The 60,948-nt window shown below is 51.3% G+C and overlaps 1 protein-coding gene, 1 long non-coding RNA gene and 1 pseudogene across 2 annotated transcripts; 1 reads left to right on the top strand and 2 right to left on the bottom strand.

Annotated features, from left to right (window-relative positions):
• Nucleotides 1-2,653: 2,653 nt before the first annotated feature.
• Nucleotides 2,654-24,456, bottom strand: LOC128802116 (zinc finger protein 585A-like; annotated as a pseudogene).
• On the top strand, nucleotides 6,453-17,263 carry LOC128802124 (uncharacterized). Its single transcript, XR_008435344.1, has 3 exons — nucleotides 6,453-6,560; nucleotides 9,253-9,374; nucleotides 17,102-17,263. It is a non-coding gene; the product is annotated as an uncharacterized LOC128802124 (long non-coding RNA).
• Nucleotides 24,457-36,924: 12,468 nt separating the features above from the next.
• On the bottom strand, nucleotides 36,925-37,934 carry LOC128802101 (olfactory receptor 6M1-like). The gene has a single exon (XM_053968317.1). It carries the CDS (start codon nucleotides 37,927-37,929, stop codon nucleotides 36,949-36,951), a length of 981 nt encoding a protein of 326 aa, XP_053824292.1. The 5' UTR covers nucleotides 37,930-37,934; the 3' UTR covers nucleotides 36,925-36,948.
• Between the last annotated feature and the right edge of the window lie 23,014 nt (nucleotides 37,935-60,948).

Below are 60,948 nucleotides of genomic sequence, written 5' to 3'. Positions count from 1 at the left end.
GTCATGTGGGCTGGGGACTCGTCAGGCTGGGGGGCTGCAGGGTCAGTTGCTGTCTAGACCCGGGTCCAGGTGGCATCCATGGCTCTGGGGTCCATCTGGACCAGTGTCCATCCAGAGTGGGATCCATGGCTTTGGTGTCCATCTGGACCAGTGTCCAACCTCTCCTGCCCCTGTCCATCCCAGACTCCCCAGCCAGGGCTACTCCTCACTGCAGAGTGGACAAGACCCACAGTCAGTCCCAAGATGACCCCGACCCTCTCCCACCAACCCCACCAGGCCACCCACCCTGAGCCCCAAGGCCACTGGTGTCCCCTGGAAGCCAGGCCAGCTGTAGATCTCGTGGAAGAGGAGATCTACAGTCCTGGGTTGGGGACTTGAGGACATCCAGTGTGGTGAGAACCAAGTCCATGTGGCATAGGGTATCCAGTGTGGTGAGAACCAAGTCCATGTGGCATGGGGGGGCGGATGGGGACACAGCTGGGGACAGGTCTGGGGGGACGGGGCTGGGGGGTGAAAGGGGGTTTAAGGGTGGGGAGAGGGTTGGAGGGTGGGATGCACCCAAAAATTTGCCAAAGTTGAAGGGGAGGATGCCCAAAATTGGGGGGAAGGATGGAAAAGAGGGAAAGGATCCAAAATAGGGGGAAAAGGACACCCAACAGGGGAACAGTGACCCAAAACAGGGGAGGGACCCAAAATAAAGGGAAAGGATTCAAAATAGGGAGAAGGGACACAAACCAGGGGAGAAAGGACCCAAAATATGGGGGAAAGGATCCAAAATGGGGGGAGGACCAAAATCAGAGGACAAAGTGTGTAGTGGGATGTCATGGGATGTCGTGGGGTGTCATGGGGTGTCTCTACCTGTGCTGGGGTGGGCACAGATGCTCTGCACCAGGAGTAGCCATGGAACATCCTGACAAGGTGACACCTTGAGAGACATGAGGACACCTTGTGGGACATGGGTAGGGATCTCAAGGACTTTGGCCCCACCGGGGATGGGGGACAGGGACACACAGAGGGATGACAGGGAGCCATGGTGGGGGATGGGGACAAACAGAGGGGAGGGGACACAATGCCACCAGGACACACATCAGGGGACAACATTGGCACACCTATGGGAATGCTGCCACCAGGACATCTCCGGTGACACCCAGCACGGGATCACGTGACCCTGTGGGTGACTCTGACCCTTGCCCTGTCCCCAGGGGTGGTCAGGGTCCCCTGAGTGCGGAGGCCCTGGGACACCCTGGTGTCTGTCACTCTCTTCCAGGCCGCTAGTCACCAGCTGAACAAGCTGCCTGAACAACACCGCCCTGCTGGGTGGTGACATTTGGCTAGGACACCACAGTGGTGACAGAGGGGATGTGGTGGCAGGAACTGCATCAGGTAGTGCTTGGTCAAGGCTGAGATGAAGGTGCTGGTGGCACTGTGATGGCACAGGTGGTGGCACTGATGCTGTCCCAGTTCATGTCCTCATTCATGTTCCACATGTCCCCATCCATGTCCCCTCATGTCCCCACCCAGGGCTGTGACTCCACATCTACCCATCCGTGTCTGTGTTCCACATGTCCCCATCCATGGCCATGCCTCTATCCATGGCACTGACCCCATATCCACGTCTCCCTATATGCCATTGTCCCTCACATGTCCCCATCCATGGCCACGTCCCCATATCTCCCCATCCATGCCTTAGTTCAACGTCTTTATTTTTACCCCAATTTCAGGGCTTTCAAAGCTGATGCATGGACAGATGACTCCTCAGCTGATTAAAGTAAAAAGTGGTATGTTTATTACAATGCCAGGCACAAGTGGAATAATTTCCAAAGGCATGTGCATGCCCCAAGAGTCCAGACCTCCCCTTTGTCCCCTAACTTGCTGCATATGCATTAAGTTTTGAAATAGGCTCATGCATATTCATTTACTAGTTTTGCATTACAATTAGTTCTCTGGTTGTCCATCCCTCTCCTGCAGCCTCAGTTTTGGTTTCCTTCTTGTTTCAAGGTCCAAGGGGCCCCTCTTATCTTCCTCTATCTTGGAAGTTCACATTGCTTTCATCTTGTTTGAGGCAGTTTTGCAAGCTACAGCACAGCAAATTAACAGACTCTACAGATTAAACAATTCAAGGCAGCACACTTCACCAAAATCTGAAATGGATTTCTAACCCAAGTTAATTCCTAACCCCATGTCTCAAAGGGATGAACAGAAACCTTTTTGTTTCAAGGCAAAAACAAAAGGATTTACGTATCCCTGCCAGCAGAGCATTTATGCGCTTGGGTGGGTGGGAAGAACCTTTTTTGGAGGGGTTTCCACATCGCTGTCTCCAAAATCGTGGGTTTGCCCCAGTCTGTCCCCATTTAGCTGTAGAAAATCCCCATGGGCCAGAGAGAATTAAAACGATGGATTTATGTTGGAGAAGACCTGCAAGGCCATCCAGTGTTACTTGATGCCACCAGAAGATGCAAAAAGTGACATTTTTCTGGGGTCAGAAGTCAACAAAACTGCTCTCCACAAGGGATTTCTGATCTTGGGCTGTGGATGTGTGCAGGTGCCCACAGGGATCCAGGAAGATGTGGAGCCCCCAGCTAGTTGTCTCCTCAACATGGATCACTGACACCATGGATCACCGGGGCTCTGCCCAGTGGGGGTCACTGGGGACCATCCAGCAAGGATCCTCCCATGGGGGATGGAGCTGGAGCAGCGCAGGAAGCTCTTCCCACACTCGGGGCCCTCACAGGGCTTCCCTTTACTGGTGGCTCTGTTGGTGCCTGGTCAAGTTACTGCTCTGTGAGAAGCTCTTCCCACACTCGGGACACTTGTAGGGCCTCTCCCCGGTGTGGATGCGCCGGTGCTTGCGGAGGGTGCAGTTGCGCTGGAAGCCCTTCCCGCAGTCGGGGCAGCGGAAGGGCCTCTCATCTGTGTGAATCCGTTGGTGCAGGAGGAGATTGGAGCTGGTCAGAAACTTCTTCCTGCATTTATCACACTCGTAGGGCCTCTCCCCGGTGTGGCTCCTCCGGTGGATGACGAGGGTGCAGTTGCGCTTGAAGCCCTTCCCACAGTCGGGGCAACGGAAGGGCCTCTCATCTGTGTGAATCTGCTGATGCCTGAGGAGATTGGTGCTCTTCAGAAACCTCTTCCTGCATTTATCACATTCGTAGGGCCTCTCCGCTATGTGGGTCCTCTGATGTTTGATCAGGTCAGCATGTTTGCAGAAGCTCTTCCCACACTCGGGACACTCGTAGGGCCCTTCCCCCATGTGGGTCCTCTGGTGTTTGATCAGGTCAACACGCTCACAGAAGCTCTTCCCACACTCGGGACACCTGTAGGGCTGTTCCCCTGTGCTGCGCCTCTGGTGTCTGGTCAGTTCGTAGCTCCTCCTGAAGCTCTTCCCACATTGCCCACACTCATAGGGCCTCTCCCCCGAGTGGATTACCATGTGGACAATCAGGCCAGAGCTATGGCTGAAGCTCTTCCCACACTCCCCACACTTGTAGGGCCTCTCCCCCGTGTGGCTCCTCTGATGTTTGATCAGGCTGGCACGCTCGCAGAAACTCTTCCCACACTCGGGACACTCGAAGGGCCGTTCTCCTGTGTGGATCCTCTTGTGTCTGGTCAGTTGAGAGCACATCCTGAAGCTCTTCCCACACTCCCCACACTTGTAGGGCCTCTCCCCCGTGTGGATCCTCTGGTGTTTGGTCAGGCTGGCACGCTCACAGAAGCTCTTCCCACACTCCCCACACTTGTAGGGCCGTTCTCCTGTGTGGCTCCGCTTGTGTCTGGTCAATTCGGAGTTCATGATGAAGCTCCTCCCACACTCCCCACACTCGTAGGGCCGTTCCCCTGTGTGGATTCTCCAGTGCATGATCAGTTCGGATCTCCACCTGAAGCTCTTCCCACATTCCGAGCACTTGGGCTTCTCCCCATCGTGAGCCTGCTCATGGACCCCCAGCTCCAAGCTCTGGCTGCCTCCCTGGCCCAGGGTGGGTCTTTCCTCCTCAGATCCCTGTGATCTGCGTTTGCAGCCCCTCCTTGTGCGGGATCTCCAGGGCTTTTCCTCCCCTTTGGGTTCCTGTGCCATGGAGCTGCTCGAAATGGCCTCTTCCATGAGGTTCTGCTGTGGGGATTTGTCCTTGCTGGTCTCCATCCTCAGCTCCTGCTCTGGGGGAGGAAGGACAAGGAGAGGATGGGATTTGCCTCCATGCCACAGGGAAGGGCAAGGAGATCCCCCCAGTGCATCCCCAGCAGGATGGTGTCGGCAGCGGGGTTATCCTGCAGCTGGGGGCCGTGCTGGGCTGGGAGATGGAGCAGCAGAGAGGGGGAAAGGGGCAATGACTTCCTCCTCACCTGCCTGGGGCTCCTGGGCCATCTTCCTTTTCCCCATGGCCTCTTCCTTCTCCATTGGGCCAAGGTTTGAGAATGGGAAATCCTGGTTTGGGGAGGAAAACAAGGGCTGAGTGCGTTGGCTTTCATGGTGCCGCTGCCCAAGCGCCTGGAGAAGTCAACGCCCCTTTCAGCCTCAGGGGGTCTGGAGCCCACTCATCCCTGGCCTCCCCCACCACTCCAGGCTGCCGGGGGGGCTCCAGCTCCAGAATCGACCTGTGGGAACCCTTAAAATCAGGGTTTTGGTCAAGTTGCAAAAGGCTGGCCTCAGAAACAGCAGAACTGCAATTAGAGCTAAGCAGTAGACCTAAGATTTGTCAGCAGAAAAATTATACAAGAATATATGAGAAAGTAAGGTCAAATAGAACAATGGTCAGTGTATTAACGCTTGTCTATTGGCTAGAATAACACCCTAAGTTATAGAAAAGGATATCTAGTGTGAAATGTGTTTATTATATGGCTCTATGCAGATATTTACTATATGCATTATGTTATATTGACTAGTAGTGCTGTATTAACATTTTAATAGTATGGTAAATGTAGTTTGGTAGTTAAAATGGAGCTTTCGTAGTTAAAATAGAAACTATGTATGTGGGAAGAAAGGAATGAGGTACTTGCATCGAGATAGCAGCCACAGGACACCTAAATCTTCCAGAAAAAAAGAATTTATGGTTCCCTTATCAGAAGAAATTAACCTCTTCCTGCCTTGCTCAGCCCTGAGGACGCCACAGGATTAAGAGGAAGACGCTGACACTGATCAGACAGAGCTCTTTGTTTTGACAGAGTTTATGCATCATGTATGAGATATATGAATATGCAACAGACTATTGCTTTTAAGGATTAATCCTTTGTTCACAAGGCAGGCTTTTCTTGGCTAAGTGCCCGAGAGCATCCGGATGTCCGTAATTCTTTGCTTTTATTGTCCTTTATTGTCCTAACTCCGACTGTCCAAATTTTTATTGCTCTAATTTTTATTACTGTTTTTATAACTATTTTATTACTATTAAACTTTTAAAATTTTAAAACAAGTGATTGGTGTTTTTCACATCTAACAAGATATTAGGAAGTTCTAAGCTTAATAACGTAGCTCTGTGCATTGCATCTTAAGGCTTGCAAGCAGGTATTGTATTCGAAATAAGCGAGCATTGTTTTAACCAAAGGTACGTATGCTTATAGTGGTTGGATAGAACTACTGTCAATATGCTTTTGCTTTGTGTGATTGGTCAAAAGGTTGTTAAAGTAAATTGTAACATTTAAGTTCTTCGTCTGCTGCCGGGGATGTGAGCTGCTGGCATCTCCCCATTGTCATAACCATGTAATGAGACTGATGCCGGAAAATAAACAGCTCGAGACGCGTTTCTCTCGAGAAAAGAGACCCGTCCCGGTCCTGATTTGTACATAGTTCCCCGGCCGGCGATATCGCCCCTCTGCGCTCTCCCCGCTCCAGGGCTCCCGCATTCGCCCCGGCTCTCCCGGGCATCCTCAAACCGAGATCACCCCTGTGTCCTCCGCTACGGAGCGATCACCACGTGGGACCCGCCAAAATCCCTCCAGCGGCATTTCCGGCTCGGCTTTGGGGTCCTCCAAGACCCAAACATCCCCTGCCCCGCAGAAAAACCCTCCCGGAGACCCCCCCGCATGGATTTGGGGCGAGCTGACCCCTCCCCAATCACCTCTGGGTTCCGAGGGGGGCGATGCAGCAGGAGTCGGGGGAAATGCGGCCTGAGCGGGCGGGGGAACGGGGCGTTTCTCCTGCGGCTGCTGCCCTTCCTCCTGCAGATCCTCCTCTTCCTCCTCCTCTGTCCCGCCTCTTCCTCCCGCTCCTCCTCCGCTCCCAGCCCGGCCTAAGCAGGTGCCGACACCCAAAAGCAGCCGCGCTCTGCCCTATGGCGATTCCCAAAGCGGCGCCTCCCTGCGCGGCTCTGGGAGCGATCCTGAGAGCACCGGGAAGGAACTGGGAGCGCTTTCCCTGCCAGCACCGCTCTTACTGGGAGCACTGGGAGGGAACTGGGAGGAAACAGCGCCCGGATCCGGCTGCAGCCGGCGGTGGGCGGGGTCAAGGCGAAGGGCGTGGTTATGCAAACACAGGAGCGATCGCGCGCTGGGATTGGTGGGCGGGAGCAGCGCGGGGTTTCCCCGGTCACGTGAGGGCCGGGGGGCGGCCGGAGCGATGGCGGCGGCGTCCGGTGAGAGGAGACGGGGAACGGGAATGGGGAGAGGGAATGGAGACAGGGAACGGGAATGGGGACAGGGAATAGGGACAGAGAATGGGAATGGGGACAGGGAGCGGGAATGGGGACAGGGAATGGAGACAGGGAGCGGGAATGGGGACAGGGAGCGGGAATGGGAGCGGGAATGGAGACAGGGAGCGGGAATGGGGACAGGGAATGGAGACAGGGAACGGGAATGGGGACAGGGAATAGGGACAGGGAGCGGGAATGGGGACAGGGACCGGATATATGCGACTGGGTTTGGGAATGGGACTGGAAATACTTAACAGGGACCGAGAATACGGGATAGAAAGCGAGAATGGGACCGGGAATGGGGACAGGGACAGGGACTGGCACTGGGAATGGGTACAGGGGCCTGGAAATACGGGACAGGAACCCGGAATGGGAGCAGGGATGGGAGTATGGGAACGGGACAGGGAACATGGAAACAGCAACCGCAGAGAGAATCTGGGATGGGGATTCCTGTTCCAGAGTGTCCAGGTGAAAGCCGGGAGGGGCTGTGAGCTCTGCAGCTGGGCCTCCCCTGGGCTGCTGCGGCCCAGGGCCCAAAGGCGGGAGCTGCAGCCTCGCTCCTGCCGCAGCAGCAGGAGCCTCCTCCAGGCCCACGGCCCCTCCACGGCCCCGGCATGAGGGAGGGCTCTGAGGCACAGCGGGTGCTGGCCCCAGGGGCTGCTCTGGCCAGCTGGGGGCCTCTGAGAAATGCCCAAAGCCTCGTGCGCTCTGCAGCTGGCCAAGGACAGCAGCGGGGCTGAAGGGTTCGTGTGGCACAGGTAGCCCGAGCTGTGGAGCCCTCAGGGCCCCATGAGAGAGGCGGCCCTCAGGAATGGGACTGGGAATAGGACCAGGAATGGGGACAGGGACCAGAAATGGGTACAGGGACTAAGAATGGGACCGGGAATGGGAACAAGGACCGAAAATGGGACCAGGAATATGAGACAGGAGCGTGAATGGGGACAGGGATAAGGAATGGGACTGGGAAGGTGGGACAGGGACTGGGAATGGGGACAGGCAGCAGGAATGGGACAGGGAATATGGGACAGGGACCAGGAATGGGACTGGAAAGTGGGGACTGGGACTGGGAATATGGGACAGGGGCTGAGAATGGGATCCAAACTGGGATGGGAGCAGGATAGGACCAGGATAGGGGAGACACAAGAACAGGTGGGGGGAAGGGGAGTGACAGCGGGGTGTCAGAATGAGGACAAACCCAACACAGGGAAATGATCTCTGGCTCCAGATCAGAAGGCTTTGGAATGCTGAACACTTGCTTTATTGAAACTATACTATATTACATTAATATACTATTTAAAAAGATACTATACTATTCTACATACTTACTTTCTAACTTAGCATATCTAACTAACAAACTCGTGACTCTCTGCCGGGAGTCCGAGACACAACTGGATCTGATTGGTCATTGAACCCAAACAACCTTCACCAGAATCCAATCAAGCAATCACCTCTAGGTGAACAATCTCCATACCATATTCCATGTGGGACAAACACAGGAGCAGATAAGAATTGTTTTCTCTTGTTCTCTCTGAGGCTTCTCACTGCCTTTCCCAGTAAATCCTTGGGAAAAAGTTGTGCCTTCTTTTTCTCTGTAAAGAGAAATGAGGTGACAGCGGGGAGTGGGGCAGCTGCTACAGGGGACACTACGAGTTGGGACGGGGGGACATGTGGATAGGTCCAGGGCAGGGAGTACTTGATCAGGTGTACCAGAACCTCCACTAGGGTCTCCCAGCGCAACCCGAACCACTCGGCCTGGGGTGCCCAAAGCCCTGAGCAACCCCCAAGTCTCCCCCAGGAACCCTGAACTTCCTTGAAGCCAGCATCCCCCACATCCCCTGGAAGATCCCCCATGATACCATCCATGGCTATGCCCACACCATGTCCTTATCCATGTTTCAGTTCAACATCTTTATTTTTACCCCAGTTTTGAGTGATTTGAAGGGACAAAGAGAAAATTCAGGCCACAGGGAGCCAGGACAATGTGGAGCTCACAGGCAGGTGTCTTCCCAACAGGGGATCACTGGGGCTCTGCCCACTGGGGGTCACTGGGAATCATCCAGCCTGGATCCTCCCATGGGGGATGGAGCTGGAGCAGCGCATAAAGCTTTTCCCACACTCGGGGCACTTGCAGGGTTTCCCTTAGTGGTGGCTCCGTAGGTGTTTGGTCAAGTGAGAGCTCTGTGAGAAGCTCTTGCCACAGCTGGGACACTCGTAGGGCCTCTCCCCAGTGTGGATGCGCCGGTGGGTGACGAGGTTGGAGTTGTACCTGAAGCCCTTCCCACAGTCGGGGCAGAGGAAGGGCTTCTCCTCTGTGTGAATCCGCTTGTGCAAGAGGAGATGGGAGTTGCTCTGAAACCTCTTCCTGCATTCATCACACTCGTAGGGCTGTTGCCCCGTGTGGATCCTCTGGTGAACTGTCAGTTCAGAGTTTGTCCTGAAGCTCTTCCCACACTCGGGACACTCGAAGGGCCTCTCACCAGTGTGGATGAGCTGGTGGGTGACAAGGCGGAAGTTGTATTTGAAGCCCTTCCCACAGTCAGGGCAGCGGAAGGGCCTCTCCTCTGTGTGAATCCGCTGATGTGTAAGGAGATTGGAGCTGGTCTGAAACCTCTTCCTGCATTTATCACACTCGTAGGGCCTCTCCCCGGTGTGGATCATCTGGTGGCGGAAAAGTTTGGATCTCGTCCTGAAGCTCCTCCCACACTCCCCACACTCATAGGGCCGTTCTCCCGTGTGGCTCCTCTGGTGGACAATAAGGTAGGAGCTCTGGGTGAAGCTCTTCCCACATTGCCCACACTCGTAGGGCCGTTCCCCCATGTGGGTTTTCCAGTGGCAGATCAGGGAGGATCTCTTGCTGAAGCTCTTCCCACATTCTGAGCACGTGTGGAGCTTCTCCCCATCATGAACCTGCTCATGGACCCCCAGCCCTGAGCTCTGGCCACCTCCTGGGCCCAGGGTGGTTCTTTCCTCCTCGGATCCCTGTGATCTGCATTTGCAGCCCCTCCCCGTGCAGCATCTCCAGGGCTTTTTCTCCCCGTTGGATTCCTGTGCCATGGAGCTGCTCAAAACAACCTCTTCCACGAGGTTCTGCCTCAAATCTGGGGATTTGTCCTTGCTGGTCTCCATCCTCAGCTCCTTGCCTAGGGGAGGAAGGACAAGGAGGGGATGGGAATTGCTTCCTTGCAGGAGGCAAGGAGAGAGATTTCTTCAATCCACCCCCAGCAGGACAGCATTGCCCACAGGGTTGTCCTGCAGCCAGGGACCATGCTGGGCTGGGAGATGGAGCAGGAGAGATGGGGAAAGGGGCAGTGACTTCCTTCTCACCTGCTTGGGGCTCTCAGGGCATCTTTCTCTTCCTCGCAGCCTCCTCCTTCTCCACTGAGCCAAGGTTTGGGAATGGGAAATCCTGGTTTTGGGGGGAAAACAAGGCTGAGCGATTTGCATTTGATGGTCCTGCTGTGCTGCCCAGGTGCAGCTGGTGAAATCAGTGCCTCTTTCAGCCTCAGAGGCTCTGGAGACCACTCATCCAGGAGTCCACTCACCCAGCCGCCTCCACCCCTCCAGGGTGCTGGGGGTCCCCTGGCTTTGGGATTGCCCCTCTGCAGTCTCTCCCCTTCGGGGCCCCTGCGTTGTCCCCGGTTCTCCCGGGAATCCCCAAACCCGATATTGCCCCCTCCACGCCAGTACTGGGCGATCACCACATGGAATCCCTCAACATCCCTTCAGGGGCATTTTCTGCTCAGATTTGGAGTCCTGCAAGATCCAAACATCTCCTGCCCCGCAAAGAAAACCCTCCCGGAGACCCCCCTGATGGATTTGGGGTGAGCTCCGTCTCCCCGCTCACCTGCGGATTCTGGCGGGTGCGTGGGGGGGTCGGTGCTACTGACGCCGGGGGAGCTGCGGCCTAAGCAGGTGGGCCGGAGACCGGCAGGGAAACCAACGCGGTTCTGTCCCTCCTCTTCCTCCCGCTCCTCCTCCGCTCCCGGCCCGGCCTGGGCAGGTGCCGACACCCAAATACAGTCGCGCTCTGCTCTGGGGGATTCGCGGACCCTTCCCGCGCGTCACTGGGAGCGATCCTGAGAGCACCGGGAAGGAACTGGGAGCGCTTTCCCTGCCAGCACCGCTCTTACTGGGAGCACTGGGAGGGAACTGGGAGGAAACAGCGCCCGGATCCGGCTGCAGCCGGCGGTGGGCGGGGTCAAGGCGAAGGGCGTGGTTATGCAAACACAGGAGCGATCGCGCGCTGGGATTGGTGGGCGGGAGCAGCGCGGGGTTTCCCCGGTCACGTGAGGGCCGGGGGGCGGCCGGAGCGATGGCGGCGGCGTCCGGTGAGAGGAGACGGGGAACGGGAATGGGGAGAGGGAATGGAGACAGGGAACGGGAATGGGGACAGGGAATAGGGACAGAGAATGGGAATGGGGACAGGGAGCGGGAATGGGGACAGGGAATGGAAACAGGGAACGGGAATGGGAACAGGGACAGGGAATGGAGACAGGGAATGGGAATGGGGACAGGGAGCGGGAATGGGGACAGGGAATGGGGACAGGGAGCGGGAATGGGGACAGGGACAGGGAATGGGGACAGGGAACGGGACAGGAGCAGGAATGGGGGCAGGGAACGGGACAGGGAGCGGGGATAGGGACTGGGAATGGGGGACCGGGAATAGGGGAATGGGATGGGGACTGGGAATGGATCTGGAAATGAGACAGGGAATGGAATATATGGGGATGGGACATGGAATACATAAACAGCAACCACAGACAGGATATGGGATCGGGAATAGGAAGATGGGACCAGGATCGGAAACGGGAATAGGACTGCGACCGGGGATGGGAATATGGGAACAGGAGAGGGAATATAGAATTGAAAGTATGAGAACGGGAGCTAGACAGGGAATACAGAACAGGACAGGGAATATGGGACTGGGAATACGGGAATGCCAACCAGACAGAGAATACAAGACACGGTCAGGGAATGAGTCCTGGAATGGGATCTGGATTGGGATAGGATCAGGAATGGGGTGACAAGGGAACTGGCAGGGGGCGAGGGGGGTGACAGTGGGGAGAGGGAGAATCTGGATAGGGAACACTGGGAACTGGGATGGGGGGATATCGGGACAGTTCTAGGGTGGGCCGTCCTTGACCAGCTGCCCCACAACCTCTGCCAGGGTCTCACAATGCAGCAGGAGCTGTACCTGAAGCCCTAAATATCCCTCAAACCCAGCATTCCCCACATCCCCTGAAAATTCCCTACATGTCAGTGTTCATGGCCATGCCCCCATCATGTCCTCATCCATGATTTAGTTCAACATCTTTATTTTAACCTCAGTTTTGCTTTTAAAAGGACAGAGAAATGAAAAGAAAATCAAGGGCATAGGGAGTCAGGAAGAATTGGAGCCCCCCAGTCAGGTGTCTTCCCACCACGGATCACCGGCACCATGGATCACCGGGGCTCTGCCCACCAGGGGTCACTGGGGATCATCCAGCACAGATCCTCCCATGGGGGATGGAGCTGGAGCAGCGCACAAAGCTCTTCCTGCACTTGGGGTGCACTGCAGGGCTGTCACGATCTGCTAGGACCAGCGGGGTGTTGTGACGGTTCATTTACCGATCCCAAAAGGCAAACAGCAGAGGACCATCACAACAAATCACAACAAATGCACCTTTACTGAGTGCCAACAGCAAAAGTGATAAAAGGCTTTAGGAAGGAAATAAAGGATAGAGAGATAGAGAAAGAGGGGGCAGGATATAGCTACCAAATGGAGAGATTAAATCCTCGATGGTCCAGCCACTTAGATTCACCGTTGTCCATGGGGGGTCACTTGGTTAACTCAGGGGTCTTTTATAGTCCTCTGCCGAGTGTGGAGAACAGGTGATGGAGAAATTAGTCTATTGAAAAACGGGTACAGACAGTCCCTGTTCCAAAGCAGGGCAAGTCAATTTCAGCAGTGAGCGAGACCCATTGTTTTCTGGGTCCTGCAAACACACCTGCAGGCAACACTTGGCAAATATCCTGCTTCAGTCAGGCCAGCACCCCTGTGTTAGGATTATAGGGGTCTCAGTCCTTGGGAGGGAGGTTCAATCTCTGTCTGTCACGGTGGTCGTGAGGCAGATGAGGGATCTTCCGTGGGAGATCACCAGAGTTACCCCAGAAAGTTCATTTGGCCAAGAGGTGGGAAAATTCATGGGTTATTGTGATGAGCGGGTATCGTTAAGCAGGTGTAAGCGTATAGAGCAAGCCGCTCCTTGCCAGGCCCTGCTGGAAGCAGTGCAGCGTGGCGGAACAGCAAATGCACCTGCAAACAATCAGTTGGCAAGCATCCACCTCGCTGGCCCAGGGTGGGTCTTTCCTCCTCAGATCCCTGTGATCTGCGTTTGCAGCCCCTCCTCGTGTGTGATCTCCAGGGCTTTTCCTCCCTGTTGGATTCCTGCACTGTGGAGCCACTCAAAACAGCCTCTTCCACAAGGTTCTGCCATGGGGATTTGTCCTCGCTGGTCTCCATCCTCAGCTCCTTGTCTGGGGGAGGAAGGACAAGGAGAGGATGGGATTTGCCTCCGTGCCACAGGGAAGGGCAAGGAGATCCCCCCAATGCATCCCCGGTAGGACTTTGTTGGCAGTGGGGTTGTCCTGCAGCTGGGGGCCCATGCTAGGCTGGGAGGTCGAGCAGGAGAGAGGGGGAAAGGAGGAGTCACTCCTCCCTCTTCAGTCTCCCCACTTAGGGATGCTCTGGGGTTTTGGGGTCCTGGGTCCCTTCTCCCCTTATTCTCTGCTTTGGGGTGCAGGGAATCCTGGGGATGATTTTTGGGGTGGGGATCCCCCCGCGGGGCTCAGTACCTGCCAGGACTGGGCGTGGGGGCCAGATGGGACATCCCAGGGCCATGTGGGGAGTCCTGGGGGAAACCAGGTGTCCTCAGTGCTCAGTACTGGAGCTCAGAGCCCGGTCTGCATGGTCCTGGTGTCCGGTGCCAGAGCTCACTTTGGGCTGCATGGGGAGGGAAAGATTTGGGGTCCCCAGAGTCCACTGAGATGGGAAGGAAGAGCAGATTTAAGGTCCCCAGGTGAAAGCCCCACACTTTGTGATGTCCACAGGAATGCCCCCAAATCTCTGCCACCCCCGGAGGCAGCTAAAGGGGGACTCCCCCTTTGTGCCCGCCGCGCTGGGGGCATCTCAGGGTGTCACCTCCGTTTTTTCCCTCCTGTTCTGACCCCAGTCCTAGTGCCACGTGAGCACTGATCCAGGGTGAGGAGGTGACACCATGGCTGCCCCCCCGGCTCACACTGTCCTTGTCACCAGTTGCTCCTTGGGCATTGGCCTGGCTGTGGCTGTACGGCTGACCAGGGACCCCTAGAAGTGATACCTGGGTGAGGGGGTTGTTCCCAAATGTCTCCAAGTCAAGGAGGGTGAGGAGGGACATCCTGGGATTGTCCCCAACTTGTTAAGGGACACCCCGGGATGTGCAGAACATGGGAGGGTAAGGGGAGTTGTCCTCAATTGTCCCCAACACATGAGCGAAAGGGTGGACACCACAAAAGGAGAGGGGGGATCGGAATTGTCCCCAGCGTGGGAGGGAAAGGGAGGACACTCCTGGAGGGTGAGGAGTGTGTCCCCAAATGTCCCCAAGGCGGGACAGGGGACAAGAAATACTGGGAGCGGAGGGGGCGGACACCCCAGCATTGTCCCCAGCGCGGGATTTTGGAATCCCTGTCAGCTTTTGGGATCCCTGATGAATTTTTTGGGTCTCTGACTGATTTTTGGTGTTGTAGTCCTGGCCACCTGTTGTGGCAGGGGCCGCTGGAGGCGGCAGCCACAGCCACCCTTGGGGACACCCTGCGGATCCTGCAGCTTGATGTCACCAGTGACAGCTCTGTGGCCAAGTGCCTGGGGCGGGGGCCCGGGGCAGGGGGGTGCATGGACGTCATGGGTGAACATTTTAGGGGATCTTGATGGCTTTTGGGGTGGTTTTCAGGGATTTTGTGGTGCACCAGCAACAGCTCTGTGGCCAAGTGCCTGTGGGGGGTCCAGGAGGTGGACATTTGGGTGAGAAATTTTGAAGGATTTTGGGGTGGCTTGATGTGGAACGCAAAAGAGGGGGAATGGACACAAAATGGATGGGGATGGACCCAAAATCAGAGGACAAAGGGTGTTGTGGGATGTCACAGGGTGTCACAGGGTGTCATGTCATGTCTCTACCTATGGTGGGGCGGGCGCAGATGCTCAGCGCCAGGAGCAGCCACGGGAACATCCTGAGGGACACAGCAACACCATGCAGGACACAGCCTCAGGACCTCTGGGACTTGGGCCCCGCAGGGGGCAGGAGACAGGAACATCGTGGAAGGGACTGGGACACATGGAAGGGGACAGGGACATATAGGGGAGATGGGGACAGGGACTCACAGGGGAAAGGGTCACACAGGGCAGGACAGGGACATACACAGGAGCCATGGCAGGGGATGGGGACACGATGCCACCAGGACACACATCAGAGGACAATGTTGCCACACCTGTGGGGACACTGCCACCAGGATGCCTCTGGTGACACCCAGCATGAGGCCATGTGACCCCCCAGGTCACACTATGTCCTCTGTAATTTTGTTAATTGCTCCCAAATCTTGTACTAATTGATAACTTTTTGCCATCTGCTTTTTTAACAGCTAAGATAGCGGTGTTGTATTTGGACTCACATTGCACTAGTAAGCCATGTTGAAGGAGTTTTTCAATTACAGATACTAATCCCTTATGGTTTTCTAATTTCAAAGGGTATTGTTTTTGACTCACTGGTGTGGCTGCTAGTTTTAGTGTAATATTCACTGATTCTGCTTGTTTGGATCTTCCTGGCATATCAGTGGCCCACCCTATTGGACTTACTGCATTCTCAACTTCTCAAAGTGGGAATTTCACCACATTTTTCTTGTATAAAAAGTGCAGCAACTTGGATAAATTTAGATTCAGGAATTACAACTCTTACACCCTTTTCATTTTAAAATTTAATTTCTGTATCTGTTTCTTGAGGTCGGGATTGAAGGCACTTGAGACGGCAGTCCACATTTGGACTCAGGTGTTTATTATTTCTTATCAGTGAAACAGTCTCACAACCGTGAGTTTGGCAGCTTTTCATTAGCAAGGCACAAAATGGCTAACAAACTCTTGTTACAAGTTTTTTTAAAACTAAACTATCCAATTAAAAAAGAACACCTAGATTATTTTCCCTTTTAACCCAATAACTGATCCCCCGAAGCCCACAATGCGGACCATTCTGTCCAATCACAAAACATCACCCAAACCCATTAAGATAAAGGAAGAAGGTAAAGAAGAACAACCTGTCTCCACCCTAAAACCTCCATCTTGCTTCATATTTATTTCTATATTTTAAAACCCCAAACTCTAAGTTTTCCACCCTGTGATATTACACACTTCTAACCAACTACATATCCAGTAATCCCAGTATTATCAAATTTTAAAGTCTTCTCCACAGCCCCAGGTCAAATGCAGTGTTCTCTTGTGGGTTTGTCCCTTTCAGCACAGAAGGTCTAAAATTCTCAGCATCCAGGATTCCAACATTTCTGCTTCCAATTTTTCTAATAAATCCCTCCCGAGCAATGGTTTAGGGGAGTTAGGCATATAGAGGAATTGACGGGTTATGCAGTGCTTTCCCAGTTTAAATTCTAAAGGTTGGAAAAAGGCCATGTTTCGTTTACCTCGGTGTTTTGGTTTGAAAAGACAGGAGTCTGTGAAGGAAGGCAAGGGCCTCCCGTGAAATGGAAAAGGTAAACCCCCTCCCTCAGAATTGCTACAATTTTAAAATAAAAAGGCTCTCAGGCAAAGATATGGGAATGGGAATAATAGTTTTTTACTAGGAAAAAAACGAAATAATAATAAAAAAATGTAATTAGTACAAACAAAACTACTTATAGAGTCAGAAACGTGACACCCTGAGGAGTCAGGGTGTTGGTGATAATCTAGTTAAGTGGTGGCTGCTCCTCCTGGAGTGGCAGATGAAATGCGGCTGAAGCGGTGATCCCGTAGAAGGGTGTAGTTTTCTCTGAAGGTGTGGTGATAGAGTAGATGGGCCTGGTCTTCCTCTGGGAATCCAGTGAAGAGGCTGTATTGATGTCCTAAAAAATGCTGATTTTATGCAGGTAGGGATGCTTGGCTCTTCCCTCTGGGTGGAGTATCTTAAAATGGGATGATGTAACTTTATCAGTCATGCAGTGAGCCATTCAATGACCCATTAACAGAAGATATCTTCCCAGAGGGAGACATTGTTCTTGGAAGAGATAAGAAAACTGCCCCACTTCACAAAAGATACCTGCCCTACTTCTGACAGATAGTAAATAGAATATATGCTTATCTTACAAGCAAGGACAGCCGGTTGCCCCAACAACATGCGCAGAATTGTGACTTGGCTTCCCTTTTAAGGTATTTAACACAGAACATGCCACTTCAGTATCTAATAAAAATTCAATGTCATCTTTCTCCAACTTAGCTATAACCGAAGGCTCCACTGAGGGGCTAGCCGTCGGTCCACATCACTGTGAACTTGACCTGCTAGAGCTTTGTACTACTGGGAGCTGGGGAACTGGGGTCTTTTCTTTCAACGCTGGAAAGTCATTCTTCCAATGTCCCCATTTTTTACATTAAAGTGATCTTTCTCCGTAGGAGATGTTTTCTTGGATGACTTTTCCTGAGTTGCCTTCTTACTAGGTTGAGATTTAACTCTTTCAGTTGGGCCCCTGTCTCGAAATACCTTCCAGACCACCTCTACCAATTTATCTATGTCTTGAACTCCCTCTATCTTTTGCAGCTTTCTTCTTATATCATTTGTAGCTTGAGCCATAAATAAGAGAACTAGATGTGCTTTACCATCAGCTGATTCAGGGTCTAGATCTGTATATTTGATGGCAGTTTCTCTTAATCTGCTTAAAAAATCAGTGGGTGATTCATCATAATTTTGCCTTACTTTGTAAGTCTTTGACCAATTTATAGCTTTAGGGACACCATGTGTTAACCCATATACCGCAAGACTTTGATATTGTTTTAACCTTGCCATATGTTCTGGTATATTTAGATTCCAACCTGGATTTTCTAGGGGAAATATCTGTGTAATGGTGCCTTGAAGCAACTTGTTTGCTATGCTAGCCTCTACTGATGTAATCGCTTTATTGAGCATTCATCTCCCAGTGGGATCAAGTAATGTGTCTGACATAGAGTTGAAATCAGCCCAGTCAGGGTTTTGTGAGTTAATTGCCCTTTCTACTAATTTTGCCATCTTATCTGAATTCTCTTTATATTTCCCCACAGTAGTTTTCCACTGTTTCAACTTGATAAGGGAGTATGGAACCTTTACACATATTGGCCCCTGGCTGCTGACTGCCTGCCACAAGGGCGCTTGCAAAACTGGTTCTTTTCCTTTTTTCCTTTTTAACCTAGTACATTTCGCTATGGGGGTGCATTCTTTAATGGCCTTTTTAGCTATCTTTCCCCTCCTTTGCTTGCTTGGGGTAGCAATAATCTCATTCTCCTCCTCCTCGGAGTTACTTGAGCAAGAGCTGTCTGGCTCTGTCGACTCTGCTGGAGTAGTACATCTGCTTTGACCAATCCCAATTCTGGAAAGCGCTAAGCATGACTTACACCGTGGTGGAAGCCGGGCTGTGTGCCTGCTCGCTGTGAAGATGTCATCTCCTGAGCCTGCTCCGCAGTCTTTGGGCTTGCTATGGAAAGTGTGAGCAGAAGAAGCCCCATTCCCCCCATGGGTGGTCCCCTCTCTGCCCTCTGGGCAGAAGGCTCTGCCCCCCCTAACCCCGCCACCCCAGGAGTGAGTGGGGATGGAAGGGGGGACTCAGCTGGAGCGGACGGCCATGGCAGTGGGAAGGGTGGCTGCTGGAGCCCTCCCCCCTCCTCCTTCACTGGCTGGGAGCACAGTAAGGGCATGGCCCCCTCATGCCACCCCACCCCCACATGCTCGGACGACTGCCAGGGGTGGCACCGACAGCACTGGCAGCGCTGGCGGGGGTGGCACCGGTGGCGGGGGTGGAGGGGCCCTGCCTGGGCCTGCCACGAGTATGGCCAGGGTGGGCCCTGCCTTCAAACCAGAGGTCTAACCCCGCCTCCTCCTTATCTTTACATCCACTGCTCAATATCGACTGTTTTTACTTTCCCCCTCTTTTTTCTTTAAAACCAATATATGCTGTTCCTTTTTGTTTGTTGATGGGCTTTGCTGACATGCTAATACCATAAAAAGCCTAGCATACTAACATGTCGAAATATTTGTCCTCCCATATGCAGGATATTAAACTTGATATAACTTCTTACCGAAACTACCGAATTCAGGCCATGTCTCATCGTTGTCTAGTTCATACGCTGGCCACATCTTTTCTGAGAGCCTGATAAGTCTGGGTTTAAAAAGCAATGACTTACCACCTGTTAGTTCGTGCCAGTTTTTCAATACTAACCCCAGAGGACTGTTTCTCGGGATATTACTATTACAATCACAGGAGAATACATACCCCATTTCAACACTTATGAGTAGGAAAGTCTGCTGAGATCAAAAGAACCAGCAAGAGATAGAGCGAAAGAGCAAGCAAGAAGAAGTAAGATGCAGGATTAGAACTCACAAGCTTTGGATCCATAGCACAGGAGCTAATCTACAGCACCACCCCTGGCCTCAGACCATTGCTTACCATTGTACTACTAAAGGCATGCTTTTTCAGAGTATGTCCTCTCTTACTCTAGTGGATGAGACAGAGAGTGAATGTAAAGCAACTCCACCCCTGGACCCCCTAGGGTCCTTCCACACTGAACAAAACTACAGGAGATCTCCTAACACCTAACTGAGGTGCTAAAACAGAATACCCCCTTTATTCAGTTACTCATTCAGTGTGTCTGTGCCAGGCCCAAGCCTTCTTGGGCTCTGATACCTTCAGTACTGCAGCTGGGGCACCCTGGGAGTGCTGGCAGGAGTTGGGGGGGCAGCTAGGTGTTCCTCTGGTCCAGGGGGTTTTCCAGATGCCTTTTGTCCCTTCATGGGGTGCCAGAACTGATGCCTATGAGAGGCTCACCTGGAACAGAGGCTAGACAGAGTTAAAGGAATAAAGTATATGAAAAGGCCTTTAAAGGATATACCTTGGGTAGTACAAGAGCCTGGCCAGGGCTCTACCTAAGAGGGATCACAGGTCACGAGTTTTCACACTTTTATAAGTTTTTCACACTTTCATAAATAATGATTTGGTAAATAACCATTTACATATTGGAGTTAGTTGTCCAATTACAGCTTCAGGTTATGAAGTCCCATCCTCCTTGTTTCCTCCCTTCAATTCACTATTGTGTATGCTTTTTGGGCCTGAGGCTGTAATGGTTGTCCTTGGTTTCTCAAGCTAGAAAAGGATCATTTTTTCTAACTACCCTATGAAGTGAAATTACTAACAATTAAAACAAAGTTCAGAGTTACATACCAAGGCAGTACAGAATCTGAAAAATATGAAAGCTAAAACTTAGGTCATCACACCCATGTCACTCTCTGTGTCTGTGTGCCCCATGTCCCAACTTATGTCTGTATTGCCCATGTCCCCATCTATTTCCATGTCCCTCCTTGTCCCCACCCATGTCATTGTCCTCCCATGCCCCCATCCATGCCTTAGTTCAACATCTTTATTTTTACCCCAGTTTCAGGGGTTTCAAAGGGATGAACAAAGAGGAATAGAAAATCAAGGCCAAAACAAAATTATTTACATGTCCCTGCCAGCAGAGCATCCATGTGCTTAGGTGGGTGGGAAGAACCTATTTGGAGGGGTTTCCATCGCACTGTCTCCAAAATCAGAGGTTTTGCCCCAGTTTGTCCCCATTTGGTTGTGAAAGACAGCTGTGGGCCAGAGAGAACTAAAAGAATGGATTTATGTTGGAGAAGACCTGCAAGGCCATCCAGTATTGCTTAATGCCACCAGAAGATGCAAAAAGTGACATTTTTCTGGGGTCAGATGTTGGCAAATCTGCTCTCCACAATGGATTTCTGATGTTGGTCTGTGGATGTGTCTGGGTGCCCACAGGGAGCCAGGAGGATGTGGAGCCCCTCAGCCAGGTGTCTTCCCAACACAGATCACCAGAGGATCACTGGCACCAAGGATCACCAGGGCTCTGCCCAGTGGGGGTCACTGGGGATCATCCAGCGTGGATCCTCCCATGGGAGATGGAGCTGGAGCAGCGCACAAAGCTCCTTCTGAACTTGTGGCACTCGCAGGGCTTCCTTTGTGGTGCCTCCATTGGTGTTGGGTCAAGGTAAGAGTTCTGTGAGAAGCTCATCCCACACTTGGGACAATGATACGGCCTCTCCCTGGTGTGGATGTGCCGGTGCTTGATGAGGGTGCAATTATGGTTGAATCCCTTCCTGCAGTCGGGGCAGCGAAAGGGCCTCTCATCTTTGTGGATCCGCTGATGCTTCACAAGAGTGGAACTGATCTGAAATCTTGTCCAGAATTTATCACACTCGTAGGGCCTCTCACCTGTGTGGATCCTCTGGTGGATGAGCAGCTTGGCACCCTCACAGAAGCTCTTTCCACACGCCCCACACTCATAGGACCTCTCCCCCGTGTGGTTTCTCCAGTGGCATGTCAGGGAGGATCTCTTGCTGAAGCTCTTCCCACATTCTGAGCACTTGTAGGGCTTCTCCCCATCGTAAAGCTGCTCATGGACCAACAGCTCTTAGCTCTGGCTGCCTTCCTCAGAACCCCTTGGTCGGCGTTTACAGCCCTTCCTCCTGTGGGATCTCTGGGGCTTTTTCTCTCCGTTGGATTCCTGTGCCGTAAAACCGATCAGAACGCTCATCTCTAGCCTCCCTCACCCCTCCTGGCAGCCGGGGATCCCCCTGCTCCAGGATCACCCCTCTGCACTCTTCCACTTTCAGGGCTCTCATGTTTATCCCCAGCTCTCCTGGGTATTCCCGAACCCGGTATCGCCCCTCTGCCCAGCGGTACTGGGCCAATCGCCACATGGGACCCCCCAAGATCCCCCAAATGGGTATTTCCGGATCAGCTCTGGGGTCCTGGAAGATCCAAGCATCTCCTACCCCGCAAAAAAAACCCTCCTGGTGACATCCCTGATGGATTTGGGGTGAGCTCCTCCTCTCTGCTCACCTGTGGGTTCTGGGGAGGGGACAGGGAGCGGGAATGGGGACAGGAAATGGGAATGGAAATATGGGAACGGGACGGGGAATATGGAAAGAGAGAGAGACAGTGAATATGGGATGGGGATTAGGAAGATGGGAGCAGGATCGCAAATGGGCATACAGGAATGGGACTGGGAATATGGGCATATGGGAATGGGATAGGGAACATAGAAATGGAAATATGGGAACGGAAGCACAACAGGAAATGGGACTGGGAATATGAGACTGGGAATATGGGAACAGCAGCCAGACAAAGAATACTGGACCAGGATGGGGAATGAGACTGGGAAGGGGATCCAGACAGGGATGGAAGCAGGACAGGATGAGGAGTGTGGTGACATGGGAATGGGTGGGGAGCAAGGGGACTGACAGGAGGGGGAGGGGGGATTGTGGACAGGGGACACCAGGAACCAGGACAGGGAGACATGGGGACAGTTCCAGGGCAGGGGGTCCTTGATCAGCTGCCCAAGAAACTCCACCACACTCTCCCAGCTCAGCCAGAACCGCTCAGCCTGGGAAAAACTGAGCCAAGCCCTGAGCAACCCCAAGTCCTGCCAAGGAACCCTCAACTCACTGGAACCCAGCATCCCCCAGATCCCCTGCAAGATCCCCCCATCTTTGTCTTAGTTCAGTGTTTTTATTTTTACCTTTTTTATGCTTTTGGGTGTCTTGAAAAGACAAAGAGAAATGAAAAGATAATCCAGGCCACGTGGAATTATCAAGAGGTGGAGCCCCAGCCAGTTGTCTTTCCAACACAGATCACCGGCACCACGGATCACTGGGGCTCTGCCCACTGGGGGTCACTGGGGAAAATCCAGTGCAGATCCTCCCATGGGGGATGGAGCTGGAGCAGGGCACAAAGCTCTTCCCACACTTGGGGTGCTTGCAGGGCTGCCATAGTGGTGCCTCCATTGGTGTTGGGTCAAGGCTGACCTCTGGCTGAAGCTCTTGCCACAGCTGGGACACTCGTAGGGCCTCTCCCCGGTGTGGATGCGCCGGTGGGTGACGAGGGTGGAGTTGTGCTTGAAGCCCTTCCCACAGTCAGGGCAGCGGAAGGGCCTCTCATCTGTGTGAATCCGCTGATGTACGAGGAGATCTGAGCTGCTTTGAAACCTCTTCTGGCACTCCCCACATTCGTAGGGCCGCTCCCCAGTGTGGCTCCTCTGGTGGATCATCAGGTGGTAGTTCCGACTGAAGCTCTTCCCACATTTGCCACACTCGTAGGGCCGTTCCCCAGAGTGGATCCTCAGGTGATGCATTAGTTCAGAGCTCTGGCTGAATCTCTTCCCACATTGCCCACAATCATAGGGCCTCTCGCCGGTGTGGGTCCTCTTGTGGACAATCAGGTTCGACTTCTGGCTGAAGCTCTTCCCACACTCGGGACACTCGTAGGGCCTCTCCCCGGTGTGGATGCGCCGGTGCTTGATGAGGTCGGGGTTATGTTTGAAGCCCTTCATGCAGTCAGGGCAGCGGAAGGGCCTCTCCTCTGTGTGAATCCGCTCGTGCCTGAGGAGATGGCAGCTTGTCTGAAACCTCTTCCCACATTCAGGACACTCATAGGGCCTCTCATCTGTGTGTGTCCGCTGGTGTTTCTGAAGAGTGGAGCTTCTCTGAAAGCTCTTCCCACATTGCCCACACTCGTATGGCCGTTCCCCTGTGTGGCTCCTCTGGTGGTTGATCAGGTCAAAGGTGTCTCTGCAGGTCTTCCCACACTCCCCACACTCACAGGGCCTTTCTCCAGTGTGGATCCTTTGGTGGCGGATCAGGGTTGAGCTTCGGCTGAAGCTCTTCCAACATTCCCCACACCTGTAGGGCTTCTTGCCATCATGAAGCTGCTCGGGGACCTCCAGCTCTGAGCTCCAGCTACATCTCTGGCTGCCATTTTGGCCCAGAGTGGGTGTTCCCTCCTCTGACTTCCCTGGGCTACGTTTGCAGCCCCTCTTTGTGCGGGATCTCCATGGATTTTCCTCCCCATTGGATTCCTGTGCTGTGGAGCCACTCAAAATAACCTCTTTCACAAGGTTCTGCTGCGGTGATTCATCCTCCCTGGTCTCCGCCCTCAGCTCCTGCTCTGGGGGAGAAAGGACAAGGAGAGGATGGGATTTGCCTCCGTGCCAGAGGGAAGGGCATCCCCATCAGGACGGCACCGGCAACGGGGCTGTCCTGCAGCCAAGGGCCAGGCTGGGCTGAGAGAAGGAGCAGGAGAGAGGGGGGAAAGGGGCAGTGACTGCCTCCTCACCTGCCTGGGTGTCCTGGGGCATCTTCCTCTTCCTCCCAGCCTCCTCTTCCTCCATTGGGCCAAGGTTTAGGAACGGGAAATCCTGGTTTGGGGAGGAAAACAAGGGTTGATTGCTTTGGGTTTGATGGTCCCGCTGCCCAAGTCTAGCTCTAGAAGTCAGTGCCCCGTTCAGCCTTTGGGTGTCCGGACCCCGCTCTTCTCCAGCCACCTTCAACCCTCCAGGCTGCCGGGGTCCCCCAGCTTTGTAATCGCCCCTGTGCGCTCTCCCCTCTTCCTGGCTCTTTCCTCGCGGCACTCCCTGGGATCCCCAAAACCGATATCGCTCCTCTGCCCGCAGGTACAGGGGGCCCCCCCGCATTATTGGCGCAGCTTTGGGGTCCTGCAAGATCCAAACATCCCCTGCCCTACAAAAAAACCCTCCCGGAGACCCCCCTGATGGATTTGGGGCGAGCTCTCGCTCCCCACCCACCTGCGGATTCTGGAGGCGGGGGGACAATGCTACCGGAGCCGGGGGAGCTGCGGCCTGAACGGGCGGGCGGGGAAACCGCGTGGTGTTGGTGCTGCTGCTGCTCTTCCTCGTCCTTCTCTTTCTTCCGTTGCAGATCCTCTTCTTCCTTTTCCTCTTTCTCTGTCCCGCCTCTTCCTCCCGCTCCTTGTCCGCTCCCAGCCCGGCCCGGGCAGGTGCCGACACCCAAAAGCAGCCGCGCTCTGCCCTATGGGGATTCCCAAAGCGGCGCCTCCCTGCGCGGCTCTGGGAGCGATCCTGAGAGCACCGGGAAGGAACTGGGAGCGCTTTCCCTGCCAGCACCGCTCTTACTGGGAGCACTGGGAGGGAACTGGGAGGAAACAGCGCCCGGATCCGGCTGCAGCCGGCGGTGGGCGGGGTCAAGGCGAAGGGCGTGGTTATGCAAACACAGGAGCGATCGCGCGCTGGGATTGGTGGGCGGGAGCAGCGCGGGGTTTCCCCGGTCACGTGAGGGCCGGGGGGCGGCCGGTGAGAGGAGACAGGGAACGGGAATGGGGAGAGGGAATGGAGACAGGGAACGGGAATGTGGACAGAGAATGGGAATGGGGAGAGGGAATGGGGACAGGGAACGGGAATGGGGACAGGGAATGGAGACAGGGAGCGGGAATGGGGACAGGGAATAGGGACAGGGAGCGGGAATGGGGACAGGGAATGGAGACGGAACGGGAATGGGGACAGGGAATGGGATTGGGGACAGGGAATGGAGACAGGGACAGGGAATGGGGACAGGGAATGGAGACAGGGAGCGGGAATGGGGACAGGGAATGGGAATGGGGACAGGGAATGGAGACAGGGAGCGGGAATGGGGACAGGGAATGGAGACAGGGAGCGGAAATGGGGACCGGGAATAGGGACAAGACCAGGGACAAGGAATACAGGACTTGGAACGGGATTGGGCATAGGGACCAGGAATACAGGAATAGGGCCAGGAATAGGACTGGAAATACGTGACGGGGACCGGGATTGGGTCCGGGCTGGGATGGGAGCAGTACGAGACCGGGACAGGGGCTACACGGGAACGGGCTTGGGGGGGGGGGGGGCGGTGTGTGACAGCGGGGTAAGAGGCATCCGCGACAGGCGACACCAGGAATTGGGATGGGGAGATATGAGGACAGTCCTGGGGCAGGAGGTCTTTGGTCAGCTGCCCCAGAACCTCTGCCAGGGTCTCCCAGTGGAGCCGGAGCCAATCGGCCTGGGTTGCCCAAAGCCCTGAGCAACCCCCAAGTCCCTCCCAGGAACCCTCAACTCCCTCAAAGCCAGCATCCCCCACATCCCCTGGAAGATCCCCTCATGGCCATGTCCACACCGTGTCTCTAGCCAGGGAAATAGGGAGCCCTTGTTGGAGCAGTTTCACACACAGCAATGACACAGAACAGGGCAGGGTGGGCAGCTGCCAAAATTATAACTTCTACTTGCAATTAAGAACTTTTGTTTCCATTTCTGCTATAGCCACTATTAATATAAAGTCAAAGAGGCTAAAAGTACTAGTAAAAACAACAATAGTAACAGTAATATTAATAGCAAAAATAGAGATAATAGCAAAAATAAGAATTAATAATGGTAATAAAAACCCTACCATACTTATACTAGGTTTGCATGGCCAGGTTTTGGTAAGGGGGGTCTCTAGGAGCACCTTCTGTGAGAGGCTGCTGGAAGCAGCTGCTCCTCCCTGTCCCGCAGAGCCAATGCCAGCCGGCTCCGGGACCAACCAGCCACGGGCCAAGGCTGGGCCAGTTAGAAATGGTGGTAATGCCTTTGGGATAAGAGATTTAAGAAAACAAAAACTGGTGATCATGTAGTTGTAATTGTGAGCAGGGTGAGAACATGTGAGAGGAACAACTCTGCACACCCCCAGGGCAGGAGGAGGGGCAGGAGCTGCTCCAGGTGCTGGGCTGATTGCCCTGAGATTCCCTGGTGCAGTCCGTGGTGAGGCAGCTGGGCCCCTGCAGCCCGTGGAGGGCACGGAGTGCAGAGATACACCTGCAGCGCCTGGAGGAGCGCGTGCCGGAGCAGGGAGATGCCTGAGCTGTGACCCCATGAGAAACCTGTGCTGGAGTAGGAACCTGCAAACCCATGGAGAGAGGAACCCCACAATGCAGCAGGGTCCTGGTAGGACTTGTGAGCCCATGGAAGAGTGAGCCACTTAGCAGCAGTTTGTGAAGAACTGCTCTCCGTGAGATGAACTCACCCTGGAGAAGTTCATGGAGAAGTGTCTCCAGGAGGGACCCCATGGTGCAGCAGGGGAACGACTCCTCTCCCCAAGCAGCAGGAGAAACAACAGGGGATGAACTGACCAGAACCCCCATTCCCTGTCACCCTGCACTCACTGGGGGAGGAGGTAGAGCTGGGAAGGGGGGAGGGATGGGCAGAAGGTGTTTCTAAACCTTTATTTAACTTCTCACTATCCTGCTCTGTTTTTGATAGCAATAAATTCAATTAATATCTCTACTGTTGAGCCTGTTTTGCCCATGATGGCATTTGCTGAGTGATCTGTCCCAGTCCTTATCTAAACCATAAAGCCTTTATTCTATTTTCTCTCCTATCCATCTCTGGAGGGGAGTGAGAGAGCAGCTTTGGTGGGTATCCAAAGCCAGGATCAACCAACTACAATTCCTTTCTTTCATTCTTTCTTTCTGTCCAGCATGGTCCCTGTTGTTCCCATTGTGGTCTCCATCACCCCCAATAGGGTTACAGACACTCCCAATATACCCCAGTTGCCCTCAATATGCTTGGAGTCATTCCCAGTCACTTCCAGTAGGAGCCCAAAGCTCATGGAACACCTGGAGGACCCACCCGGAGGAGGGTCCCTACAAGTTCCCTGGCTGCAGGAAGAGCCCCAAGGAACAGAGGTCCCACCAGAGCCACCACCCAAAGTAGGAGGTGGTGACAGCTCTGCAGCCTGGGGCCCAGGACCACCAGGGGGGCCTCCAGACCTCCACCCCAGCAAGTGGCTCACACAGTCCCTCATCCTGTCCCCAAAATGCCACTCCTGGCATCCCTCATCCCTCTCTGCAGTCCCCCTTCCAACATCTCCAGGCCTCTGGGAAGAGTCCAAAGGGATGGAAGTGCCTAAAACGCTGCTGAAGTGCCCAAACTGTTCTCAGCTGTGGATGTTCCTGTCCACAAACCTCTCCTGGTCAGTGCCATGGGGGGCTGGGAAAGGGTTTAGGGGATCCTGAGGGGACTGGGAGGGGTTTTTGGTGGCTCTTGGGGGCATTTATGGTGCTGGAAGGGGGTGTAGAGGGCTTTGGAGGGGTCTGTGGGGGAGTTCTGGAAGTTCTGGAAGGGCTGTGCAGCTTGGAGAGAATTAGAAGCAGTTTCAAGATTTCTAGGCATGAAATGGAGCTGACGACCATCCACGTAACTCGCTGTATTCATCAGGATGTGCTGCTGGTTCTTTGGGAATATGGCCCAATGGAGACACGAGACTTGGAAAAATTCCAGCTCTCTGTGGATTTGCGCAAAGGGGGAGCAGCAGAAACACTTTGTGTCTGCTTTGGGGACACAAGGGCCAAGGAGCTGCAGTGGCAGAGGGTAACCTGGGCTGGTGGCAGGTGAAGTCCTGGTTCATGACATCCCAGAGTGGCACAGGACAAAGCTCCAAGCACCCCCAACCCCACTGATGAAGTCTTTGTGATGCTGCACATCCTATAGGAAAAGCTGCTGTCACACAATGCACTGGGATTTGTAAGTTTCATTTTCAATACTTTAGGTCCAAGTTTCAAACTGCAATATTTTTGCCCTCAAGACACAGTCATGCACAATCCATCTCTCATCCTCCTATTGCTTCAACTCCAAATTAAAAAAATCTTAATATTGGAAACAAAACCCAAAGTCTTTAAAAAAAGGATGCTGAGGTCAGTCCGTAAGATGGATCCAGGCCATCAGAACATGCACAAAATAAATGAGTTCTCCTTTTAAAAAGATCAGTTACCTCTTAATCCAACATTACAGAATTTTTTCACTACACATTTGTTTCTTGTTTTTCATATTTTTCTTGCTTTTTTAAGAAGATAACACATCCTGAAAAAGAAATGTACAGCAAAATTATATATATTTCTGATAAACAATGAAAATATTTACTCCTCTGTTTACTTTTCTCTGGATACCCTGATGTAAAAAATCTAGCCGATATGAGCAGAGGTGTAAAGTGTTTGCTTTGCACTAAGCTGGAGTTCAGCACTGCTGACATCCTGATCCAACCAAGAGTTGCAGAATTCTTTTGCACATCTCAAACCATGTGTTTGCAGGCACAGCACCTGCAGTGCTGACACACCCGTGCACGTGAATAACTCTGTTACTCCCTTACAGAATTTGGGCTGTGCCCCAGAACGAGGTGCTCCAGCCCTTTGCTCCTGGTTCCCGTGGGGAGCAGCTCCCTTCCCTCTGGCTGAGCTGCTCAGGCAGAGCCTGGCAGCTCCTAGCCCTGCAGGGCTGAGGCTTTTCCCCGTTGCTGGGCACAGACTGATGGAGCAGCACTGCTGAACACGGGCACACAGAGGGACCAGCAGCAGCTGCCTTTGGCCACCTGAGGCTCCAAGGCCCAAACTCAGAGCCGACAGGGCTGGAAGAGACTCGCAGGCTCCCCGCTGGCTCTGGTGCCCCACTTGTGCCCACCTGGGAGCCTCCAGTGCCAGCAAGGACTTGAGGTGGCAGCCCTGGGCTCCTGGAGGTTGTGCAAGGAACGGAGCTGGGGACAGCTGTCCATGGGGAGCTTCCAGATGGAAAAGGCTGCTGTGCCCAGGCAGCTCCAAGGGCAGAGAAAGGAGAGTCTCGACCACGGGATCTGTGCCAGTCCCACAGTCCTGGGCAGCAGCCACCGAGCCCTGGGGGAGCAGAGGGCACAGCAAGAGGGACAAAAGCAGGCAAGGTCAGAGACTGGAGAGAGCCAGACCGGGGAGCAGGAACAGCTGCTCCATTGCACTCTTGGAGAAAGCTCTTGGCTGGTTCAAAGCGCTGAAAGGCGTGAAGGGCAGAGAGGAGGCCACAGCAAACAATGCTCCTGTTTCCACAGCCTCCCCTCTCCGTGTCCCAGAAGGAATTTGATGGACTGTGTTCTTCTCTCCGACTCATCTGGTTCAGCACGAGCAGCTGAGCACCAGGAGCTGAAGGAGCTGAAGCCTCAGGCCTCAAGGGCTGTGCAAGAGGAAACTTTCTGACCAATTTAATGCTGCTAACATGGAGCTGGCTGAATGCAGCAGATGGAATCATGGAATCACGGAATCCTTTCTGCTGGAAAAGACCTCTGAGATCATCCAGTCCAGCTGGTCACCCAGCAGTGTCGAGCCCAGCACTAAACTACGTGTGAGCAGTGGGGCAGTCGGTTAAAAGAGGCTAAACTCCTGGATGTCTTAAAATGCATCCAAAAATTGCATATGGGTAAAGGAAAAGATCTTGTGGGTTTGGGAAGACGGAGATGGATTTTGTTAACAGCACATTGGAAACAGCACCAACAGAAGGAAAAACTGTTGTTAGAATACTCCCACATGGAGTGACAGAAGGTTTAAATCATGAACTCAGGTTCATTTGTTCAAATGATATAATAATAATAATATTAATAATATTAATAATAATAATAATAATAATAATAGCTATATATAATATAACCCAATTATCTGTATTCATATCTGTATAATTTAAAATTGATAATGTGAAATAATGCTGACAATACTAATTTGACAGCTTTGACTGCTCACTGTGACACTGAATACCCCACAGAAAAGGACTGGCCAAGACCCAGCTGTCAGTGGTAAACTTTGTGAATTGTGTACAATGAAGAAAGGAGGAAGGGATGAAATTGGCTGTTTTTATAGGATTTGCTGATACTGTGATGCAGAATGCTTTTTCTATTACTGAGAAAAATGCTTTTTCTATTACTGTTTTTATAGGATTTGCTGATACTGTGATGCAGAATGCTTTTTTCTATTAAAGTGATTAAGACTGCTGGGTTTTTCATGTCCCAGACAATCCCCAAGCTGCAGGATTGGTTGAGCGGGTGAAGGGATTGCTAAAAGAGCAGTTGACAAAAGCAGGAGATGGGAACCTGTCCCCATGGAGAAGCCATCTCCCAGATGTGCTCCATGCCCTTAGCAATGGCCCCCTGGGGAAATGGAAACCCCCTGGCTGTGCACGGCTGCTCCCAATTTGCAAATACAGCCATGGACAGTGAGACTTGGACTGCCTGGGAAATTGTTCTGGGTGTGATGGCCCTGGCAGGGCCAGCCCAGAGGCTGCAGGGCTGGACCTTCATGCATTGGAATTAGTTAGGATAAATCAGAAGCAAATGAGAGTTAACAGTACAGGAACAGGAATCCAGATTCCTCCAGGACACTTTGGTTCCATAACTGCTCACTGGAGCTTGGCCTTGCAAAGTGCTCATGTCATGGGAGGAGGAACTGATGCAGATTTGCAAAGAGAAATTGAAGGAAATTGGTTAAACAATAGTGAACAAGATTGGATTATTCAAACCCACGACAGGGTAGTACAATTATTGATATTGTCAGTTTTAAAAACAATTGGGAAAAAGGAGATCCACCTCAAATCACCGCTGTTGGTGGAGATAAAGGGTTTGGATCCAGCAGTGCTAAGAATGGAACCAGAGTGTGGGTCCAGAGGCCAAAAGGCCCTCCCGAGGCAGCTGAAGGGACAGCTCCTGGGAAAGACAGCACTGGTCGAATCCTGAAACCTGGGCAGGAATGATGGGAATGTGTCCCTGCAGCCAAGTGCTCTGTGTGAGAACAAGTAGATATTACAGGATATTGTTTTACACATCCTGCCAGACCAAATCTCTCTGTTTGCCCCAATGGACAAGCAAAGGACCTCGGGGGCATTATTCTGGAATTAAAAAGGTGCCAGCTTCATGGACAACAGAATTATTGTCCTTATCCTGCATGAGATTGAGGAAAACGAATGATTAACCTTGTCACTGAAGTACTGCTGATATCTGTAAGTTGTACGTTGAGAGTCAGCCAGAATCTTTGCCACAAACACCTCTAGAGGTTCACCAAGGATTAGTCATGGAAACTGTTTTGAAAATTTAAAGCTCAAAGTAGCCAAAGTACTCAATGTCACTGATGGCTGGGTGTGTTCTCAGCTGCAGTTGGGAGGAATGGGGTTCCCTTGGAGGGCCCACCCTGTGGGGTGGCCAGAACTCTGTCCATGGGCTCTGCCTGGTAATGGAGTCAGAGCAGGGACAGTTACAGAAAACTGCTGTGGAACACAGGGATACAAGGATCAGTTTGACAGGATTCACTAGGATTTCCCTTCTGGAGAAACCAAACCCTGTTCTAGTTCTAGAGGCCACGGTGTGAGAGGATTTCTCTGCTTTACCATCACTCCCAATGCCAGTAGAACTTGGAGTGCTGGAGCTGGTCAGTGTCAGTGTCACACCACTCCCAGCTGCAGGGCCACCATTTAGGGTTCTTCAGCAACAACCACCAGGAAGAACTGGCGCCAAGAGAACACTTTCCCCCCAGGGAGTGCCGTGTGTTTCAGAAAGCAAAAGGATCTGGTTCACCCTGTGCCCCACGTGCACTTCCTCGTCCTGTGGAGTTTGCATGAATGAGCTAAATCAACTATTAGAAGAAATAGCAGATGCTCCTGTGAAAATATCCAAGAGCACATCCCGTGAGCTCCAACAAACACGAATAGGGCTCTACAGAACTGCATGGCCTTGGACTATCTGCTTGCTGGCCAAGGAGGAACCTGTGCTACCATGGGACAGGAATGTTGCAGGAATGTCTATAAGTGCTGGGTTTGAGGTCCAACAATCAGGAATCGACTCAATAGAACAATCAGTAGAAGAGTGGCAGCAAGAAGAAAATTCTTCATGGTGGGATTGGCTTCTAAGTTGGAGGCTGCTGTGAAATGAATTCATGCAGTCACTGTGATCCTTGCAGTGTGAGCACTTGATGTGTTATGATTCTGTATTCGAGTTGTTGTGACACTTCATGCTGGAAATGGAGACTTGTCTAAAAAGAGACACAGTCTCAAGAAAAAAAGGGGCATTTGATAAAGAAGAGAGAATAGCATCTAACTAGGCATGTTTTAAAAGGAATCAAATGATAGCTCTGAGTAATGAATTTGAACAGCACTTAATTGAAGAAGAAGAGGCACTGCCTTTATGCATAACACCTAAATCTAAGCTCTGTTATCCAAAGAGTTGTTATGAACCTTGTACCTCCTCTATAGATCAAAGCACTGATTGAAGTTCCAAGGCCTGAGCACCAGGCCCTGACTGAGGCCTGAAGAACAGGCCCTGGGCCAAAGCTGAGCTCCACATGAACCTTCAAACCAAATGCTATATTTGTGCCCGCTCATTAACAAAGTCTTATTAGCAATAGGATCTATGTATCTGTTCCTTTCTAAAAGGCGTATTTTTCTTCCTGTATTTAGAAGCAGGACAAGGCCCCATCTGGCTTTGTTTGGGGCTGTAGGATCAAAGTCACCTCCCTTGGTTCCTCCTTGAGTCCTGGCCAGGCTTTGGGAGAAAGCAAACGGGAGAATGAAACCACAAGTTCCCACACTAACAGTGATGTCAGCTTGTTTGTTTAACAGTGTAAAAGCTGGGCCCTCTTACAGAGAGGTTGGATCTGGGGGATGGCAAAGTCTGAGGGTGACTGGGGCTGGATCTTTCTTCATCACTGCAGGCAATCTTGGGTAGTGATGGGTGGGTGCATTGCTGAGCTGCTCCTTTTGTAATACTTTGCTAATGACAATGTGCTTTGCTGAGCTTATCCTTTTGTGATTCTTTGCTGTTTTGCATGATATAAATGACACAATTTCTTAGGTTGGTGTCTGTGTCTTTGTTGCTGACCCTGCTCTCTGGTGAAACATGGCCCCATCCTGCCAAGTGTTACCTGGGATGACAAAAACCCTCACTCCAAATGTCCCCCCTTCCTCCTTGTTCCCCCACTTTATACACAGAGCAGGATGTCCGATGGTCTGGGGTATCCCCGGGCTCAGTTGGGGTCACCTGTGCTGGCTGTGTCCCCTGCCAAGCTCCCCACAGCCCCAGCCCCTCCCCAGCATGGCCGGATGAGGGGCAGGACAGGCCTTGGCTCAGTGGGAGCTCAGCAAGAACAAAACCATCTCTGTGTGCTCAGCCCTGTGCTCAGCACCCGGCCCAGCAGTGTCTGAGTGCCAGTGTCTGTGCCATCAGTCCCTGCCAGGGGTTTCCCTGGCAACTGCCAGGACAGGTGACCCAGGTGTCACAGACAGTGAGGGTTGCCATGGAAACAGTGCCCAGCACGGCCCCTTTCTGTCTGGCTGACCTGGCCTTTGGCCCTGGCACTGCTGTTTGCTGCTGGTTCCGCGGCGCCTGAGCGGCCAGCGCGGCACAGGGCAGGTGGCCGTGGCAGAAGGCCCCAGCACAGGATCCCCTCTGGCTCTGGGCACTGACAGCAGCCCTGAGCAATGTGCTGGCACCGTGGGGTCAGTGCAGTGACCATGGCCACAGCCCCTTGCAATGGCCCAGGGAAGGTTGGCATGATGATCCACCCTCACAGCTGGCCCAGGGCAGCTCTGCAGTGCCCTTCCCCACAGCCTGTCTGCACAGAAGCACTTCCAGGGCTCTCTGCACTTCCCTTTCCTCACTCTTGGGTCACTCCCACACCTCCCAACAACCCACTGGATGCTTTGGAGTTCCAAGCTGCTCTGGCCTCCAGGAGCTGGTTAAATTCTGCCCTAAGCCAACTCTGCATTTGTGTTTATTGCAGAAATTCCTGCGTGTCTAAATCATTCCTTGCATAGTTCTGCCTTGGGGAAGGGGAACCACCTTGGAGGCACCTCGGGCTTGGCACAGCCTTGGAGGAGGGTGTCTGTTTTCAGTGGGGAAACTCAGGAGTTTTCTATTGCTTGAAAAAGAAGAAGAAAACCCCTCTTTGGCTGTGCACAGCCACTTCTCTGAGCAAAGCAGGTCTCAGGTGAGTGAGGAGAGACAGGATGGGCTTGGGGAATGTGGAGCAAAGTTGTCCCCACTGGGTCACATCTCAAGGCACAGCTTCTCAGAGCAGGCCAGACCTCGTTAGGAAAGACCCTGGATCAATATCAGTCACAGAATGCTGTAGTCATATCTTCTCACAAAAGAACAGGAATAAAATGCATCCTTTATAACAGGAATGTGGCTTTTTTAGAAGCTCTTTGAAACATTTCTCCATAATTGTAGTAGGAAAGCTTACTGATGAACTGCCCTAGGCCAGAGGGAAATCTAGGCACAGCCAAGGTTTGTCAGGACTTGCTTGATCCTAATGAGTCCCGTGGTGCATTTGGAGCTGAGCCCTGGAACCTCAGGGCCCGAGAGGAGATTGCACAAACTTTTCCAGGAGTCCAAGGGACTTTCCAGTTCCAGGACCCCAAAGGGTCTCAAAGCATAAATGGGATCCACCGAGGTCCATCCCTAACACAGGCTCCTCATGGACCCCTTGGAGGAGAGAACTGGAGGCCAGGATGGCACAAAAACCTCTCAAGAGATTCAAAATGGCACAAAAACCTCTCAGTGTGAAAAGGAAAATCCAAGGTACCTTAAAAATCTTGAGTATCTCAAAGCATTATTGAGCCCCACTGAGAGTCAATACAAACCTCTCAAGGGACTCGTTAAAGCAAATAATTGGGGCCATGATTGCACAAACCTCTCACAGAGTCTGTATCCAAAGGGAAACACCAAGTACCTTAAAAGAACTGAAGTACCTTGAAGCATTCATGAGCCCCACTGAGTGCTGTTCCTGACAAAACCTCTCCAGGGACTAATTACATCAGATAATTGGAGGCATGATTGCACAAAGCTCTCAGAGACTCCAAGGCAAAAGCCAAAGCCAAAGTCCTTTGGAAAACCTGCAGTCCCTGGGAGCATTGTGGAGCCCCCAGGGCCATTCCTGAGCAAGGCTCCCCAGGGACTCCTTCCAGCAGATCCTTGAGGCCACTGGGATGTGGGCTAGGGGGGGATGCTGAGGGCAGGACAAGGGGCTGACAATGCCCAGCCTGGCTGGGGCTGTGCCAGGAGGCCCCAGTGCCTCAGGACAAGGTGTCTCCTCACAGCCCTTGGTGGCGCAGACACTGCTGTGCCCCGGGGCACCCAGACTGGGCTTCTCCTGGGCACTGCCAGCCCTGCCAGGGCCCTTGGCCATGTCCAGCACAGCTTGTCCTGCATGTCCCACAGCTGCTGCTGTGTCCCTGCAGGCTGCACACTCCCATCTCGCTGCCCCCGCCTCTGCCCTGCATTTCCCTTTCTCTTCTCCCTGATATCTAGTGTTGGAACATCTGAGAAGGGTTCAAAGCTGTACCGGGATGGTTTAGACTGGACAGGAGAAAGGGTTTCTTTACTGAGAGGGTGGTCAAGCACTGGAACAGGCTCCCTGGAGAGGTGGCTGATGCCCCAAGCCTGTCCATGTTTAAGAGGCATTTGGACAGTGCCCTAATGCCTGCTTTAACTTTTGGTGACCCTGGAGGGGTCAGGCAGTTGGACCAGACCCTCATTCTGGTCTGAACTGCAGATCATTCCCAGCGGGACTATCCTGGTCCAGTCTGTCCCATTCCATAGTCATACCTGTGCACGGATCCCTGCACAGCTGTGCTCGGACACTCGTCTGCTCAGCAGCTTCCCATGGATTCCAGTCTCACAGCTGAGGCATTTGGGCATCTGAGCCCTGAGCCCACAGCCCCATTCCAGGTGCTGGTGCAGACCAGACACACCCCACACCCCCAGACCCCTAAGTCCAGTCCCTCCGGTCACTCCGTGGCCAGCACCGTTGGTAGGTGGGCTCTTTGGTGCCCTCCCCCAACTGCTGCCCTCACACCCCCAGGCTCCCATGCTCAGGCAGAACAGAGATTTGCTCACACAGGGGGAGAATTCAAGTTTAATGAGAAGACAGGACAGACTGCTCTGGTTGGGGTCCTCCCCTCACCTTCCCACAAGTCCTGTGCTATCCAAAAGTGCTCCTCCCCTTCATCCCAAAACGTGTCCTACACGCCAGGGCAGCAATCCCCTTAGTCCAAATGGTGACCTGCTCTCAGTGACTTCGGGGTTTCAAACGTGGACACGAGGGCTGATGGCTGTCCCAGGAAAGGAGCTGGGACAAGGTGTCCATTGCTCAGGAGCTGTAATTTGGATTGCCACTTGCCACTGTTCCGCTGAGCTCTTCTCTGTTTTGGAGATGGGCTCTTAATGAGCTGGGGGCTCTCCAGTGATGGGCCTAGGAGCAGCCAGGGCAGAGAATGAACTGAGTTTCTCCTCCTGCCATTGTTGGTGCCCTGTCTGGGTGTGCAGATGAGTCTCTTATCTCTTAACCTGACACAAGCCGGCAGGAGCATCAATCTCCTGAGGCAGCCCTGTTTGGAGGCTGCACTCACAGGCACTGGTAGTGTGCAACAGATGACATCAGATTCTTGGGATGGCTTTCCAGAAATGCACCATGGTTAGGGGAAAAGCTTTGTTCTTGCCCTGGCAATGGATTTGTTCAGGGCCAGGATCACAGATTTGTTCCGAAGGCTGTAGATGAATGGATTTAAGAATGGGTACAGGACTGTGTTGAGCAGAGCTACAATTCTGTTGGTCCTCAAGGAAACATCTTCTGCAGGACACATGTAGAGAGCAATGCAGCTCCTATAGGCAATGGACAAGGTGATGAGATGGGAAGAACACGTAGTCAAAGCTTTCTTCCTCCCAGAGGCTGCTGGAAGATGCAGAACACAGAAAAGGATGCAGGTGTAAAATGCCAGAGTCAAACATAAGGAACCCAGCACGACACACGCTAAGAAGACAGAGTCTATTTTCCAAAGCAGGCTGGTGTCAGAGCAGGACAGTCTGAACAAGGGGGAGTTGTCACAAAGGAAATGGGGGATCTTGGAGCCACAGAAAGACAGCTCCGAGAGGAAGAACAGCCGGTAGCTCAGCAGGGCAAAGCCGAGGACCCAAGCAGCAACAACCAGGTGGACACAGAGCTGAGGCTTCATGATGGCAGCATGGAGCAAAGGTTGGCAGATGGCAACATAGCGGTCAAAGGACATGACAACGAGCAGGATGAACTCTGTGCAGCCCAGGGCAAAATAGAAATAGTTTTGGGCAAAGCAGCTGCTTCGTGAGAGAGTGTTCTGACCAGAGCTCAGCATCACAAACAATTTGATGCTTGTGGGGGATGTAAAGCAGATCTCCAGGAAGGCCAGGTTGCTGATGAAAAAGTACATGGGGGTTTGCAGCTGGTGATCCACACACACGAGGAAAATGATGGTTGCATTCCCCATCACTGTTGTCAGGTACATGAGCAGAAGGACCCGAGAGAAAAATACCTGCAGTCTCGGATCAAGCTCTGGGAAACCCTCTAGGATGAACTCAGTAACTGCTGTTTCATTTTCTGGTCCCATGCTGAATTCCAGCTCATCCTGCTGAGACAGGAACATGGCAAAACCAAGTGGGATCATTCACAGTCTGGACAAACATTTCTATCCTTCCTTCTCTGCTGCTTTCTTTTCCTGCAGTCTTGCTATAGAGCACAGAGAATGTGCTTCAAACAATTCTCACACCCTGATTGTTCTCTTTCTCATTTCAGGTAGAGACTCAGAGATTTTATTGTGTTCTTTCTACCTTTTCCAAACACTCCCAAAGAATTCTTTCACCAGAACAGAGGATTCTAAGGAGCTATTAGCTATTTCCCCCCATTCCTGGGAAATTCCCAGCTCACTCAGACCTACTGCAAACATCTGTCACACCCATGTGCCAAACACCTCTCATCTACAGCACAAACACTAAACGCTGAAATTACACCAAATCTGTGCATTGAACTTCCTTGTTTCTGCTTTTCAGTACTTGCCTTTGGACCAGGAGTCCCTGAGGAACTGTTGCTTCCAAAAGAAGCAATCCCAAGTATCTCTTTTGCAACCCTCTGCTTTCTTCCACAGCTTTTTCCTCTCTGTCTCTTCAGGAAAGGAATGGGGAGGGCAGAATAGGGACCAAGTAGAACTTGGATTTTTAGTACTCTGAATGAGGACTGGAATTTATTATGGATCCACACAGAGTGTCACAATCTGAGCTGTCACCTGTCTGCACCAAAATGAACCTGTGCAGAGCAAGGGAAAAGTGCCAGGAAGAGATTTGTAATTTTTGTTTTATGTGCCAGTTGGTAGTACCCAGCCTCCAAATGTTCTATTGTCTCCACTGGCTACAGAGGGAGCCTCAAGAAAACAAATTCTCCTGGGTGCCTGCAGGGAAGTAGATGAGACTCACTTTTCAAGTCTCAAATCCCTGATTCATTAAGTAATTAAGTTACTCTGTTTTGAAACCAAAATACACAGCTAAGAAAAGATGTATGAGAAAAAATATATGCAATAAAGACTGGTGTTCTCCTTTTCAGGTTTTTTGATTTGCTTTTCAACATGGAGAAGAGCAGAGCAGATGACATTGAAAATAGGATTATTTAAAATGCCAGGGGAGAAGAGGAGAGGGAGGGTCTGAAGCAGTGAAACAAAGCTCTGTTCATGTGCAACCAGAGCACTGAAGTCATTGGTCCCCTGGGTGGCCCAAGGGCTCTCCCATCTCATTGTCCACACAGAGCAGAGGAGAGCCTGGTCTGAGACAGGCCATCAACTTGAAACCAAGTGACTGAGTTCAGTCAAGAGCCCTCAAAATGAACCAACTCTAAAATGAGCAAAAATGAGTCACCTTCACAATTAACTGTGGGACTGAAATGTTTGGGAGCTCTCCAGGTGGGGACTCCGGGCAGCCCTAGAGATGAGCACATCCTGCTGTGCCCAGGTTGATTCTTGTGCATAAATGCAGTGATCCCCACCCTGGGTGGAGGCTCTGACTGCTTCAGAGACCCCCCTGTAGCAGCTTCTGCTGCACAGCTGAGTAAAACGGAGCAAATTCCAATTCCATAGGATGCTTCCACACTCCAGAGACCACAGGGCAGGCGGATTATCAGAAGCAATCGGAACAGCTGTAAGTGAAGCCACATTTGATGCAGTTGAAGGCTCTGTTGCAAAGGACACTCTTCCAAAGTGAGTTATTCCACAATTCAGTCAATCTTTCCCCTGAGGGCTCATCAAAGAAGAGCAGAGGAAGGAAGAAAAGAGACTTGCTGTTAATCAATGTGCACACTGTAAGAAAGAGAGGCGTTTGAAAAGGGACTGTCCGCAGGTACAACACGAAACTCCCCTCTCGTGGCCATCACCGATGGTCACTGCGGGGGACCAGAGGATTCTTTCCCAGCAGAACATCCGGTCACAGCTAAGCTGGGACAATGAGGAGTTAGGGTTTTTAGTGGCTACAGGAGCTGGTTGCTCTGTGCTAAATACAGTAAAAGGAAACTTGAGTAATGATTCTATAACAATCATTGGTGCAACAGGGAATCGTGAAACTCAGCCATTTTTCCAGCCCATTGATTTTAAATTAGGAAAACAATGGGTGACTCCCCAGTTTTTGTATCTACTCAATTTACTTAAGCCTCTCCTTGGACAATTTATTGGAAAACCTGAATGCTAAAATCAAGATTAAAATGGCAAAATGCAGGTTATTACTCCAAAATCTAATTATGTGGAAGCCTCTGTTTTTGCACTCCAATCTTCAGATGTGATCCATCTGCCATCTGTATCACTTGAGGATGCAGTAAATCTGGTAGTCTGGACTGGAGAGGTGCCCCAGTGACCCAGAAAAGCAGAGCCTGTGAGAAACAAATTGAAACCCTCAGCAGGACCAGTAAGGCAGAAGCAATACCCTTTGAGAAAAGAAAGTTGTAAGGGGTTATTATCCCTTGGATAGATTTATAAAAGAACAGAAAGATTAGATTTATAAAAGAAAAATTTATAAAATAAGGCCTGTTGAAGGAATATGAATCCAAATTTAATAGCCTTATTTTGCAGTTAAGAAGGCAAATGGGGAGGATTAGTGGCTGGTACAGGATCCTAGAGCCATAAATGAGACAGTAGAAGATATACACCCGTCCGTAGCAAATCCTTGTACCTTGCTAACAACCTAGAGTGAAAAATTAAAATGGTTGACAGTGTAGAATTTGAAAGTGGCTTTTTCTGTATCTCTTGGAGTAGTGAAAGTCAAGAACTATTTACTTCTGAATGGGACAGTCCAAACACAGTTAGAAGAGCCCGGTGACTTGGCCAGTTCTACCACAGGAGTTTAAAAATACCCCCATGATACATGGAAACCAAGTGGCAAAAGAACTGGAGGAATGGAAACATCAGAACCCTCTTTGGAGTCTTGCTCCAGTCTGGAGATGGCATTCATCTCTGAAACTGAAACTCAGCAGCAGTTCAGGGATCAGACTGTGGCATTGTGGAATTTTCTGGAACTAAGTGGATACAGAGTACAAACAGTCCAGAGCACAGAACCCTACCTGGGATTCAAAATCCTCCAGGGACAAAGGAGGTTGGGACAGGAAGGAAAAGAAGCAATTTGGCAAGTCCCACAGCCACGAACAATGAGAGAGTCACAGGCATTTCTCGGGGTGTGGGATGATGTCAGCTGTGCATCAGCAATTATGGGCTGCTGCTAAAGCCTCTGTGTGAGCTCAGGCAGCTCAGCAGGGCTTTATAGTCTGGACTGGTGTGGCATGGGCTGCCTTTTCACAGCTCCAGCGAGCCCTCATGCGGGCCCTGCTTTGGGGCTCTCAAACCCCATGGACCCATTGGATCTGTTTTTTCCATGTGAGAGACAAAACCCAGCACGGGGAGTGCTGTCACAGTTCCTGGGGACTGGAGCAGGGCTGTGCCTACTTTTCACAGCAACCAGACAATGTCAGCCAGAGCTGCTGGGCTGTCTGAGGGCAGTAGCAGCTATTCTTCTCTTCATCCAGAAAGCTAAAGAACTGACTTTGGGACAGAGTATTATAGTTTAAAAATTCTTTCAACGCACAGCTCAAGATGAAACCTCCTGGGGATTTAAAGAAATCTGGACCAAATTTCCTTCATGGTCACCCAGCTGGGTTTGGTTAAAACATCTGTTTATAATGGTCACCACAATAAGTGCTGTATGGATTTAGCTTGCATCACGATTCAGTGTTATAGTGCCCTACACTATAAAACAAAATAGAGATACTGAGAGACTGGTGCCCATAAGGAACTGAGTCTCAAGAAAAGGGGGGACTTGATGAGGGCAGTAGAACAGAACAGCACAACCTTGGAGAAACAGATAAAGGATGTAACTCATGCAAAGCACAAGCAGGATGCCAGCTCTGCTCTGCAAGGCTGACAAAGCAGAAGTTATGCAAAACAATGATATTGCCCTTACTCAAAAGCAGGAGTTGAGGAACAGCCATCTAAAAAGGACACTGGATGTTGGAGACAGACCCCAAAGAACCACATAAAGACTTCTGATAAGGGGTGCAACTATGTCAAATAATGTCAAAGAAAGTGGGGATAGCTCATGAATATGTAATCAGTGTGTCTGCAAAAAATTCTTCACTCGATGTTCACTGCACTCAAATGGATGTAGGATCAGCCAAATGACTGCCATGCTGTATGTAATGAATAATATCTACTTTCAAATACTCAGAACTGCGTGAGAAGTTTTCTATCCAGCACATTTCAGTATCAGTGCTGTCCTTGACTCCATTATGCCCCACAGTTTCACAATGGCCCCTTGGTTCCATCAGGCCCTGCTGTATAACAACGGACCCTTGGTTCTGTACTCTTAACATGGCCTCCTTGGTTCTGCACTGCCACAATGCTCTCCTTGGTTCCACGAGGCCTTGGTGTGTCACAGCAGCCCCTTGGTTCCATGAACTGCCATCGTGTCACCCGCTCTCTTGGATCTGCAGTATCACAATGGACAATTGGTTACAAGCAGCCCTGCTGTGTCACCATGAATATTTGGTTCCATGGGGCCCCACAGTGTCACAACGGCCCCTTGGTTCCACGAGGCCTCGCTGTATAACAACGGCCCCTCAGTTCCATGAGGTTTTGTTCTGTCAGCAATGGTCTCCTTGGTTCTGTAGGGTGAAAATGGCTGCTTGGCTCCATAACGTTCTCAGTGTCACAGGGATCTCCTTGGTTCCATGAGGCTCTGCAGTGTCACAATGTCCCATAGTTTCCAGGAGCTTCTCTCCTATCAACCATGTCCTTTGTTCCAATGAGGCCCCACAATGTCACAGTGGCCCCTTGGCTCCATGAGGTTCCATAGCGTAAGCCGGTTGCCTTGATTCCAAGAGATTCTGCTGTGTCACAATGGCCCCTTGGTTCCATGAGGTTCCACAGCATCACCATGGTCTCCTTGGATCCGCACTATCTCTGTGAACCGTTGGTTCCATGCAGCCCTGCTGTGTCACATTGGTTCCTTGGTTCCATGAAGCTTCACTGCATACAAATGGAATCTTGGTTCCATGAGGTTCCATGATGTCACAATGGTCTCCCTGGTTCTTGATGGTAACAATGGAGCCTTGGTTCCACGAGGTTCCATGATGTGACAATGGTCTCCTTGGTTCTCAACTATTAAAAATGGAGCCTTGGTTCCATGAGTTTCCATGATGTCACAAGGGTCTCTGCACTTCTGGACGGTAAAAATGGAGCCTTGGTTCCATGAGGTTCCATGATGTCACAATGGCCTCCTCGGTTCTGGAGGGTAACAATTGAGCCCGGGTTCAAGGAGGTTCCATGATGTCACAATGGTCTTCTCGGTTCCGGACGATAAAAATGGAGCCTTGGTTCCACGAGGCTCCATGATGTCACAATGGCATCCTCGGTTCTGTACTTGACAATGGAGCCTTGGTTCCACGAGGTTCCATGAAGTCCCAATGGTCTCATAGATCTGGAGGGTAACAATGGAGCCTTGGTTCCACGAGGTTCCATGATGTGACAATGGTCTCCTTGGTTCTCGACTGTTAACAATGGAGCCTTGGTTCCACGAATTTCCATGATGTCAAGAGGGTCTCATTGGTTTTGGAGGGTAATAATGAATCCTTGGTTCCACGATGTTCCATGATGTCACAATGATATCCTTGATTCTGGAGAGTAACAATGGAGACTTGGCTCCACGAGGTTCCATGATGTCACAATGGTCCCTTTGGTTCTGGACTATAAGAATGGAGCCTTGGTTCCATGAGGTTCCATGATGTCACAATGGTCTACTAGGTTCAGGACGGTAACGATGAATCCTCGGTTCCACGAGGTTTCAAGATGTCACAAGGATCTCCTCTGTTCTGGACGATAACAATGGAGCCTCCGTTCCACGAGGTTCCATGATGTCACAATGATCTCCTTGGTTCTGGACGGTAACAATGGAGCCTTGGTTCCTCAAGGTTCCATGATGTCACAATGGTCTTCTCGGTTTTGGAAGGTAACAATGGAGCCTTGGTTCCACGAGGTTCCAGGATGTCACAATGGTCGCCTTGGTTTTGGAGGATAACAATGGAGCCTTGGTTCCACAAGGTTTCATGATGTCACAATGGTCTCCTTGTTTCTGGATGGTAACAATGGAGCCTTGGTTCCGCGAGGTTCCATGATGTCGCAATGGTCTCCTTGGTTCTGGAAGGCAACGATGGAGCCCTGGTTCCACTAAGTTCTACAATGTCACAATGGTCTCCTTGGTTGTGGAGGGTAACAATGGAGCCTTGGTTCCACGAGGTTCCATGATGTCACAATGGTCCCTTTGGTTCTGGACGATAAGAATGGAGCCATGGTTCCATGATGTTCCATGATGTCACAATGGTCTACTCGGTTCAGGACGGTAACGATGAATCCTCGGTTCCACGAGGTTTCAAGATGTCACAAGGATCTCCTTGGTTGTGGAGGGTAACAATGGAGCCTTGGTTCCACGAGGTTCCATGATGTCACAATGGTCCCTTTGGTTCTGGACGATAAGAATGGAGCCTTGGTTCCATGAGGTTCCATGACGTCACAATGGTCTCCTCGGTTCTGGACGGTAAAAATTGAGCCTTGTTTCCACGAGGTTCCATGATGTCACTAGGATCTCCTCGTTTCTCGACTGTTAACAACTGAGGCTTGGTTCCACGAGGTTCCATGATGTCAGAATGGTCTCCTTGGTTCTGGACGGTAACAATGGAGCCTTGGTTCCACTAGTTTCTGAGATGTCACAATTGTCTCCTTGGTTCTGGAGGGTAACAATGGGGCCTTGGTTCCACGAGGTTCCAGGATGTCACAATGGTCGCCTCGGTTCTGGAGGATAACAATGGAGCCTTGGTTCCACGAAGTTCAATGATGTCACAATGGTCTCCTTGGTTCACAGTAATTACAATGGAGCCTTGGTTCCACGAGGTTCCCTGATGTCACAATGGTCTCCTAGGTTCTGGAGGGTAACGTTAGAGACCTGTTTCCACGAGGTTCCATGATGTCACAATGGTCTCCTCGGTTCTGGACGACAACAATGGAGCCTAGCTTCCACGATGTTCCATGATGTCACAATGGTCCCCTTGGTTGTGGAGGGTAACAATGGAGCCTTGGTTCCATGAGGTTCAATGATGTCACAAAGGTCTCCTTGGTTCTGGACGGTAACAATGGAGCCTTGGTTCCACGAGGTTCCATGATATCACAGTGGTCTCCTTGGTTCTTGATGGCAACAATGGAGCCTTGGTTCCACGAGGTTCCATGATGTCACAATGGTCTCCTTGGTTCTCGACTATTAAAAATGGAGCCTTGGTTCCATGAGTTTCCATGATGTCACAAGGGTCTCCGCACTTCTGGAGGGTAAAAATGGAGCCTTGGTTCCATGAGGTTCCATGATGTCACAATGGCCTCCTCGGTTCTGGGCAGTAAAAATGGAGCCCGGGTTCAAGGAGGTTCCATGATGTCACAATGGTCTTCTCGGTTCCGGACGATAAAAATGGAGCCTTGGTTCCACGAGGCTCCATGATGTCACAATGGCATCCTCGGTTCTGTACTTGACAATGGAGCCTTGGTTCCACGAGGTTCCATGACGTCACAATGGTCCCTTTGGTTCTGGACGATAAGAATGGAGCCATGGTTCCATGATGTTCCATGATGTCACAATGGTCTACTCGGTTCAGGACGGTAACGATGAATCCTCGGTTCCACGAGGTTTCAAGATGTCACAAGGATCTCCTTGGTTGTGGAGGGTAACAATGGAGCCTTGGTTCCACGAGGTTCCATGATGTCACAATGGTCCCTTTGGTTCTGGACGATAAGAATGGAGCCTTGGTTCCATGAGGTTCCATGACGTCACAATGGTCTCCTCGGTTCTGGACGGTAAAAATTGAGCCTTGTTTCCACGAGGTTCCATGATGTCACTAGGATCTCCTCGGTTCTCGACTGTTAACAACTGAGGCTTGGTTCCACGAGGTTCCATGATGTCAGAATGGTCTCCTTGGTTCTGGACGGTAACAATGGAGCCTTGGTTCCACTAGTTTCTGAGATGTCACAATTGTCTCCTTGGTTCTGGAGGGTAACAATGGGGCCTTGGTTCCACGAGGTTCCAGGATGTCACAATGGTCGCCTCGGTTCTGGAGGATAACAATGGAGCCTTGGTTCCACGAAGTTCAATGATGTCACAATGGTCTCCTTGGTTCACAGTAATTACAATGGAGCCTTGGTTCCACGAGGTTCCCTGATGTCACAATGGTCTCCTAGGTTCTGGAGGGTAACGTTAGAGACCTGTTTCCACGAGGTTCCATGATGTCACAATGGTCTCCTCGGTTCTGGACGACAACAATGGAGCCTAGCTTCCACGATGTTCCATGATGTCACAATGGTCCCCTTGGTTGTGGAGGGTAACAATGGAGCCTTGGTTCCATGAGGTTCAATGATGTCACAAAGGTCTCCTTGGTTCTGGACGGTAACAATGGAGCCTTGGTTCCACGAGGTTCCATGATGTCACAGTGGTCTCCTTGGTTCTTGATGGCAACAATGGAGCCTTGGTTCCACGAGGTTCCATGATGTCACAATGGTCTCCTTGGTTCTCGACTATTAAAAATGGAGCCTTGGTTCCATGAGTTTCCATGATGTCACAAGGGTCTCCGCACTTCTGGAGGGTAAAAATGGAGCCTTGGTTCCATGAGGTTCCATGATGTCACAATGGCCTCCTCGGTTCTGGGCAGTAAAAATGGAGCCCGGGTTCAAGGAGGTTCCATGATGTCACAATGGTCTTCTCGGTTCCGGACGATAAAAATGGAGCCTTGGTTCCACGAGGCTCCATGATGTCACAATGGCATCCTCGGTTCTGTACTTGACAATGGAGCCTTGGTTCCACGAGGTTCCATGACGTCACAATGGTCCCTTTGGTTCTGGACGATAAGAATGGAGCCATGGTTCCATGATGTTCCATGATGTCACAATGGTCTACTCGGTTCAGGACGGTAACGATGAATCCTCGGTTCCACGAGGTTTCAAGATGTCACAAGGATCTCCTTGGTTGTGGAGGGTAACAATGGAGCCTTGGTTCCACGAGGTTCCATGATGTCACAATGGTCCCTTTGGTTCTGGACGATAAGAATGGAGCCTTGGTTCCATGAGGTTCCATGACGTCACAATGGTCTCCTCGGTTCTGGACGGTAAAAATTGAGCCTTGTTTCCACGAGGTTCCATGATGTCACTAGGATCTCCTCGGTTCTCGACTGTTAACAACTGAGGCTTGGTTCCACGAGGTTCCATGATGTCAGAATGGTCTCCTTGGTTCTGGACGGTAACAATGGAGCCTTGGTTCCACTAGTTTCTGAGATGTCACAATTGTCTCCTTGGTTCTGGAGGGTAACAATGGGGCCTTGGTTCCACGAGGTTCCAGGATGTCACAATGGTCGCCTCGGTTCTGGAGGATAACAATGGAGCCTTGGTTCCACGAAGTTCAATGATGTCACAATGGTCTCCTTGGTTCACAGTAATTACAATGGAGCCTTGGTTCCACGAGGTTCCCTGATGTCACAATGGTCTCCTAGGTTCTGGAGGGTAACGTTAGAGACCTGTTTCCACGAGGTTCCATGATGTCACAATGGTCTCCTCGGTTCTGGACGACAACAATGGAGCCTAGCTTCCACGATGTTCCATGATGTCACAATGGTCCCCTTGGTTGTGGAGGGTAACAATGGAGCCTTGGTTCCATGAGGTTCAATGATGTCACAAAGGTCTCCTTGGTTCTGGACGGTAACAATGGAGCCTTGGTTCCACGAGGTTCCATGATGTCACAGTGGTCTCCTTGGTTCTTGATGGCAACAATGGAGCCTTGGTTCCACGAGGTTCCATGATGTCACAATGGTCTCCTTGGTTCTCGACTATTAAAAATGGAGCCTTGGTTCCATGAGTTTCCATGATGTCACAAGGGTCTCCGCACTTCTGGACGGTAAAAATGGAGCCTTGGTTCCATGAGGTTCCATGATGTCACAATGGCCTCCTCGGTTCTGGGCAGTAAAAATGGAGCCCGGGTTCAAGGAGGTTCCATGATGTCACAATGGTCTTCTCGGTTCCGGACGATAAAAATGGAGCCTTGGTTCCACGAGGCTCCATGATGTCACAATGGCATCCTCGGTTCTGTACTTGACAATGGAGCCTTGGTTCCACGAGGTTCCATGACGTCACAATGGTCTCCTTGATTCTGGACGGTAGCAATGGAGCCTGGGTGCCACGAGGTTCCATGTTGTTACAAGGATCTCCTTGCTTCTGGACAGTAACAATGGAGCCTTGGTTCCACGAGGTTCCATGACGTCACAATGGTCTCCTTGGTTTTGGAAGGTAACAATGGAGCCTTGTTTCCACGAGGTTCCATGATGTCACAAGGGTCTTCTGGGTTCTGGACGGTAACAATGGAGCCTTGGTTCCACGAGGTTCCATGAAGTCCCAATGGTCTCATAGATCTGGAGGGTAACAATGGAGCCTTGGTTCCACGAGGTTCCATGATGTCACAATGGTCTCCTTGGTTCTCGACTGTTAACAATGGAGCCTTGGTTCCACGAAGTTCCATGATGTCAAGAGGGTCTCATTGGTTTTGGAGGGTAACAATGAATCCTTGGTTCCACGATGTTCCATGATGTTTAAATGATATCCTTGGTTCTGGAGAGTAACAATGGAGACTTGGTTCCACAAGGTTCCATGATGTCACAATGGTCCCTTTGGTTCTGGACGATAAGAATGGAGCCTTGGTTCCATGAGGTTCCATGATGTCACAATGGTCTACTCGGTTCAGGACGGTAATGATGAATCCTCGGTTCCACGAGGTTTCAAGATGTCGCAAGGATCTCCTTGGTACTGGACGATAACAATGGAGCCTTGGTTCCACGAGGTTCCATGATGTCACAATGGTCCCTTTGGTTCTGGACGGAAAGAATGGAGCCTTGGTTCCACGAGTTTCCATGATGTCACAATGGTCTACTCGGTTCAGGACGGTAACGATGAATCCTCGGTTCCACGAGGTTTCAAGATGTCACAAGGATCTCCTTGGTACTGGACGATAACAATGGAGCCTTGGTTCCACGAGGTTCCATGATGTCTCAATGGTCTCCTTGGTTCTGGACGGAAAGAATGGAGCCTTGGTTCCACGAGGTTCCATGATGTCACAAGGGTCTCCTTGGTTCTGGAGGGTAACAATGGAGCCTTTGTTCCCAGAGGTTCCAAGATGTCAAAATGGCCTCCTTGGTTCTGGTCGGTAACAATGGAGCCTTGGTTCCACGAGTTTCCATAATGTCGCAATGGTCTCCTTGGTATTGGAGGGTAACAATGGAGCCTTGGTTCCACGAGGTTCCATGATGTCACAATGGTCTCCTCGGTTCTGGTGGGCAACAACGGATCCTTGGTTCCACAAGGTTCCTTGATGTCACTATGGTCTTCTCGGTTTTGGAAGGTAACAATGGAGCCTTGGTTCCACGAGGTTCCAGGATGTCACAATGGTCGCCTCGGTTCTGGAGGATATCAATGGAGCCTTGGTTCCACGAGGTTCCATGATGTCACAATGGTCCCTTTGGTTCTGGACGATAAGAATGGAGCTTTGGTTCCATGAGGTTCCATGATGTCACAATGGTCTACTCGGTTCAGGACGGTAACGATGAATCCTCGGTTCCACGAGGTTTCAAGATGTCACAAGGATCTCCTTGGTTCTGGACAATAACAGTGGAGCCTTGCTTCCACGAGGTTCCATGATGTCACAATGGTCTCCTTTGTTCTGGAGGGTAACGATGGAGCCGTGCTTCCACGAGTTTCCATGATGTCACAATGGTCTCCCCGGATCTGGGCGGTAACAACGGAGCCTTGGTTCCACGAGGTGCCATGATGTCACAACAGTCTTCTTGGTTCTGAATGGTAACAATGGAGCCTCGGTTCCACGAGGTTCCATGATGTCACAATGGTCTTCTTGGTTCTGGACGGTAACAATGGAGCCTTGCTTCCACGAGGTTCCATGATGTCACAATGGTCTCCTTGGTTATGGTGGGTAAAAATGGAGCCTTGGTTCCTCAAGGTTCCATGATGTCACAATGGTCTTCCCGGTTTTGGAAGGTAACAATGGAGCCTTGGTTCCACGAGGTTCCAGGATGTCGTAATGGTCTCCTTGGTTCTGGAAGGCAACGATGGAGCCCTGGTTCCACTAAGTTCTACAATGTCACAATGGTCTCCTTGGTTGTGGAGGGTAACAATGGAGCCTTGGTTCCACGAGGTTCCATGATGTCACAATGGTCCCTTTGGTTCTGGACGATAAGAATGGAGCCATGGTTCCATGATGTTCCATGATGTCACAATGATCTACTCGGTTCAGGACGGTAACGATGAATCCTCAGTTCCACGAGGTTTCAAGATGTCACAAGGATCTCCTTGGTTGTGGAGGGTAACAATGGAGCCTTGGTTCCACGAGGTTCCATGATGTCACAATGGTCCCTTTGGTTCTGGACGATAGGAATGGAGCCTTGGTTCCATGAGGTTCCATGATGTCACAATGGTCTCCTCGGTTCTGGACGGTAAAAATTGAGCCTTGCTTCCACGAGGTTCCATGATGTCACTAGGATCTCCTCGGTTCTCGACTGTTAACAACTGAGGCTTGGTTCCACGAAGTTCCATGATGTCAAAATGGTCTCCTTGGTTCTGGACGGTAACAATGGAGCCTCCGTTCCACTAGTTTCTGAGATGTCACAATTGCCTCCTTGGTTCTGGAGGGTAACAATGGAGCCTTGGTTCCACGAGGTTCCATGATGTCGCAATGGTCTCCTTGGTTGTGGAGGTTAACAATGGAGCCTTGGTTCCACGAGGTTCAATGATGTCACAATGGTCTCCTTGGTTCACAGTAATTACAATGGAGCCTTGGTTCCACGAGGTTCCCTGATGTCACAATGGTCTCCTAGGTTCTCGAGGGTAACATTAGAGACCTGTTTCCACGAGGTTCCATGATGTCACAATGGTCTCCTCGGTTCTGGACGATAACAATGGAGCCTAGCTTCCACGATGTTCCATGATGTCACAATGGTCCCCTTGGTTGTGGAGGGTAACAATGGAGCCTTGGTTCCATGAGGTTCAATGATGTCACAAAGGTCTCCTTGGTTCTGGACGGTAACAATGGAGCCTTGGTTCCACGAGGTTCCATGATGTCACAAGGGTCTCCTCTGTTCTGGGCAGTAACAATGGAGCCATGCTTCGACGAGGTTCCATGATGTCACAATGGCCTCCTTGGTTCTGGAGTTAACAGGGGAGCCTTGGTTCCATGAGGTTCCATGATGTCACAATGCTCTCCTCGGTTCAGGACGATAATATTTGAGCCTTGTTTCCACAATGTTCCATGATGTCACAATGGTCTCCTTGGTTCTGGACGGTAACAATGAGCCTTGGTTCCATGAGGTCCCATGATGTCACAATGGTCTCCTTGGTTCTCGACTGTTAACAATGGAGCCTTGGTTCCTCGAGGTTCCATGATGTCACAATGGTCTCCTTGGTTCTGGAGGGTAACAATGGAGCCTTGGTTCCACAAGGTTCCATGATGTCACAATGGTCTCCTTGGTTCTGGACGGTAGCAATGGAGCCTTGGTTCCACAAGGTTTCATGATGTCACAATGGTATCCTTGGTTCTGGACGGTAACAATGAGCCTTGGTTCCATGAGGTCCCATGATGTCACAATGGTCTCCTTGGTTCTCGACTGTTAACAATGGAGCCTTGGTTCCTCGAGTTTCCATGATATCACAATGGTCTCCTTGGTTCTGGAGGGTAACAATGGAGCCTTGGTTCCATGAGGTTCCATGATGTCACAATGGTCTCCTTCGTTCTGGAGGGTAACAGTGGAGCCTTGGTTCCACGAGGTTCCATGATGTCACAATGGTCTCTTTGGTTCTGGAGGGTGACAATGGAGCCTTGGTTCCACGAGGTTCCATGATGTCACAATGGTCTCCCCTGACCTGGACAGTAACAATGGAGCCTTGGTTCCACGAGATTCCATGATGTCACAATGGTCTTGGTTCTGAACGGTAACAATGGAGCCTTGGTTCCATGAGGTTCCATGATGTCAGAATGCTCTCCACGGTTCTGGACGGAAAAAATGGAGCCTTGGTTCCACAAGGTTCCCTGATGTCACAATAGTCTCCTTGCTTCTGGAGAATAACAGTGGAGCCTTGGTTCTGAAATGAACAGGGCTAATGCCTTTATTAATGTTCAGCACTTTTTTAAAAAGATCTGCTGGGTAGGGGGCTCGACGCAGAGCTTGCCCCTGTGGTCGTAGCTTTCCCAGGCAGCCGAAAGGAAGGAGGCGTGCAGTGTCGGTCACTGGAGTCCCGAGCAGCAGCTGTCCTTTGTCCTTTCCTTGTGGCACACCGGTGGCCCGAGGATGAGGAGGTGTGGCGTGCAGAGTCTCTTGCTGAAGTCCAGAACAACAGCTGTCCCCGCTCCTTCCGTGGTGGCAGCACCAGGGCTCTCTGTCTCTCTATGGACCTGCTTCTCAGAGCCTAATATAGTCTGCTCCTTCTTAGGTGATGGTGACAGTTAAAAGTCAATCAGGGGATGTGTTTCCCTCTTCCTCAGCTAGGACATTTGCCTAGACTCCTCTACTGTGTTCAGTTTTTGATTTATATTCTTTTTTTCCTTCTAAAAATACTCCCATGATCCTAAGGGGTTTCTATTAGCATGTTAGTCTCAGAGTGGCAGCGTGGAGGGGTGGGGGGCCGGTTGTTCCCAGGTAGTTTAGAGAAAACAAACAGAGCAATTAGCTAATTAGCATTTCAATATCAGTACTTCGCTAGAGTTAGTAGTTTTCTTTTAGTGTTGCCATGGGAACTAGGAAGGCCCTGCCCGCGTCTATGGGGAACAGCTGGAAACTGTTCATAACAGTTCCACGAGGTTCCATGATGGCACAAGTGTCTCCTTGGTTCTTGACGTTACAATGGAGCCTTGGTTCCATGAGATTCCATGATGTCAAAATGGTATACTTGGTTCCGGAGATTAACAATGGAGCCTTGGTTCCACGAGGTGCCATGATGTCACAACGGTGTCCTTGGTTCTGGAGGGTAAAAATAGAGCCTTGGTTCCACGAGGTTCCATGATGTCACAAGGCTCTCCTCGGTTCTGGATGGTAACAATGGAGCCTTGGTTCCACGAGGTTCCATGATGTCACAATGGTCTCCACGGTTCTGGAGGGTAACAATGGAGCCTCGGTTCCACGAGGCTCCAAGATGTCAGAATGCTCTCCTCGATTCTGGACGGTAGCAATGGAGCCTAGGTTCTACGAGGGTCCAAGATGTCACAATGGCCTCCTTTGTTCTCGATGCAAAAAAACGGAGCTTGGTTCCACGAGATTCCATGATGTCACAATGGTCTCCTTCGCACTGGACGGTAGCAATGTAGCCTTGGTTCCACGAGGTTCCATGATGTCACAATGGTCTCCGCGGTTCTGGACGATAACAAGGGAGCCTTGGTTCCACGAGGTTCCATGATGCCACAAGGATCTCCTTGGTTCTGGATGGTAGCAATGGAGCCTTGGTTCCACGAGATTCCATGATGTCACAAGGGTCTCCACAGTTCTGGACGGTAACAATGGAGCCTTGGTTCCATGAGGTTCCATGATCTCAAAGTAGTCTCCTTGGTTCTTGAGGGTAACAATGGAGCATTGGTTCCATGAGGTTCCATGATGTAACAAAGGAATCCTTGGTTCTGTACTGGACAATGGAGCCTAGGTTCCACGATGTTCCATGATGTCACAATGGTATCCCAGTGTTTACAGCTCTTAACAATGGAGCCTTGGTTCCACGAGGTCCCATGATGTCACAATGGTATCCCAGTGTTTACAGCTCTTAACAATGGAGCCTTGGTTCCACGAGGTCCCATGATGTCACAAGGGTCTCGGCGGTTCTGGAGGGTACCAATGGAGCTTTGGTTCCACGAGGTTCCATGATCTCACAATGGTCTCCTCGGTTCTGTGTATGACAGTGGAGCCTTGGTTCCACGAGGTTCCATGATGTCACAATGCTCTCTTTGGTTCTGGACAATAACAATGGATCCTGGGTTCCACGAGCTTCCATGATGTCACAATGGTCTCCTTGGTTCTGGACAGTAACAACTGAGCCTTGGTTCCAAGAGGTTCCGTGATGTCACAAGGATCTCCTTGGTTCTGAAGGGTAACAATGGAGCCTTGGTTCCACGAGGTTCCGTGATGTCACAATGGAATCCTTGGTTCTGTACTTGACAATGGAGCCTTGGTTCCACAAGGTTCCATGATGTCACAATGGTATCCTTGGTTCTGTATTTGACAATGGAGCCTTGGTTCCACGAAGTTCCATGATGTCAAAACGGTATCCTTTGTTCTGGAGTGTTCCAATGGAGCCTGGGTTCCATGAGGTTCCATGATTTCACAATGGTCTTCTCTGTTCTGGAAGGTAAAAATGGAGCCGTGTTCCGCGAGGTTCCATGATGTCACAATGGTCTCCTCGGTTCTGGATAGTAAAAATGGAGCCTTGTTTCCACGATGTTCCATGATGTCACAATGCTCTAATCGGTTCTGGATGGCCACTTTGGAGCCTTCTATCCACAAGGTTCCATGATGTCACAAGGATCTCCTTGGTTCCAGACTGCAAAATTGGAGCTGAGGTTCTACAAAGTTCCATGATGTCATAAGGATCTCCTTGGTTCCGGACGGTAAAAATGGAGCCTCGGTTCCACGAGGTTCCATGTTGTCACAGTGGCCTCTTTGGTTATGGAGGGTAACAATGGAGCCTTGGTTCCATGAGGTTCCATGATGTCACAATGGCCCTATCGGTTCTGGACGGTAACAATGGAGCCTTGGTTCCACGATGTTCCATGATCTCACAATGGTCTCCTCGGTTCTGGATGGTAACAATGGAGCCTTGGTTCCATGAGGTTCCATGATATCACAGTGGCCTCCTTGGTTATGGAGGGTAACAATGGAGCCTTGGTTCCATGAGGTTCCACGATGTCACAATGGTCTCCATGGTTCCGGACGGAAAGAATGGAGCCTTGGTTCCACAAGGTTCCATGATGTCACAATGGTCTCCTAGATTTTGGATGGTAGCAATGGAGCCTTGGTTCCATGATGTTCCATGATGTCACAAGGGTCTCCTTGGTTCTGGACGGTTACAATGGAGCCTTGGTTCCACGAGGTTCCATGATGTCACAATGGTCTCCTAGATTTTGGAGGGTAGCAATGAAGCCTTGGTTCCATGATGTTCCATGATGTCATAATGGTCTCCTTGGTTCTGGACTGTAACAATGGAGCCTTGGTTCCATGAGGTTCCATAATGTCACAATGGTCTCCTTGGTTCTGGACGGTAACAATGGAGCCTTGGTTCCACGAGGTTCCATGATGTCACAATGGTCTCCTCGGTTCTGGATGGTAACAGTGGAGCCTTGGTTCCATGAGGTTCCATGATGTCACAATGGTCTCCTCGGTTCTGGACTGTAATAATAGGGCTTTGGTTCCATGAGATTCCATGTTATCACAATGTTATTCGTGTTCTGGATGGTAACAGTGGAGCCTTGGTTCCACGATGTTCCTGGATTTCACAACGGTGTCCTTGGTTCTGGATGGTAACAATGGATCCTTGGTATCACGAGGTTCCATGATGTCACAAGGATCTCCTTGGTTCTGAAGGGTAACAATGGATCCTTGGTTTCACGAGGTTCCATGATGTCAAAATTTTTTTTTTAGTTTTGGAGGGTAACAGTGGAGCCTTGGTTCCACGTAGTTCCATGATTACCGAGCCGTGGGGGCTTGTAGCCACTCAGCACGAAGCTCGGATAGCTGGTACATCTGAGGGTCCACCATAAGAACGGGAGGGACACTCAGGCTGCTGAAATCCTGCTCGTTTATTGAAGGGTCGCAGAAGGGGCAGACAGGGAGACAACGACGCAGAAGGGAGGCAGATTCCGAGAGCCCCGAGGGTCGGGGTGAGGATTCTTTTAACTGCATAAGGGTAGGAGGGTTTAGCATACGAGGGTACAGTCGGGAGAAGGCTAAAGGGAGGGGAAATATAACATTAACCAGTGGGGAAAGGGGAAAGGACTGTTCGTGGTGGAAGAACCAAAGGGAAAACGTGGAACAGAGAAGATTCTAGGCTAAGGGGCAGACTTGAACAATAACTGACAGGACAGGGGGAGGGTACAATTCTCTTACAAAAGGGGGTGGAGAACTCATACAACTGCTGTTTCCCATGGCAACCCTAGACTGCCTTCCCCAACCCCTCCTCCTACAGGCTTGGATGGGGGGAATGGCGGGGTAGGGGTAGGGACAGAGTCTGATTGATTGTCAGCTATAAAGGGTCTTGATTTTCATATCTATTCCAATTGCATGAGGAGGTTCTTGGATTTAGTGTCAATTGGAGACTGCACTTATCAATGTATTAACAGGGAAAAAAAACTAAACAGGACCTAAAAAATATTTTATCTTTTTTTTTTTTTTTTTTTTTAATATATTGTATTCACTTGGAATAGGCTTCTGAAATCTGTCTAATCAACCAGAAAAGATTTGAACACTTAAATTATTCCCAGAGGCTTGGCTTGTTAAGGTGTTCTGAATGTTAATGAGCCCTGAGGCACTGAATTCCTGAACTGAAGAGCTGAAGGCTGAACAAGCCTCTGGAGCAGTAAAATTCAGCAGCAGCCTCCAAGGTGCTGAGGATGTCAACAGCCCCCACTGAGGCCATCCCTGCCCAGAGACCGTGGGGGAATGGACAGACAAGGAGAGCGTCCCTGGGGCTGGGGCAGCAGAACTCAGAGGCAGCAGCGGCTCCAGCTGGGAAATGGAGCGTGGAATGGGGCTGTGAAATTCTGCCTGGGCTGTGCCAAGCAGGACAGACAAGCCCGGACCCCCATCCACTAAAAAACTCTTTCAAGGAGACATTTGAAAGGAATTACAATTATTTGTGTCCTCGGAGTTGGACTCACTGGAGAAATACCAACAAGAGATTCTCAGGAGCTCCAAACAATAAAACTGTGAGGAGGGGTCAGGGTAGAGTGACCTCCCCAGTGACCTCATACAGCTGCTGTGATGTTACACAGCCCCCTGTGATTTCACACAGCCTCCTGTGATGCCGCACATCCTCCTCTGATGTCACCGAGTCCCTGTGATGTCACATGGCCACCCCATGATGTAACACAGCCACTGTGATGTCAGTGGCCAGTCTGGGATGTCACACAGCCAATTCTATTATGTCACACAGCCCCTGTGACATCACAGAGGCACCTGAGGTGTCACACAGCCCCCTGTGATGTCCCACAGCCAGTTCTGTGATGTCACACAGCCCCCTGTGATGTGACAAAGCCAACTCTATTATGTCACATGTTCCCCTGTGATGTCACACAGCCCCCTGTGATGTCACACAGCCACTGTGATGTCACACAACCTTGGCTCAGTGCTGGGCAGCCCCAGCACCGTCCCAGCAACGGCCTCTCCCTCCTGCCCCATCCCTCAGCCGGTGCCGCCCTTGGGGCGCTGGGCCTTGGCTTCCTCTTCTCCCCGGGCATCCCCTGCCACCTGCCCGCTCAGGGTGTCCCGGGGAGCTGCTGCCCCTGAGCCAGGGGCTCTGCTCTGCTGTCCTGGGCACCCCAGGGCTCCCAAAACACCCCACGGCCAGGCCGGGCCCCCAAGTGTCACAATGTCCCCTTGGTTCCGTCGGGCCCCGCAGGGTCACAGTGCTCCCTGCGCTCCCTGAGGCCCCACATCACCCAGCCCAGGCCATTGCCGTGGTTCCAATCCCTCCCAGTATGATCCCAATGACTCCCAGTCACCCTAACCCCCAACCCAAATCCCCTCCCAGCACCACAAATGACCCCCATAGCCACCCCAAGGGGTGCCCCTGTCCCTGTCACCCCAGGCCATGAGAGTTTAATTAGAGCTTCTTCCGATAGTCCAGAAATGGACCCCTTTTCCAATAATCCAGTCTTTGCTGCAGGTGCCCCCCCGCGAAAAAATCCTCCTCCTCCTCCTCCACGCCCCTTCGGAGGGTGCGGGGCCGCTCCCGGCGGAGGCGGAGACGCCGCTCCGCCCTCCGGTTTCCCCGCCTGCAGCCGTGCCTCCTCCTCCTCCTGCCCATTCGGAGCTGGGAGACGCACCCGCCGCTGAGAGCCGGCCTGAAGCTACCTCGGCAGGGGCGGAGACGCCGCCCGCACCGGCCCCCGCGCCGGCCCCGCTGGTCCCGGCTGCCCCGCCGCCTCCCGCGGCTTTCGCCGGGTCGCCAGGCGCTGCCAACAGCAACAGCAGCGAGCAGCAGCAGCCCGGGGCCGCGTTGGAGCGGACCCCGCCGTCTCCAATCAGCCCGGGGTCCCCTCCCAGCCTGTTCTCTGCTGCTGGCGCTCCTCGGCAGCTCCTTGCAGCTGCCGCCAAAGTGAAAGTTATGAAGTTTAGTGCCTTTCTGGGGAACAGTGTTTTTCTTGGTCCAATTCTTGTTGGGTGGGGGATTCTCGCCGGAGCGTGGGGGTGCTGCCGCCAGGGGTCAGAGAGCTGCGTGCCGGCCCAACCGTGCCGCAGGTCCTGAGAATCAACATTTCTCTGGGAAAAACACCTCTGCTGAGCCCTGGGGCAGTTCTTGTGTCATGCCCTCGTTTGAGGGGCGGGGGCAAACGCGTCCTGAGAGGCTGTGGCTGCGGCCACGGCCAGGCGCGGTGCGGGATGAACACAATGCTAGAAGACTTGCCGTGACACTGGCCGCGTGGTGGGGGCGGGCTGTGAAGATGAAGATCCCGCCCCGCCGGTCGGGCTGGGGCCGACTGGTCCAGCCCCCCGGCCGGAGGGCCCGTGTGCCCCCCACGACCGGGTTGGGGATCTTGGCTCCGCCCGCATGGACCGGGGCCGCCAGCTGCGCAGGGTCTCAAAGCCTGCTACTTGCTGGGCATTCTGATTCCGAGATTTAAAAAAAAAAAAAAAAAAAAAAAAAAAAAAAAAAAAAAATTAGATTTAAGATTAATTGAGGTGGTTGGAAAGACAAAAAAAAAAAAAAAAAAAAAAAAAAAAAAAAAAAAAAAACCAAGAAAAAAAAGGTTGATTTAAGAGTTTTGGCCATGGCATTTCAGATATTTTTTCAGTTTTTTTTTATTTTGATGATTTTTTTTGCACAAGAAAGGTATGTTTGCATGGTTGACAATCAGCCCAGAGCTGGTTGTTGCAGTCTCTGGGATGCCATTCAGTGTTTTAGTATTAGATAATTATATGATGTCACATTTGGTGTTTGATTATGGGTTTTTAATTGTTGTTTGGACTTTCTTCAGTTGTTTTGTTTCAGGATTCAGCAGTTCTCTGTTTCAGCATTGAGAAGGACTTTTGAGGATGTCAAGATCAACGTTTCCAATCAATGGACATCTTCTCCTGAGAATCAGCTGTTTGGACTTTGAAATTTGAGCATTCTTTTAATTGTTGTTTGGGTTTTTATGTTGTAAGTTTTGTTTTAGAGATTTGATAGATGGTTTGCAGGTAAAGGATCTCTTTGAACATTCCACATCAGCATTTGATTTGGCTTTTGATTGATAACTAGCAAATTGATAAGGGGACCTCTTGAGATGTGTTTGCTCTCTTTTGCAGGGCCCTGCAGAAGAATTGCAGATGCAGTTTGTTTTTTTTTTTTTAATTTATACTAAAATGGTGATATGTGGCAAGCATATTGTGGCAAGCACATTTCTCTCTCTCTCAGGATTCTTTTATTGAGGTGTACAGAGAGAAATGAAAGAGAAAACAATTTCTATTTCTACTCCTTGTTTTTCTCTTTCATTTCTCTCTGTGCACCTCAATAAAAAATCCTGAGAGAGAGAGAGAAATGTGCTTGCCACAATCTGCCTCATGACCACTGTGATGGACAGAGATTGAAGCCCCTCCCAAGGACTGAGACTGAGACCCCTACCACAGGGAGGAGGGCTGGCCTGATCAATGGGAGATGTTTGCCCAGGTGTGGTTGATGGACCAAGAAGACAACGGCTCTCGCTCACGGCTGATAACATGACCTGTTCCCTCTCAGTGGCTTCAGTGGACTTATTCTTCATTGTACCTGTTCCCCCTCAACAATTTCAATAGACTTTCATTGTCTTTTGCCCGTTCCCCCCATTCTCAGGGGAAGACCCCTGAGATAACCAAGATTTTCAGATTCTCCCCAATGCGACAAGACAGATCTCCATTGTTCAGACCAGTGAGGATTTCGTCTGCTTTGCTACCTATAGTCCCCTTTCCCCTCCTTTTCTTTCTATCCTTTATTTCCTTTCTGTCCCCTCTATTGCATTTGTTGTTTGCACTCTATAATAAAGGTGCATTTGTTGTGATTAAACTGATGGCCTTCTGATGCTGTTTGCCTTTTTTGCACTTTTGGGATTGGTAAATGAGCCATCACGACACCCTGCTCATGCAAGAGGATTGTGACACTCCCTCACGGGATCGTAACCCGCGGGCAGGGTCCTTTCCTACCCCAATAGTTCTAGGATTCTGTCAGGGACTCGCTTCCCTTTCCTTCTTCCCTCTGCTTCCAGCTGGGAATGTGCTGGGAAATGCCTGGCAAATCCACCTTTGCTGCATGCTCTGGGAGCTCACACAGCTGCTGCACCTTGTCCTCGGCCCTGCACGGCTCCTTGGGAGGCACGGCAGGAGCAGCACCCTGGGAGCCTCAGGAATGCCCATCTGGCATCCATGGCACATGCTCCCAGGGGCTGGAATTCCAGTTCCCAGCCAGGAAAAGGTGTTCCTGCTCTTGAAGGCAAAGCTCTTATGGAAGAGCCAAAAGCCAAGTGCAGCGAGATCCTACAGTGACATTTCACTGCCAGACTTCATAACTTCACCCATGGTTGTTGTAGCCCCTGGATTGGGAATGAAATCAGGGCAGGGTCTTTGATGGGAGCTGCCCTGGGTCAAGGGAGACACTGAGAGAGAAACAGAGCAGGCAGAGAGAGGCAGGAGAGAAAGGAGGACACAAATCTAATCAGCTGAGAAGGTGGCACTCTGAAAACAGAACTGCAACTAACTGAAAAGGAATGCGACAGAAAGAAATAATATTGTAACTTTATTTCCTATCAAAATACAATTTCCTTCCTTTCTCACAAACCTCCTCCTGGTGTCATTTAGCAGGGCT

Source organism: Vidua chalybeata, chromosome 33, assembly GCF_026979565.1.
Source record: "Vidua chalybeata isolate OUT-0048 chromosome 33, bVidCha1 merged haplotype, whole genome shotgun sequence".
In the NCBI taxonomy this organism is placed as follows: Eukaryota; Metazoa; Chordata; class Aves; order Passeriformes; family Viduidae; genus Vidua; species Vidua chalybeata.
The sequence above is the reverse complement of the archived record's forward strand: the minus strand, read 5'-3'. Positions and strand labels throughout refer to the sequence as shown.

What these genes read in the sequence shown, in the direction of transcription:
- LOC128802101 (XM_053968317.1), bottom strand. Translation starts at nt 37,929, where the DNA reads ATGTTCCTGTCTCAGCAGGATGAGCTGGAATTCAGCATGGGACCAGAA.